The 72,089-nt window shown below is 43.7% G+C and overlaps 2 protein-coding genes across 4 annotated transcripts in view; both read right to left on the reverse strand.

The window, feature by feature from the left end:
- Nucleotides 1-537: 537 nt before the first annotated feature.
- On the reverse strand, nt 538-28,486 carry PWP1 (PWP1 homolog, endonuclein). Of its 2 annotated transcripts, XM_010360676.2 has the most exons (15): nt 28,250-28,486; nt 24,904-24,962; nt 24,609-24,796; nt 20,398-20,483; nt 20,201-20,297; nt 14,349-14,459; nt 13,345-13,475; nt 11,536-11,597; nt 7,933-8,029; nt 7,215-7,276; nt 6,215-6,326; nt 4,498-4,588; nt 4,285-4,406; nt 3,019-3,124; nt 538-1,901 (listed from the first exon to the last, which is right to left on the reverse strand). In XM_010360676.2, exons 1-15 carry the CDS (start codon nt 28,319-28,321, stop codon nt 1,792-1,794), a joined length of 1,506 nt encoding a protein of 501 aa, XP_010358978.1. In that variant the 5' UTR covers nt 28,322-28,486; the 3' UTR covers nt 538-1,791. The 2 variants fall into 2 exon arrangements, with proteins under 2 accessions (XP_010358978.1, XP_010358987.1); XM_010360685.2 differs by lacking the exon at nt 24,904-24,962 and having other exon boundaries at nt 28,250-28,425.
- A 32,428-nt stretch (nt 28,487-60,914) lies between these two features.
- BTBD11 (BTB domain containing 11) overlaps nt 60,915-72,089 on the reverse strand; it is a 366,318-nt gene continuing 355,143 nt past the window's right edge. For both annotated transcript variants that reach the window (XM_030939355.1, XM_010375422.2), the window contains 3 exons: nt 71,153-71,221; nt 68,626-68,739; nt 60,915-63,048 (listed from right to left, as the gene is read on the reverse strand). In XM_030939355.1, coding sequence (XP_030795215.1) covers nt 62,839-63,048; nt 68,626-68,739; nt 71,153-71,221 — 393 coding nt within the window. In that variant the 3' untranslated portion in view covers nt 60,915-62,838. The remainder of the gene's footprint in view (nt 63,049-68,625; nt 68,740-71,152; nt 71,222-72,089) is intronic.

The following is a 72,089-nucleotide window of genomic DNA, read 5'->3' on the forward strand; positions in this document are numbered from 1 at the left end:
TGATTAATAGTATTGGGTTTTCACTTTGACAAATATGATTGGCTCCATGGCATTTCCATGTGCTATGTAATGAAAACATCAGTCACCAACAAACTACCAGTGGTGAAAATGTTACATGTTGTTCCCCCACTTTCTATGCCAGACAGGCATTCTAAGCCACACATCTTTGGGCTCAGATGTACCCACACTTAGGTGCAAAACGTACCCACAGTAGGAAGTGATGTGGTTACTCTTTCTTCAGAGTCAGTATGACACAATGGAGCCTCATTTATAATCTGGGCTTGGATTTTAATCCCCATGTTACCCAGTTCTCACAGCTTGACTACCCCTATTGCTTGTCTACTCAAATGTCTTACCCACTGTCTGCACTGGCTTTTAGCAATAACTGCAGGTCCCGACCAGCACTCTTCTGGTCCCAGGTGCTCAGATCTGCTCCAACCAGCTGCTTCAGAGACACATTCTTTTGGCTCAGAAAACACCCCATGCATAGCATTCACCACACTAGCACTTTCAAGTTGGAAACAGGTGTCAACCTCATTTACCATTTGGAAATTTGGTATTTATTAAATACAAATTCTTATTTTAGGCAGATCTATATGACTACATAAAGCAGTGGAAGTTATTTTTTATACATAACCGGGTCTTTTCCTGAGAACTGAAAGTCCTGGGAAGATGCCTATTTTAGAGTTATTATTTATAGAAGAAAACATCAAATTTGAGAGAGAATTAATTGAGTTTAAATCTATTAGAGGACTCCCTCTGTTATTAATTTTTAGTGATCTGGGCCTTATTTTGATACCTAAAAGCTAAATCAAAAGAAAGAAACAGAATACTCTATCCTTTATCTCTTTAATTCACACATCTGTCCTTTGTATAAAGAGGTGTTTTGGTGAACCCAAGTTGTTACACCAATGACATTCCACAGTATCACACTAGAATGATTGAAGTCACATTCATGAATTATACAGGAAATACCTATACAGGAAATATCAAAGGTTCATGAACTGATTATTCTTCTGGCAAGTTAGGGTTGGGTCTCATATTATCAAACTAATTTTTAATGCCTACTAAAATTCATGCTTAAGACAATCTACAATTAAAATTGTCCCTTGTTAGGTGGAGAGCAAAGACTTATTCACACTGAATCTCCCATGACTTGTATAGCACTAGGCACAGAATGGCATTCAGTGTTTTGAGAATGAATGAATGGTCTGCCTCTTGTCTTTGATAACAGCGAATATCATGATAGGAAAACAGGGGCATGTAACTTTTACTTACCAAACTCCACAAGTTGCACTGAGCATATTTCTCAATCACGAGCATTAATTTGAGAACAGTTAGGATGGAAAGTGGAGTCTGTGGGGCACTTGCCTCTGTTTGTGGCCTCCTGTGCAATCTTAGCCAAATAACCTTTCCAGGCCTAGGTTTACCTTAATATTACAGGATTTTATGCTTTAAAAATTCTATAAATTACTACTTATTTACAAACCTAGATTAACTGTGACAGATTACGGTATGTTTAAGGAATTACTTTTTAAAAATCCTTATTATTACTCTTTTTTAAGAAATGCAACAAGAGCCTTACAAACCGTCCATTTGAAGAGCAAGCACAAAGACTGGCTCTGTTTGTGGTGCCACCACAGTTGCAGAAAGGAATGTCAGGCAGTCAGAAATGAATTGTGTTTCAGTCACTCTGCATGGTTGCTGCCACACATGGAACATTTTTAGGCCAACTTTTCAAAATTTCCAGTTAAGGTAAACAAGAAATTAGATGATCTTCATTAATCTTCATTAAGACTCCATGGGTGTGTCTGAGCTCCTGCTGCCAAAAGGGCCACTAATAGATGAGTTTCTTGCACTCCCGAGAACAAGCCTCTCTCGTCTTCCAAATGCTTCATTTACTAAAATACAAACAAACAGTTAAACTAACAGATCAGGAAATTAAGTCAGAATATAAAGACACTAAAATGCAGACTTGAGCAATGAGGTTCTCTATTCTGGGGCAGAAATTTTATGAAAATATACTTAGTACTTTATAAATGGTAAAGTGAGTAACCAGAAGTCCAAGTTAATGTTCTGAATGAAGTGAATTATTTTTTTAAATGGTCCAATTTATTTTTGTACTTTACTTTCTTTGCCATGTCCTGGATTTAGCTGATCCGCCATGGTAACAGATGTCCCATTCCTTGTAAGTGACCCTCTGCTAGCCTTATTCTACTTCTGACTGCTTCCTACTTTTTCTTTCACTTTTCTCTGATCATAACCAGGACAGAACTTTTTGGACTTAGGACTCACATCAGAGTAACCCAGAGAAAAATCTCAGGATCCTTGTTTTGCATGGGAGGGAGGATGCAGGAATCACATAGTGGGGATATATATATATTATCTCTGTGTTTATAGAATGCACCAGACTACCTCAAAGTAATAAATAAGCAGCCAGGATCCCCTGAAGGGAGAAGAGTGGCCTCTTCCGGAAAGTTGGATTTTGTAGAATTTTATAGTTGAGCAAAGGGTGGATTTATTGACATTGGTAACTGGGGAAGAGGGCTATTTATTGAGACCATGCTATATTTCTTTCCAGCTTTCCCCAAATATCTTTCAATTTTAAGATATGTATTTGTTAAATGATGTACACTTAAAAGTGTGAAGACAAACTTATTTGTGAACATGAACATTACCAATTACATCTGATCTTGTCTCTTTCCTAAGACTACACTGCTTTTGCTATCTTCCTGATGTAGTCACAGGTCACACATTCTGCACTTGGTCTTAGCCAAAATGCTGAGAAACAATTCGAGTCACACATTCTGTGTCAGTCCTTATAGAACTCATTCAGAAAAAGGAGAGGCCAGCATGATGGCTCACACCTGTAATCCCAGCTACACAGAAGGCTGAGGACCAAGGATCGCTTGAGGTCAGGAGTTTGAGACCAGCCTGGGCAACATAGTGAGACCCTGTCTTTTTTTTTTTTTTTTTAAAGAGGCAGGGGGAGGTGTGCAGAGAACTAAAAATCCTTACCTGAAGAGACTGTGCTTATATCCCAGACCCGAAGCCCTTCTTTTTGACCTCCAAAGGCATAAATAAATGGCAAATCAGGGCAACATGAAGAACAGAAGAGAACTCCCTAGAGAGAGAACAGGAAGATGGTGATTTCAATCTCTTCAGAGAGCCCTAATATCTAGATCTTCACTCGTTTCTAAGAACCTGTGGTTACTCAAAACCAACTTACGAGTATCACTTTCAAGCCTACTGCACAGGTAGCTCAGAGTCAAGTCAGAAGGGCTATTACAACAATATGAAGCCAGACAAGCAGAGCACGCTGGTTCTTCCACGATGGCATATGCATGTTCTGACCACCCGGGCTGCTCATCTTCATTATCACTCTGTCTTTTAGGGATTTCCTAATAAACCTAACGTGTCATGTATTTCCAGAAACTTTAGCTCTCCTTTTAAACAATGACAATGATGCCAGTTCCAATCATTTTTAAACTTTAATATTTTCTTTTTACATTTTTATTAACAGGTAATATATATTTGTTAAAGAAAATATGAACAAGAAAAATATATGAAAATCTCTCAGGGAGATAACCAGTTTATGTTCTGAGATATAATCTACTAGAGTTAAATGGAAGCATTTAGGCAATTATGCATTTAAAAATAAGCATGAGATGGTACTACAAAAACTGCTTCTGTAACCTGTTTTTCCATTATATTTACATATATTTATTTATTCATACACAATTTTGAACAGCTGTGCAGTGTTATTATGTCTGCAGTCTAACTTATATAACTCAGTGGTTGGCATACAGTAGATGCTCAGTGTTTATTGAGTGAATCTGGTTATTTCTAAATTTTTCCTACTATACAGTAATTCATTTCAGTGTAGTCATAACTAGTTATGCAAAGAGATAAAGGTACATAAACTGACCCTAATAACTACAGTGCCCTGAGGTTCAAGATTTCTTGGGATGGTCTTGATTTCAGGGTGAAAAAAAAAGCGGCCATTTCACTTGTGTCCTAGAAAAGCCTCTCCCCAGCGTCCTTGGTCTTACCAAGCAACTGTTAATCATGTGAGTTGGAAAAGAACCAGTCACTGAATTCCCCACTAAGTGTTCTAAGTCATAAAATCCCACCAAATTTGACTAAACTCAAAATTCACTTCCCCAACACATCCATATTAGTTAATGCAATGGTTCCAACAGAAAAACATGCAACACAAGTTCCGAAGAAAGACAAGGTCAGAAACAGAATAAATAAAAAACAGATACCCAGGGAGATTCTTACCATTTTCATGTCCCTAGAATGAACTAGACTTGGCCTATCTCCTAAGATGTCCCAGATCTTCACGTATTTGTCAGCTGAAGCAGTCACGAGACAGCCCTTGATTTGACTGCTAAGATCAAGACCTAAGGGAAGATTAGTTCAGACACTCTCACTTTGAAATACAGATTTACTTCATCATAAGTTAATAAAAATGAAAGCATTACTCTTGCTCACCAGAGATTTCATCATTGTGTGCATTAAGTGTAAAAATTGGCTTATCTGAACGTGCATCCAAATTATACACAAAGCCGTCATCTGTACTGGCCTAGAAAGAGTAAAAGATGGGCAAGGTCATGCTACATCACAAAATCTAACAATGGGTAAAAAGTCTAAGTCATAGTGAAAATCAGCTATATGACTTACTGGTGGAGCTTATGAAAAATTAACATGGACAGAAGTCATTTACTTTTGGATGACCTGAGTTTGCACTCACATGGGCTAATTCAGTTGACATGTCTACTGGATATGAGTATGAAGCTGTGGTGAGTGGTCTGGAATGGGGCTAGAGAGGCAGAAGCAAAGAGGCCATAGTTACGTCCACGTGAACAGAGGCCTGGTAAGCATGGCTACTCAAGTTGTAGGCTGAGGAGGCATCCACAGAAGTGGGTCAGAGAGGGAAGAAGGGACAGGGAAGAGTGTCAAAGAACCAAGTCGTGACCAACAGTCTAATTGACCAGTGTGGCAGCAGAGAAATTCAATCAGATAAGGAACTTAGGACTGAAAGGCAGATTAGAGTGGGTTGTTACACTGTCAAGAAAGGAAGAAGAAATGAAGGAATTAAGAGACAGACACAGAGTCGTAAATGGGAGACAGAAACCTGAGCCTGTATACAGGTCAAGGGCAACAGCCAGTACAAGAAAAAAGGATAAAGAAAGGACGGCTGAGGCAGTCTGAAGGTTGGGCCAGGGAAGAGAAGGCTTGGCTCTTATTTGAGATGAGAGGGAAGCAGGTGAACCATTTCATCTACTTGAACCTCCCACTTCCCTAAATATTTGGGATTTTAGTATCTATGACCATTTGTTAGCAAATAATCTCTAAGTTTCTGTGCTTAAAGAGTGAGAGCCGAAGTACACTACAACATTCAAGTACAACTGGAACTTCATTCCTGATCATTGTAAAATGAGTCTGGCTTCAGGCTGCCTGGCTATGAACAGCATGCACCTCTACTAATGGTGCAGAATTGAGATTAAGTATCTCAGAATCATTACTTCAGGAACCTTATTAAAACTGTCCACATCTTTTGAGAAAGCTGTTTTTAAAAAACTCTTTCTCACCTTTGCAACACACTACATATTTACTTTAGGAAAACTGGGCAACAGATTTAACTAATCTTCCCTCTGGATGAAAGCTGGGCTCTTCTTTTTACATGTACTGAAATGTCAGTGGAATCTTTGGATGCTACGTGGAAAATCATCGTCCTCCCTAGATAATAAGGGTATTTAGAGAGAGGTCTTATACTTTTTTTCCTATTTGGGAGATAGTGCTATAAATTAAACAGGTTAGCATTCTCATCACTAGAGCTCCATTTAAGCATGAGGATTTAAATAAAAGAATATCTTTTTGGACTGATTTAGCCATTAAACAAAAAATACTAACTATGCTTAGTATTTTTAAACAACACTACAATAAAATGATCAAAATCATTAAATAAAACGTGGCATACTTTGGAATGGCCGGCAACCAGCAAAATCATTTACATGTTCACTACTTTTAAAATAAGAGCCATTCTCTTATTAAAAAAACAAAACAAAAACCTTATGCTTTCAACCCTAAACCCAAATACTTCATTCTGTTAAAACAGGAAAGGCTTTTCAGATAATTCTCTCTACTATGGAATTTAAAAAGTCATTAGTAACCTAGAAAAGCAAAACAATAACATGCATACTCTTACCAAAAAATGACAAGGTGAAAAGTGATTCCAAGTCACTCTCTCTATCTGCCCACTGAATCGCCACATTCGATGGCTTTCATCTGGACTTCGGCAGTCATACAAAGCCACTGACCTAGACACATTCAGGCGAAGTTAGGGTTTTAAGAGTTCAATTCTCCTATATGTTTCATTTATAATGAAATAGTAATAAAATAGCACTGTGAAATCAAGATTCATTTAAAGCCTGTTTTAAGGTTCTAAATAAAGTAGAAAAAAAATGAGCTGAGTTTCAGTAATTGATGGATTCTGATCTAAACACTTGAAGGCACTGATGGCTCTAATGTTACAGTGGTTTTGACCTTCTCCAGGTCAAATCTTCCGCTCTCAAGAAGAATCCTCTCTATGTCCAAAAGCCCAGGACGATTTCTAATTTCCCCTTCTCTGGTTGAGCTCAGAGCCGGGTTACTCATGTCTTAGGCACACTTACTCTCCACAAGCAGGTTATTGTGTTGGGGGAAGCAAGGGATGCACTTTTGTAATTCTGCATGAATCACAAGAAATGTAAACATACCACGCTTCAAGAGAGTAAGAAATGAAAATAAAGACTGCAAAGCTGGTTTTGGCTTCTACTATCTGTTTCTCCCACCCATAGACCCAATCTATAAAAAGGAGCACTGATGTGAGGTAGAAACCCCATAATTGACCAGTGGCCCCAATTCTTCACATCTCTCTATATCCATGGCCTCTGTCATGTGACATGGGAATTCTTCCCATAAAGGCAAAGTATAGCCTCTAAAAGCCAAAGAAGTTTCCTAGTTCCTACAGTTATATTATTATGACAGAACCATGTTCCCTTGTAGCCTGAAAGGACCCAAGTTCAAAGGAAAGATAAGTGGTGCAAATAATTTAAACACAAAGGTGGCCTCAGGGATACATTCTGCCTGGGTATCAAGTGATACTTTTAAAATGACTTCTAGAGGATAAAAACAGAGCAGCAATCATTCCTGCTGTGCTTTCTTACTTATCATACGAGCCAGAAATCAGAGTCTGTGCTTCAAATGGATGAAACTGCAGCGTCTGGACCTAAAGGGAGGAAACATAAATGCAGGTATCTCTGTTTGTTTGCTTTTCGTAAAATTACCTAACATGTGGTAAGAATCTATTTGACAGTATTTCTATAAATGCTTCCCTTTGAAATAAACAAAAGAAACATCAATGTGCTGCATAATCAAAGGGCGAACCATGCTCCCATATAAAGACTGGGCACTTAAAGAAAATGTAGTTTCCCCAAACTGTTTGGCAGAATACTTAGGTCCCTCAAATGTTAGAAGATACTCAGAAGAAAAAGGGAAGTAGTCAAACCCATCTGGTGAATTCCCCATGCTCCAGAAGTCCCAAAACAATGTGCATTAGATCCCTGGGGAATAATGCAGTATAATGGCTGTTAATTCTTTAATATCATTGTGACTGACAGCCCTCATCCTTTTTTAGGAGCCTCTATAAATATGTTACAGGGCACTAAAGTAACCATACCTTTCTGTACCCATTTTTTCATCTCTGAGATGGGCATTATACCTACCACACAGGGCTTTGTGAAAATCCTAAGAGATAACAGGTGAAAGCATGCTGCAAGCCAGGTAAAATTATTTTCAAAGCCATATATAAATGTTTGAGATTATTTTTAGCCAATATTTGTGTCCGATTTTTAAGAACCGCTGTGATCAACTAAATCACCATACCTTGTCTGTGTGTACAGCGAGGCTAGCTGCTGGTTTCCCCAAGGACATATCCCACAGAATTACAGTGTTGTCCGCTGATGCACTTGCTAAAACATTTCTGAGAAAGGGAAGAATCCAATCAGGTAATCTTTTAAAAGTCAGGAGCATTCAATATGAGAAAAAGATTGCCTTTACAATAGCATCAGAAAGATAAAATACTTAGGAATAAATTTAACAAAAGAAAGACTTACATAATGAAAACTACTGAAGATTATGAAAAGAAACAAGAGTATCTAAAGAAGTGGAAAGACACCCCATGTTCATGTATTAGAAGACTTAATAGTGTTAATATGGAAATACTACATCTACAGATGGAGCTATAAACTGATCTACAGATTCAGCCAATCTCTTTCAAAATCCCTGATGACTTTTTTCTTTCTTTTTGCAGAAAGTGACAAGCTGAGTCACAGCCAGGCACAGTGGCTCACACCTGTAATCCCAGCACTTTGGGACGCTGAGGCATGTGGATCACTTGAGGTCAGGAGTTCAAGACCAGCCTGGCCAACATGGTGACACCCCTTCTCTAAAAATACAAAAAATTAGCTAGGCATGGTGGCGCACGCCTGTAATCCCAGTTACTCAGGAGTCTGAGGCAGGAGAATAGCTTGAACCCAAAAAGCAGAGGTCACAGTGAACCGAGATCATGTCACTGGACTCCAGCCTGAGCGACAGAGTAAGACTCTGTCTCAAAACAAAACAAGATGTACTACTATTAGTATTAGACTAATAATAATAAAACAAAAGTGACAAGCTGGTTTCTAAAATGCAAGGAACCTAGAATAGCTAAAATAGTACTAAAAAAAAGAACAAAGTTGGCAAGCTCATACTTCCTGGCATCAAAACTTACTGAAAATCTACAGCAATCACAACAATGTGCTACTGGCAATAAGGACATACAGATTAATGGACTAATACTAACAGTCCAGAAATAAACATTTATAGTCACTGGTTTTTGACAAGGGTACTCAGGTAATTAAATGTTCAATGGGGAAAAAAGTCTTATCAACAAATGGGGCTGGGCACGGTGGCTCATGCCTATAATCCCAGCACTTTGCGAGGCAGAGGCAGGCAGATCACTTGAGGTCCGGAGTTTGAGACAAGCCTGGCCTACATGGTGAAACCCTGTCTCTATTAAAAATACAAAAATTAGCCAGGCATGGTGGCATGCACCTGTAATCCCAGCTACTCAGGAGGCTGAGGCAGGAGAATCACTTGAACCCTGGAGGTGGGGGGGGGTGCAGTGAGCTGAGATCACACCACTGCACTCCAGCCTGGGTGACAGAGTAAGACCCTGTCTCAAACAAAACAAAACAAAAACAAATGGTTCAGGGACAAATGAATCATCTTCATGAAAAATAATGAAGTTGGACCCCTACCTCACACCATACACACACAAAAAAACTCAAAATGGATCATGGACTTCAATGTAAAAGCTAATACTATAAAACTCTCAGAAGGAAACATACATGTAAACCATCATGACCCTGATTTAGGCAATGGTTTCTTAGCTACAACATCAAAAGCATGAACAACAAAATAAATACACACCATCACATGAAAAACCCATGCTGCAAATGATAGCACCAAGAAAGTGAAAAAACCCACAGAATAGAAGAAAATATTTGCAAATCATGTATTTGGTAGGAGTTAGTATTCAGAATATATGAGAACTCCAAAAATTCAACATCAAACACAAAAAACAGGCAAAGGGAGGCCAAGGCTTGGTGGCTCATGCCCATTATCCCAGCACTTTGGGAGGCTGAGGTGGGAGGATCACCTGAGCCCCAGGAAGTCAAGACTACAGTGAGCAATGATTGTGCCACTGCACTCCAGCCTGGGTAACAGAGTGAGACCCCGTCTCAAAAAAAGTAAGCAAACAACTTGAAAAACATTTCTCCCAAAGAAGATACACAAATGGCCAATAAGTACAAAACAAAGATGCTCAACATCACTAATCGTTAAGAAATGCAGATTAGGCCAGGTGTGGTGGCAGCCCCTGTACTCCCAGTGAGTTGGGAGGATGAGGCGGGGGGATTGCTTGAGTCCAAGAGTTTGAGACCAGCCTTAGCAACATAGTTAGACCACCATCTTAAAAAAAAGGGGGGGAATGCAAATTGAAACCGCAGTGAGATACCACTTCACACCCATTAGGATGGCTATTACGAAAAACAGAAAATAACCAATGTTGGAGATGCTAGAGCCCTTGTGTGCATTGTTGGTGAAAATGTAAAATGGTGCAGCTACTATGGAAAATAGTATGGTGGCTCCTCAGAAAATTAAAAATAGAATCACCATAAGATCCAGTAATAACACTTTTGGGTACATACCCAAAATAATTGAAAGCAAGTACTTGAATATTTGTACACCCACATTCACAGCAGCATTATTCACAGTATCCAAAAGGCAGAAGCAGCAATCCAGGTGACCACACATAAATGAACGGGTAACATACCTTACATACAATGGAATGTTATTTAGCCTTAAAAAGGAAGGAAACTCTGACACTTATTAGAACATGACTGAACCTGAAGACATTAAGTCAAATAAGCCAGTTGCAAAGAAGTAAGTCTGTATGATTCCATTCATATGAGGTGCTTAGTCAAATTAATGGAGACAGAAAGTGGAGTGGTGGTTGCCGGGGCTGGGGGTTGGGGAAATGGGGAGTTAGTGTTTAAAGGGCAGAGCTGCAGTGTGGAAAGATGAAAATATTCTGGAGATGCATTGTGGTGATGGTTGCACAACTCTGTGAATGTACTGAAAGCCACTGAACTGCACACTTAAAAATGGTAAAAGTGGTGATATGATTTGGCTATGTCCCCACCCAAATCTCATCTTGAACTGTAGCTCCCATAATTCCCTCGTGTTGTGGGAGGGACCAGGTGGAAGGTAATTGAATCATGGGGACAGGTCTTTCCTGTGATGTTCTCGTGATAGTGAATGGGTCTCATGAGATCTGACGGTTTTATAAGGGAGTTCCTCTGCACCTGCCCTTTCTCCTGCCTGCCACTACGTAAGACATGACTTTGTTCCTCATTTGCTTTCCGCCATGACTGTGAGGCTCCCCAGCCATATGGAACTGAATCAGTTAAACCTCTTTCCTTTACAAATTACCCAGCCTTGAGTATGTCTATATTAGCAGCATGAAAAGACTAATACAAGTGTTAACTTTTATGTTATATGTATTTTGCCATAATTTAAAGAAAAAAGAATAAAAGAGTATATGGTGAGATGTGAAAACAAAGAAAAATGTCTCCTGGGAAGACACACAATCCTATTGCACCATGGGCACTGCCAAACACCCTGTTTTTTCCCAGTGGTGGTGGAGAGAGGGCACTTGGTCACCAAACATGTAATGAGCACCCACAGTGATGAGCTGGCAGGTGACCTGGAAGATGCAAAGAAACAGATGGCAGAGCTCCTGCCTGCAAGCAAAGCATCCTACAAGAAAGGAAGACAGATAGACACAAAGGTCCATGGCACAAATAAAGAGATGAGTGTAGGCATGAGGTAAGATCACAATGGCTACAGTCTTTTACAGTCATTCAAATGTTATTTTTTTTTTACCTGATTAGCTTATTCCATGAAAGGTCAAGGACAGCATCGGTATGCCCTTCTGCTGAGGAACTCTGTAATAATTGTTTTAATTATTTTTTGTATTAAAGTCCCCCCATAATAAAACTGAATATATTAATTTGCAAGATTCTTTAAACCTTAAGATTGTTTTGAGATGGAGTCTCGCTCTGTTGTCCTGGCTAGAGTGCAGTTACATGATCTCAGCTCACTGCAACCTCCACCTCCTGGGTTCAAGCAATTTTCCTGCCTTAGCCTCTTAAGTAGCTGGGATTACAGGCACACACCCCCATGCCCAGCTAATTTTTATATTTTTTGTGGAGATGGGGTTTTGCCACGTTGGCCAGGGTGGTCTGGAACTCCTGACCTCATGATCCACTCTCGGCCTCCCAAAGTGTTGGGAGTGTGAGCTACTGCACCCGACCTATTGTTTTGATATTATATAAACTTTTGAAGACTAAAAGAAATAAAACCTTGTCTCCCTGTTAGAGACTCATGATAAATTTCATTACAGGGGCTGGGCGTGGTGGCCCACACTGTAATCCCAGGACCTTGGGAAGCTAATGTGGGAACATCGCTTAAGCCCAGGAGTTCAAGACCAACCCAGCCAACATAGCAAAACTCTGCCTTTACAAAAAAGGCAAAACTTAGCCAGGCATGGCAGCATGAGCCTATAGTCTCAGCTACTTGGGAAGCTGAGGTAGGAGAATAAGAGGATCTCTTGAACCCAGGAGTTTGAGGCTGCAGTGAATTATAATCATGCCACTGCACTCCAGTCTTGGGAGACAGAGCAAGACCTTACCTCTTAAAAAAAAAAAAAGAAAAAAAAATTTTCTTTACAGGGAACAAGGAAGAAACTATAATAATTTATTTTTTTAGAGACAAAATATTGCTCTGTCACCCAGGTTGGAGTGCAGTGGCACACGATCATGGCTCACTGCAGCCTCGACCTCCTGGGCTCAAGCACTCCTCCCACCTAGGCCTCCCAAAGTGCTGGGACTATAGGCATGAGCTACTATGACTGGCCTAGCAGTTCTTTTTTTTCCTTGAGACAGTCTCGCTCTGTCACCCAGGCTGGAGTGCAGTGGTGCGACCTAAGCTCACTGCAACCTCTGCCTCCCAGGTTCAAGTGATTCTCCTGCCTCAGCTTCCCCAGCAGCTGGGATTACAGGCACACACCACCACACCCAGCTAATTTTTGTATTTTTAATAGAGACAGAGTTTCACCATGTTGGCCAGGCTGGTCTCGAACTCCTGACCTCAGGTGATCCACCCACCTCAGCCTCCTAAAGTGCTGGGATTACAGGTGTGAGCCATGTGCGTGGCCCAGCCCAGCAGTTCTTAATCTAGGTACTGTAATTATACAAATATCATTATGGCTCCCAACCCTCATAAAACCTAAGTTTTAAAAGTTGCAGGAGTTAATACATGGATAATTAGAATTCAACACAATAACAATTTTTTTTTTTACAGATTAGTATATCTGTATAAATAGCTACTGTATTTGGAGGAGGCTCATAATCCGAGAGTCCTTCATCTGTGGTAGCTATTCATATTAATACACTAGCTTTGAACTAGTTTTGTGTAAGAAAGAACAACATGACAATGGAGGTTTTATGCAATCAGAAATAAGTTTTCTTTGGATGGGCTTTTCAAAACTAAAAATTACAATAATTTCATAACTACCTATCCCATCTCACCAAGAATACCTGATTGAAAAAGTGTATGTTCTTACCCTTCACCCCTGCTCCCGAGTAAACTTATCTCTGACATTAGAGTTTAAATATTTATTAACTTCTTTACCTTCTTTCCTTTCTTTTTCTTCTTTTTTGAAAGTTTACTTCCGAGTGTGAAGACTGGCTCTAAAGAGTCCACTATATCAAGGTCCCACACTTCAATAACAGGGGTCATGTTTCCTACAGCAATGTAATTTCCTATGGGAGGAAACGATGCATGTATGATTACACAAAAAAAGACATACAGAACTTCTAATCAAATACATTACACTGTAGATCAACTGAAAAATGCTCTAGAGCAGTGCTTCTCAAACTTATATGCATATGCAGCATCTGAATATTACAAATGCAGATTGTATTTCAGGTGGTTCTGGGTGGGCAGTTCTAACTAGTTCACAGGTGATAACTATGCTGTGCTGCTGCTGGTCTTTGGGCCACAATTTCAGTAAGAAAGGCTCAATCTCTTGGCCCCAGTGTTTTCACTTACATAATGGGAATAACCCTCCTCCCTCCCTTCTTCATGGGGTGCTGCGGGGATGAAGATCAGATCAGATCATGAATTGTGAACAAGGTTTACAAACAAGATGTAAGAGAGTATAATCAGTGTTTATTAAAAAGTACGGAGAGGGGCAACTAATAGTGTGCAGATGTGGTTACAAAGACTAACATGAGAACCTAATTACTTGTGACAAGCCTCTTCATTTCGGTTTTACCTTACTTTTTCTAAAACAGGTTATGCCACTGAAATTTAGCTGGTAACATCTCACACATCAGGCCATTTATACAGAGTCTGTATGGGACCTTTACAGTTCTACGGTCCAAACGGCTTTAGGTCCCGTCCTTCAGCTTGTAGTAGAGCAGCTACCTCCTTACCTGTCTAAAGTCTGGGGATTTATGGACCCCAAACAATAAAGTGATGGTGTGTTAAGAACTCTAACTTCATAAAATAACAGTAACTTCAGAAAATATCAGCAACAATTCTGAAAACATTCAAGAGAATACATAATTTATGGAGCTAGGAGAAAATACTAAGACTGGAAATCACTGAACAACCTTAAGTTTTCTAATTACCAGTAGAATCATCTGGGCTAGGATCAAAATTCAGCCATTCCACACTCAGAGGATATGCAGACAAGAGTATATCATGGTGTACATAAAAAGAGTCTTCTTCTTGATTATAAACTGAAAAGATTGGGAAAAGAGATTTTAATGCATCAGAACAAGTCATCAAAAATCACATCCCACTCAAAAAAACAAATTCTTTTTTTTTATATGCCTTTCCTTTTTTATTTTTTATTTAAAAAATTTTCATGCCACCCTAGAAAATTCTTTCTTTTTTTTTTTGAGACGGAGTCTCGCTCTGCCGCCCAGGCTGGAGTGCAGTGGCCGGATCTCAGCTCACTGCAAGCTCCGCCTCCCGAGTTTACGCCATTCTCCTGCCTCAGCCTTTGGAGTAGCTGGGACTACAGGCGCCCGCCACCTCGCCCGGCTAGTTTTTTTTTTTTTTTTTTAAGTTCTAGGGTACATGTGCATAACGTGCAGGTTTGTTACATATGTATATTTGTGCCATGTTGGTGTGCTGCACCCATCAACTCGTCAGCACCCATCAACTTGTCATTTACATCAGGTATAACTCCCAATGCAATCCCTCCCCCCTCCCCCCTCCCTGTGATAGGCCCCAGTGTGTGATGTTCCCCTTCCTGAGTCCAGGTGATCTCATTGTTCAGTTCCCACCTGAGTGAGAACATGCGGTGTTTGGTTTTCTGTTCTTGTGATAGTTTGCTGAGAATGATGGTTTCCAGCTGCATCCATGTCCCTACAAAGGACTCAAACTCATCCTTTTTTATGGCTGCATAGTATTCCATGGTGTCTATGTGCCACATTTTCTTAATCCAGTCTGTCACTGATGGACATTTGGTTTGATTCCAAGTCTTTGCTATTGTGAATAGTGCCGCAATAAACATACGTGTGCATGTGTCTTTATAGCAGCATGATTTGTAATCCTTTGGGTATATACCCAGTAATGGGATGGCTGGGTCGTATGGTACTTCTAGTTCTAGATCCTTGAGGAATCGCCATACTGTTTTCCATAATGGTTGAACTAAAAACAAATTCTATTAAATGTATGTGAGCCATGTGCTTTAAAGTGAGACATCTGATATTATAAAGAGATTCTAGGCTGGGCACGGTGGCTCATGCCTGTAATCCCAATACTTTGGGAGGCCAAGGTGGGCAGATCACTTGAGGTCAGGAGTTCGAGACCAGCCTGGCCAACATGATGAAACCCCCGTCTCTACTTAAAATACAAAATTAGCAAAAATTAGCAAAATTAGCAAAAATTTAAGTCTACTGAAAATACAAAAATTAGCTAGGTGTGGTGGTACGCACCTGTAGTCCCAGCTACTAGGGAGGCTGAGGCAGGAGAACAGCTTGAAACCAGGAGGTGGAGGTTGCAGTGAGCTGAGATCGCACCACTGCACTCCAGCCTGGGCAACAGAGCGAGACTCCATCTCAAAAAAAAAAAAAAAGATTCCAATATCATGACTAGGCAAAAATTCTGCATGTCTAATACAGTCCCATCTTGTGGCATACCCCACAGGAGAAAATGAACACTGACATCTGATACTCCACCTGCATCCTTGTCAGATAAATGGTCCTGTCTTCTAGGTCATTCACAGAAAACAAATGTTCATAAGGTCTCCACAAGGAGTACTTATTTTATCTTTTAATGGTCTAGCTGCTTATAACCCAAAAAGAACAAACAAAAAATAGCACGGGAGAGAAATAACTCATATTTGGAAATGTAAATGCTTATCAAAAATTACTGTTCTTTAATATTTTTAAAAAAGGTTTATGAAGATGAAAATAGAAACAAAGCTCCCGATAACATCCTTTTGGAATATGGCGACTAACAGCTCCTTAACATTCACAGCTGTAATGTTAAGCAGCAAAAACACTGTAAAATCAACGACTAAGAAGTCTTTTTAAAATGTGAAACACTGATAAAACAGAACCCACTAATCAGAACCTCCCCATATGCTTTTTATTAAGAAAGAGGTAAATATATAATAAGTTAAGGATTTTATTTTTAATTCCTCAGATCGCTGCTTCTGGAATTGATCCTGGGATTAGCAGATTGGTATAATGTTCCATCACATCCCTATGATGAGAATTCACGTTCAAAATCATTAGACTGTGGTCCTACAAAAACCTCAACCATGTTCGATATACTCAGCTTACATTTTACATAAAATTGGTAATAATACTTTAAAACATAGTCTTAACCACGTGAGATCAATATTTGGATCAGTTTTAGAATATAAATTTGAAGTTATTCTTACACAGACATACTGGGAAATTTAGAAATTCCTTCCAAACCCAAATAATAAAGTGTATCTATAATAACCTAACTTAGAAGGAAATGGAAATGTAACAGCTTTAACTTCTTTCTCAGCTCCTCTTTGATCCTGAGTTCAAAGGAATGACTATAAGTTCTCAGATAGGAATGAATAAAAAAATCAATGATGACAAAAAAAAACTGTAATAGGGTCTCAATTTTTTGAAAGTAGAATTGGTCTTAAAAGCAAAGTAAACAAATGGTTTTCATTTGAAATATGTAAAAGTTCAAAGATATCAAGAGTTAGAAAGAATAACTTCACATTAAATTGCCTGCTATGCATAAATAGATCACAATGAGCCATGGGATAAAATGGGCCTAATCTACAGGCTTCCCATGGACAGCCTTAAAGATTCTGAAGAGTTATAGAAATCCAAGCTAAACAATGGATGCTGTGATGAAGCAACCTAGAAGATGCCGATAAACATTAAGCCTAAGGGTTTTATTTTTTCAAGCTGTGCAACTGTGTTTCCTGTAACAAAAGGACTTATCAGCCTAATAATCTCTTTGAATCTTCAAAGTTTCAAGACGATCTGAAGACTGCTGGGGGAGGACAGTATCAGGCAAGGATGGACTTGTCTGAGGATATGAGCACAGTGGAAGGGGCATGAAAAACAAAAGGGAGAATCTGTAAGCAGAGTGCTCCAGACATTGTGGAAGTCCACTTTTAGCATATAAAAAACAGATTTTACATTAAAAATACCAAAGTGAGGCAAGCCATTCAATTAATATTAAATCAAAAATAGCAACATTTAAAAATATGATTTAAAAATTCCTATTTTCATGCCTACTTCTGATTACTGCAAAGCTTTCGCTTCTGGCTTTGGTACAAATATTCCTTGAAGTGGGAAAGGTGATCAAGATGTTTTGGTTCCAAAAAAGAAATGTGGCCCTTTGTGTTGAATAATTATGAAGAAAATAAAATGTTCTGCAAAGGGGAAATATCTGAAATAACTATTTAAAAAACATGAGAAAAACCTGTCTATCCAGTATAATCCACATAAAGAAAAAGTAGCCAGAAAATAAATTAGGAGTAAATATCCAAGGTGGCAAGTTATTAACTCAGAGGAAAAGGATTATGCATTTTTATCTCCCTAAGAGATGGGGTCTTTGTCACCCAGGCTGGAGTACACTGGCGCAAACACAGAATCATAGCTCACTGTAGCCTAGAACTCATGGGCTCAAGCGATCCTCCCGCCTTAGCCTCCCAAAATGCTGGGATTACAAGTGTGAGGCACCGCACCCGGCCTTCTATTTTCATATATAGTTTTACTTCCAGGTTTTTTATAGTGGGAGTAGGAGATGAGTGAAAAACAGGCAATCCTATTTGAAGATTGAAAACCTCTATGAGGCCAGGTGTGGTGGCTCACACCTGTAATACAGCACCTAGCACTTTGGGAGGTCAAAGCAGGATTGCCTGAGCCCGGTTCAGGACAGCCTGGGCAACACAGTGAGACCCTGTTTATATATGAAAACAAAAAAAGACACCCCTATGAAAAATTTCCAGGGGATTTATTTCCATAGAAAATTCAGATACCACTTTTTGATGGGGTTGTTTGTTTTTTCCTTGTATATTTGTTTGAGTTCTTTGTAGATTCTGGATATTAGCCCTTTGTCAGATGAATAGGTTGCAAAAATTTTCTCCCATTCTGTAGGTTGCCTGTTCACTCTGATGGTAGTTTCTTTTGCTGTGCAGAAGCTCTTTAGTTTAATTAGATCCCATTTGTCAATTTTGGCTTTTGCTGCCATTGCTTTTGGTGTTTTAGACATGAAGTCCTTGCCCATGCCTATGTCCTGAATGGTACTACCTAGATTTTCTTCTAGGGTTTTTATGGTATTAGGTCTAACATTTAAGTGTCTAATCCATCTTGAATTAATCTTCGTATAAGGAGTAAGGAAAGGATCCAGTTTCAGCTTTCTACTTACGGCTAGCCAATTTTCCCAGCACCATTTATTAAATAGGGAATCCTTTCCCCATTTCTTGTTTCTCTCAGGTTTGTCAAAGATCAGATGGCTGTAGATGTGTGGTATTATTTCCGATGACTCTGTTCTGTTCCATTGGTCTATATCTCTGTTTTGGTCAACCCCATCAAAAAGTGGGCAAAGGATATGAACAGACATTTCTCAAAAGAAGACATTCATACAGCCAACAGACACATGAAAAAATGCTCATCATCACTCGCCATCAGAGAAATGCAAATCAAAACCACAATGAGATACCATCTCACACCAGTTAGAATGGCAATCATTAAAAAATCAGGAAACAACAGTTGTTGGAGAGGATGTGGAGAAATAGGAACACTTTTACACTGTTGGTGGGATTGTAAACTAGTTCAACCATTATGGAAAACAGTATGGCAATTCCTCAAGGATCTAGAACTAGATGTACCATATGACCCAGCCATCCCACTACTGCGTATATACCCAAAGGATTATAAATTATTCTACTACAAAGACACATGCACACGTATGTTTATTGCGGCACTATTCACAATAGCAAAGACTTGGAATCAACCCAGATGTCCATCTGTGACAGACTGGATTAAGAAAATGTGGCACATATACACCATGGAATACTATGCAGCCATAAAAAAGGATGAGTTTGCGTCCTTTGTAGGGACATGGATGCAGCTGGAAACCATCATTCTTAGCAAACTATCACAAGAAGAGAAAACCAAACACCGCATGTTCTCACTCATAGGTGGGAACTGAACAATGAGGAAACTTGGACTCGGGAAGGGGAACATCACACACCGGGGCCTATCATGGGGAGGGGGAAGGGGGAGGAATTGCATTAGGGAGTTATACATGATATAAATGATGACTTGATGGGTGCTGACGAGTTGAGGGGTGCAGCACACCAACATGGCACAAGTATACATATGTAATAAACCTGCACGTTATGCACATGTACCCTAGAACTTAAAGTATAATAAAAAAAAAAAATGTAGTGAGAAAATAAATAAATAAATAAGTAAATTAACCATCCTACAAAAAAAAAAAAAAAAAAAGCAAATTCAGATACCAAAGTGATGTACTGGACTACACATGTCCAGAACAATAACCAAGAAATTGGCCACCTGTGTAAAAGTTAACTATGTAACCAACTTAAACAAGATACAATAGGATCTGGCACCTAAAAATGAAACGGTGGCTGGGCGCGGTGGCTCAAGCCTGTAATCCCAGCACTTTGGGAGGCCGAGACGGGCAGATCACGAGGTCAGGAGATCAAGACCATCCTGGCTAATATGGTGAAACCCCGTCTCTACTAAAAAATACAAAAAACTAGCCGGGCAACGAGGCGGGCGCCTGTAGTCCCAGCTACTCGGAGGCTGAGACAGGAGAATGGCTTGAACCCAGGAGGCGGAGCTTGCAGTGAGCTGTGAGCCGGCCACTGCACTCCAGCCTGGGCGGCAGAGCAAGACTCCGTCTCAAAAAAAAAAAAAAAAAATATGAAACGGTAACTAATTCACTTATTATTTTACCATCACTTAGAAAATCTTTTAGTTAGGGATTTGTCACTTACCATGCACCTCTAAATTGCACTGGTCCTGTTCAGCTCGGCCACAAACTATGAGATTATCACTGGGCTTAATCAAGAAATCTTCACGTTCATATTGTTCCTAAGTGAAAGGAAAAACATGTCATTGGCTAGAAGCACAGAGCCAGTAAGGTTTTTCAAACACTTAAGGGCACAGTTAGAAAAACGATGTAAATATTTACTGTATCTTTCAGAGTAACGTAAGGATCTTGATCATTACTCCCGTAGACCGTAAGACCCAAGAGAGATTCACCAAGAGTCTCAGCATCTGTAAGAAAAATTGACACACTAAAATAATAAAATTGTCATCTTGACAAAAACATTTTTTCTATGACATCCATTCTTGGACTTACATGCAACCATCTATTTTATAACTAACTCTGGATCATCTAGAGTTGGGAACGGAAACTACATAAGAAGAAGCAGGAATTTAAAAGCCATTTGTATTTGACCTTTGGAATGGATTTCAGACAGTCTTGGAATTCACAATCTTCCATTGAAAGAATTGCATTAGGGAATTAGACCCTTTTAGAAAATATGAGAACTCTCTTGAGATTCTCTACTAGCTCCCTGCATTCATGACTGAAGGTGCTACAGAGAGGCAGCCTTGAGGACCTGCAAATAAAATGACCCTAAAACACTGAAATCAACACAATAAATAAGGGTTGCCTGATCAAATAAAATTGAGCAATGACTAGTTTCAAAAAATTAACCAGGTTACTCTACTGCACATGTTCTGATATGCTAATATGCCTTATAAGCATATGAAAAATGAAATACTGTATGCTCTTTCCACTAAACTTACTTGAAAATGAAATTGTTCTTTTATGGCACATCTACAATGGTAACAAAGGATAACTCAGGAAAAGGAAGATACACTGAATTGTTAGAGGAAGCCACTTTGAGGAGGCAGGATTGATAGGTCTTAAACATCTGGTAAGCAACAGAGAAAGCAATTTCTGCTACATGAGAAAGAGATGATTCTGAATGCCATCTCTCCAGGCTGGGTTAGCTCTTTGTTTCTCTGTATATCCATGGCACTCTGTCCCTAACAAGGTTGGAGCCCATAACCCAGAGTCCAGTGGAAAAAACTATCCTCTACTGGACTGTATCTACAGAAAAGATGCAGTGAAAAGAATGAAGGCTTTAGAGCCAGAGAGTGGTCAAAACTTAGTGCCATCTTTAACCAGCTGTGTGCCACCGGTAAATGGAGGTAATGATTCCTTTTTAAGTACTGTGGATAATGAAAAATGAAGTTAATAGTAATCCATAGGACAGATGGCCAAGGGAACAAGGAAAAAGGAGGAATGAACATCTAGATGGAAAATGGATAAATGACAATTAAATTCAATTCAGATGGAGTGAAGAAATCAGGGTTACTTCTTGTCTGAAGGAAAAGAGGTACACCACCAATAAGAAGACGGAAACTAGAGGTATCAATTCTGGAAGGATGATGCAAAACTCCCAGCTACCTCTGCAATCCCTTTCTTCCATGTCCTCCTCCTCATTCCTAGTGCCCCAAGCCAGGCCCTCATTGCTTCTGGCCTAATTTAATCTTAAGTTTCTGCTCCTCTAAGAGATTCCCCTATCTCCCAACCTGTTCTCCACTGCTGCCAGAGTTAACTTCCTAAAATGCATGTTCAATTATCATGTGTTCCATGTTCAAAAACCTTTAATGATTTCCTCCCGCACAGAGAACACACAGATTGCTAAGCCTGGTATTCTAAGTTTACTGGGACCCAGTAAATCTTTTTTCCAGACTTCCCAGCAACTCCCCATCCACCTTCTCTGTGCTTCACTCATGCAGATCAACCTGCCAAGCATTTCCCCTTCTTTGGGTCTTTTTCCAGGCTGTTACCATCACACACATCAGGTCAAGCTCAACACTGCTCTGGCACTAAAGGCTTCCTATAGTTTGTCACATTCCACTAAATTTTCCTCTTACTTGGCTCAGTTCTACCTCCACAATGTTATCTACAGGGCTCAAACATGCCCCGCCTGGGGCATTCAGGCCAAGACAGCTAATTGACTTTGGTCAATCCCATCTCCACCCAGAACCTACTTCCTCATTTCTCATTGCATGTCCGTTGTTTACTGATCTTCCTGTGCCCAACACAGACCATGTCTCATGTCCTATTCTTCACGCACTCCAACCACACTGCTCTTCCAGACACCCCACAGATTGGGTATCTGGAAGTGCTCACCATCAACCCGTACGTGTCTGATTTTTTAAAAACTTTCTATTATAGAAATTTTGAAAAATGAACATTAGTAGAGAGGGCATCATGAACCTTGTATTACCTTAACAATTAACACTATTTCCTCAATGTCATTTTCGACCCTTCCTCTCCCCATCTCTGGAGTTTTTCAGGCCAAGGCAGGCAGATCATGAGGTCAGGAGATCGAGACCATCCTGGCCAACATGGTGAAACCCGTCTACTAAAAATACAAAAATTAGTTGGGTGTGGTGGCGTGTGCCTGTAATCCCAGCACTCGGGAGGCTGAGGCAGGAGAATCGCTTGAACTAGGGATTGGGAGGCTGCAGTGAGCCGAGATCATGCCACAGCACTCTAGCCTGGGCAACAGAGCAAGATTCTGTCTCACACACACACAAAAAGTCTATTATTTTACTCAGCATTTCAATGATACTCTAACAGATACGCATATTTTTAAGTGTCTGATTATAATTGCTATAAGACTCTTTAAAACTTTTTAAATTATTTAGACATGGTGTCTCGCTGTCGTCCAGGATGGAGTGCAGTGTGATCTTAGTTCACTGCAGCCTTGAACTCCTGGGCTTGAGTGATCCTGCTGCCTTAGCCTCCCAAGTAGCTGGGATTACAGACATGAGCCACCATGCTCTGCTCTGCTATGACTTTCTTATGTAGTATTTTAACCACCAATTTAACATGTAGTTGCAATTTAACAGGTAGTTGTGATTTTACTTTGTCACAGATAACATTTGTATTAAGAGTTAATTTTTGTTTCAGATCATCTATATTTTGATTTTATAATTTGGAAGTAGCTGATTCTAGCTATCAGGAGTCCAGGAGTCCCTTCAGCTCCCAAATATGCAGACTAACTGGGATTTACAAGTTAAATAAATAACTTATTTAACCTGCTCAGTGTGCCAAATGCCTATTTCTCAAACCCCAAGATTAGGGGTTAGTGCCACTTAGGGTAGCACATTCCAAAAGAAACAAAGCGAGCTTACCCAGCTTTTGTCAGACTGTTTTCCATTTCTCTTTATACTTACTTCCCTCAGAAGAGCAATATACATAGTTGTCATCTCAGCTCACTTTATTCCCCCCCAAGGCTTTCTACACAAACTTCTAATTCTTTTTTTTTTTTTTTTTTTTTTTTTTTTTTTTTTTGAGAACAAACTTCTAATTCTAATCTGTCTCCTGCTCTATTTCCTTTTTCTCTTCCCACCCATGATTTTTTCTTTTTGAGATGGAGTCTCACTGTGTTACTCAGGCTGGAGTGCAGTGGTGCGATCTTGGCTCACTGCAGCCTCCGCCTCCCAGATTCAAGCGACACTCCTGCCTCAGCCTCCTGAGTAGCTGGGATTACAGGGGCCTGCCACCACGCCTGACTAATTTTTGTATTTTTAGTAGAGACGGGGTTTCGCCATGCTAGCCAGGTTGGTCTTGAACTCCTGACCTCAAGTGATCCACCCGTCTTGGCCTCCCAAAGTGCCAGGATTACAGGGGTGAGTCACCGCACCTGGTCTCTTTTTCTAATTATCTCCAACAACAGCATCTCAAAATGCACACAGTAGTCCCCCCTTATCCACGGGGATACATTCCAAAACACGTAGTGGTGGTCTAAAACCACAGATAGTATACAAACCTTATATACATTGTTTTTCCTATACGTACCTAGGAATCAAATAATTATAATAATATACTGTAATAAAAGTTATATGAAAGTCACCTCTCTCAAAAAACTGTACTTTACTCACCTATTTTCAGACTGCAGTTGACTGTGGCTAACTGAAACCAAAGAAAGCAAAACCGTGGATAAGGGGGCACTACTGTATTCTGAGAAAACTGACCGCAGTTGAGGAAAAGGTATATGGATATAAGTTCAAGCACACCATAGCATTGTAACTACACACAAAAACTCACAAGTGGGTTACAAATGATTAAACCTGATATATGCAATAAAATACACTGTACTTTTTTTTTAGATCCTAGATTTGTATCTTAGATTAGTGAGTTAATCTTCTAAACTAGTTTAGGAATCATGCTGTCTGCCCAAGTCTTCAACCAGATTATCTTACTGATATCAAGAACAATAAAATCTAAGAGTAAAGCTTTGGAACACCACAAACATGATCCAACATATTAAGCTTATAATTACAAACCAGTAGAAGTGGATACACTCTAACCTGGGTCATCTTCCTCATCGTATTTATCTAAGTCGTACTCAGCCAGCTCATCCTCATCGAGCGTCCTGTCGTCCTCTGGGTCACCATCCTCCAGGGGCTCTCTTGGGCGTGCCTGGGTGCGTGCACTCTGCATGCCATCTTCTGAAGGACTGCCTGTCTCCTCTTCATCACTGCCACCACCTTCTTCTCTATGAGCACAGAAAGAAAAAGAGAATCACCCATAATGGCACCTTCCAATAACAAGACCACCTGGTCATCATTTAAGATGCAGATTTCATCTGGTCCTAAACTTAACTGCAATTTCTCCTTTGCCTCAGCAATGAGACGTTTTACTTCTTCTTTACTCAGCTCTACCTGTAAGAGAGCAAAGATTTCATTACAATATGTGTAAGGAAATCCTCAGAATTATTTGAATTAAAAAGTAGTTTGCAAACAAATGTAAAATGTAACGCCAAGCAATGTCATCAAGATAAGAATCAAACATCCAGACTCTACATTAAAAAAATATAGATTTCATAGATCCTTACAATTAAGATCCCTCCCCACCTGAAACTTCAAAATTCATGCTCATTCTACTCTACTTCTCCGTCTTAAAACCCCAAAGACTGGTTTTGGTAAAGTGGCTCTGAGGTACTCGTCTGGTTTTCTTCCAGCTATCTCTGACTCTATCTAGGGCACCTCCCTCTCTTCCCTGGGGGCATTCCTTAACAAACCACCCTTAAATTAGTCCTCTGTTTTCTGTTTGTTTGTTTTTTTTTTGAGACAGAGTGTCACTGTGTCACCCAGGCTGGAGTGCAATGGTGCTATCTCAGCTCACTGCAACCTCCGCCTCCTGGGTTCAAGCGATTCTCCTCCTGCCTCAGCCTCCTGAGTAGCTGGGATTACAGGCGTGTGCCACCATGCCCGGCTAATTTTTGTATTTTTAGTAGAGACAGGGGTCTCACCATGTTGGTCAGGCTGGTCTCAAACCCCTCACCTCGTGATCCACCCGCCTCGGCCTCCCCAAGTGCTGGGATTACAGGCGTGAGCCACCGCGCCTGGCCTAGTCCTCTGTTCTTTTCCCTATTATCACTGCCACACGGTCACTCATCAGGCTCATGTCCTGGCAAAGCTCATTCATTCTCAAGACTGAAACCACCACCCCTGAACTGATTATTCCAAACTTTCTTCTCTCTAATCTTATATTCCGTTTCCATTTCTCCAACTGCCTACAAGACTTCCCACCTGAATATCCTTTATCCTAATATGACCAGGTTCAAAGCCGAATTCAATCTCTCTACTTCACAACTGACATTCCCTCACCTAATCAATGCTTCAGTACCTTTTAAAAACACCCCTTTCACGGCTGAGTGCAGTGCCTCACGCCTGTAATCCCAGCACTTTGGAAGGCTGAGGTGGGAGGATTCCTTGAGCCCAGGAGTTTGAGACCAGCCTGGGCAACACTGGGAGATCCCCATCTCTACAAAAAATTAAAAAATTAGTCAGGCATGGTGGTACACGCCTGTAGTCACTTCAAGAGACTGAGGTGGTCGGATTACTTGGGACCCAGGAGGTTGAGGCTGCAGTGAGCCATGACTGCACCACTGCACTCCAGCCTGGGTTTTAGAGCAAGACTCTGTATTAAACAGAAACAAAAACACCCCTATTACAACTAAACTGTAAGCTCTCTGAAGACAGAAACTGGCTTGCCATTGTATATCTCAGCACGTAGTTCAGTGCCTGGCCAACGGTGGTGATGCTTAATGACTGATGAATAAATCAATCACCTAGTTTCCACTACAATGCCTCTAGTAATATGGAAATCCTCTTGAGAATTCCATTGTGGGATAGCTCCAGAAATCAGTTGCTTGATTAAAAGATGCTTATTTGTCCAGTTTCTTTTATTTATTTTTATTTTTAATTTTTTTTTGAGAGGGAGTCTTGCTCTGGCGCCCAGGCTGGAGTGCAGTGGTGTGATCTCGGCTCACTGCAGCCTCCGCCTCCCGGGTTCAAGTGAATCTCCCACCTCAGCCTCCCGAGTAGCTGAGATTACAGGCGTGCACCACCACGCCCGGCTAATTTTTGTATTTTAGTAGAGACGGGGTTTCACCATGTTGGCCAGGCTGGTCTGGAACTCCTGACCTCAAGTGATCCACCTGCCTCAGCCTCCCAAAGTGCTGGGATTACAGGCGTGAGCCACCACGCCCGGCTTTAATTTTAATTTTTAAGAGATGTGGCACAGCCACAGCTCTCTGCAGCTGTGAACTCCTGAGCTCATGTGATCCTCCCACCTCAGCTTCCTGAATGACTGGGATTACGGGCACGAGCCACCGCAACTGGCTTGTCCAATTTCTCTTAATTGGTCCAAGTTTTCCGTTCTGGGATTTCATAAAATAAATTCAACCTGTTTTTCCTATAACTCTTCAAATATTGGTTCCCAGACTTGTCTGTACATTAGAATCACCTAGGGAATCTTATTTAGGCTACACTCCAGGCCAATTACAACACAATACTTGGGAGTGGGACATAAACATCAGTATTTTTTTAACCTCCCCAAGTGTGAGATTTTCAATGTGTAGATTCACTTGGAAATCACTGTCTTCAAGTATTTGAAAGGCTATGTCTCTTTTTAATAACTGTTTCCTCCAACAATTTTTTGTGAGGTAATTTTCTGTCCCTATTCTATAAATATACACCGAGTGCCTACCATCAACCAAACCCTGGAGAAACAGTGGTAAATAAAACACAGTCCGTGCCCAGGTGGAATTTACAACTACTGGAACTACTCCCATCCCTCATTCCTGTTAACTCCATGTCCAAGCCAATCACATTCCTATCACCATCATTATTATCTTGGTCAATTACATTCAAATCAACCCCTTTTACTGTTTGGTTGTACTTACTCCCACTGACATAATATATGTGCACATGTCGACTCCATAAACGCAGGGACTTTTTCTGTTTTGTTTATGCCTATCCCAGGACCCTGAACAATGCCTGGCCTACAGAAAGCACTTAGTATCCAGGAATGGGTGAATTAGTGAAGTAATCTTCACCTCTGCTACAGTCTTAGTCTTCAACTCCTGTAGGTTTTTCACGCGTTACATTTACCTCTCATCCTCACTGCCACCATCAACATCTCACCCGGATTACTGCAAGAAACCCCCAATTCATCTCCCAGCCTCATGACATCTTAGTCTCCACACCTGTTTTTCTACACCACACTCATCCTCACTCCTTCAGACACGGAACACAGGAGTGGAAAGTGGAGTTTTCATGCTCTCTTCCCACTTATGCTTGAAAATGCATTTGGGTGCTAGTGAAGCTGTGGTGTGGTCAAAAAGCCTTTTGGGGTATTACCCACCAAAACAGCAGCCCACCCCTTTCCGGCCCGCTAAGTCCACGTGCTTGCGAATTTGGGGATGGGGCTGGGCTTGAGGGTGGGAACAGTGAAGAGGCGCGGCCCCTGACTCCCCAGGCTCAGGAGAACCAGTCTCTCTGAACCGCAGCTCTAATCGCGACAATCGGGGCAAAGCCGCCCTCACTCCAGCCAGTCGCACCAGCCAACGCCCCAAGTTCTGGGTCCACGTTCCCCTAGTGGGGCGGACCCACAGTGCCGTAAAGACGCTGCTCCCCCTTGTCTCCCAGCGACCAGGCCTCACCTTGTCTGGTGTCTCTTTGGCCACGCCGCAGCGGACCCAGGCCACGCACGTCACCTGGCGGCTGCGGTTCATGATCCTTAGGTCAAGGGCGTGTCAGGCTGGAAACCCGGCCTCAGCCGGCGGGACCACAGCCTCGCTGCGGCCACACGCTCGCGGCGCCACACTGGGCCGCTGCCAGGGCAGAGCGCATGCGCGGGCTCCTACTCTGGCAGTGTTGGCGCTCGTTTTGACGTCATTTTGAGGCGCCGAATGGGAAATGGCAGGGGACAGAATGGAAGCGGAAGCAGCCAGGCGAGGAATCCACGTGGGCTGGGCTGGGCTGGGCTGGGCTGTGTTGAGTATCGAGAAAAGGCTTTTCAGTACTGCATGTGACGATGCCTGAGGGCTTTGTAAAGGCCAAGAAAATATTTGGGACTGTAGGGGTCAGTCAGAAGCAAAGTTCCACCAGTCTTTATTTTGCTTGCAGTTCCGTAGACTTAAAGCTGACAAATGGCAGAGGTTTGTGGTTTGCGTTTTTTTAAAGCTTTCTCCAAAATGAATTTGTCGTTTCACGGAGGTCCCACCATTACGTTCCTAAATGTTACTTTCTCATCTTAAAACATTGACCACCAATTATATACTAAGTATGCGGTAGTGATTTAGTATTGGCAAACACAAAGTGCTTGCTTATGTTGAAGTCGCTGTTTTGAGTGCGGTATATTCACGTGATTACTTACCCCTTTGTGGGAGGTCCTATTTCCCTTTTACACCTGGGAAAACAGGGAAAACAGCGATCCTTCCCAAGGTCTCACTGCTAGTAAGTGGTGCAGCTGGGATATGAACCCAGGCAGTGTGACTCCCTTGTATTTATGTCACGCTTCTCAGCTAAGATCAGTCATCAATTAGAACTTGTGAGTGGCTGGATGACTGTAGAATGGAAAATCTCAAACTAGCATCCCAGAAAAAGCTGGGTTTTGATCTCTTTTTCTTGGCTATGTGGCACTGTACTGGTCATTTACCCTCAATGCATCTACCTCTGAGAGAGGCAAGCAAAAGAAACAGGAAGGTGGCTGCTATGGGGAAACAGTGGCAAGGATAAACTGGCAGTACATATGATCTTCCCCAGTTGCATTGTCAAACGGGGGGTGGCTACATGTGGGCTCTATTCGGGGACCTTTTTGCAACACATTTATCTTTATATACAATATTTTACTTGGTTCTCACAACACTTTGTTTTAAAGATGAAGTTACAATCCCCAGTAGTCAAATACTTTCCTACTCATCACACACACAGGAGCTGATACAACTACGAGTTCTGTCACCAGCTCTACTCAGCTTAGTGCCCTTGGCAATCTCCCAGCCTGAGGAGAGACCCTCCCAGGAGTAAATTGCTCATTGTTTGTGTAGGCAGATTTGTTCATTAAGGCTTCTCCCCCTGCTCTGTTTCTGTAAGATGATTCTTCTGTGGTTTCTTTGCTTTTAATCCATTTTAGAAAGATCATATGGCAGATAATATTTTTCAAGGATGGCTGCAACAATATAGTCCTTCACACATGCTTATCTGCAATGTGATCTTGATATTCCTGCATCAAAGCACACCCCCGCCCCCAACTTGAATCTGGGTAGTTGTAGGTCTGTTTTGGCCAATAAAGTATGACAGAAATGACACTTCCAAGGTTAAGTCATAAATGGGATGCAAGTTTTGCTTCCCCACCTCCACACCCACTTCTCCACCTCTACACTCCCCTTCCCTGCCACTGCCCACTGGTAGAACACTAATGTTTGGAGCCCTGAGCCACCATATAAAGTTTGGCTACTGTATTAGTCTGTTCTCACACTGCTAATAAAGACATACCCAAGACTTGGTAATTTATAAAGAAAAAGAGGTTTAATGGACTCACAGTTTCAGTTGGCTGGGGAAGCCTCACAACCATTACAGAAGGCAGAAGAAGAAAGGCATGTCTTACATGGCAGCAGGCAAGAAGAGAGCATGTGCGGAGGAACTCCCCTTTATAAAACCATCAGATCTCGGCTGGGTGCAGTGGCTCACGCCTGTAATCCCAGCACTTTGGGAGGCCGAGGCAGGTAGATCACAAGGTCAGGAGTTCAAGACCAGCCTGGCCAATATAGTGAAACCTCGTCTCTACTAAAAATACAAAAATTAGCCAGGCATGGTGGTGCATGCCTGTAGTCCCAGCTACTTGAGAGGCTGAGGCAGGAGAATCGCTTCAACCCAGGAGGTGGAGGTTGAGGTGAGCCAAGATCACGCCACTGCACTCCAGCCCAGGCAACAGAGCAAGACTCTGTCTAAAAAAAAAATACTAAATAAAAATAAATAATAAAACCATCAGATCTCATGAGACTCATTATCATGAGAAAAGCACAGGAATACCCCACCCCCATGATTCAGTTGCCTCCCACTGGGTCCCTCCTACTACACGTGGGGATTATTACAATTCAAGGTGAGATTTGGATGGGGACACAGAGCCAAACCATATCAGCTACCCTGAGCCCACTATGCTGTGAGGAAACCAAACCACATGGACAGACCACATGTAGTACTCCAGTAGACAGTTCTGGTTTTTGAGTTAACCCAGACCTGTAAATGAGAGTGCCTTTAGATGAATCCAGCTACCAGACATTGATTCACTCCCAGCCTTTGAGTTTGCTCAGCTGAGACTTAGCCAACATGGAACAGAGACAAGCCATCCCCACTGAGACCTGCCCAAAGTTCTGACCCCCAGAATCTGTGAGTTTAGTAAAAGATTGTTTCTAACAACTAACTTTAAAAAAAAATCCTTCCATAATTTCTTTTTTATTCTGGTAAAATATACATAACGCAAAATTTGCCATTTTTAAGAAAAGACAGATTTAGGGTGGGCTCAGTGGCTCGGCCTAAATCCACTTGGCCCTCCTTTGAGAGGCCAGCACTTTGGGAGGCCAAGGCAGGAGGATGACTTGAGCCCAGGAGTTTGAGACCGGCCTGAGAAACATAGCAAAACCTTGTCGCTACAAATAAAAAAATTAGCTGGGCATGGAGGTGTGCACCTGTGGTCCCAGTGATGGCAGCAGCTGCTGCCATCATGCCGGCTACAGCAAGGAGGCACAGCTGGGGCTGCATGCTCCATGGAGCTGGTGGGAGCCCTGCCCCTTCTGAATTGGGGCGGGAGCTCCACGGGTACTGCTGCAGTCACCCAAACTGCAGCTGCAGACCCAGGCCTCCTGCTTTATGGAGCAGGCAGCAGCCACCCAAACTGCAGCTGTGGATCTGAGCCTCCCTATGCTCTTGGTGGGGGTGGCAGGAGCAGGCAGGATCTGCCCTCCCAGGTGCAGCTGCAGCCGCCTGACCAGTGATTACAGACCTGGGCCTCCTGCTCCATAGAGCAGGCAGGAGCTGGGGACAAGTGGGATCCCTGCCCCTCCCAAGTTGACAGGGTGGGAACTCCCAGGGTGCAGCTGTAGCTGCCCTCCCGGGCGCAGGACCAGGCCATCTATATAGCCTATGGTCTCAGGGGCCCAGGAAGGGCCCCCAACCCTGTCACTCAGGGCTGTCTGCTTCTACTGCCTGACTTCTCTCCTTTCTTGGAACCTGCTCAGATCTTGGAGCGGCCTTGGGGATGAGTCCCAGGGCCATGAATGGCATCAGGAGGCAGACAGATTCCTGGGCTGCGGTTCCCCAGTAAGGCCTGATCTTCAGGCCAGGGAGAGCCTGAAGGCTGGGGGCCAGCTCCCAGTTCCGATGCCAGGAGTGGGGACTTATGGTGCCTCTTCTGGGTCACCAGGGGCCACCCATGGACCAATCGGCATGTACTTCCTCCCCTCTGAGGTCCATAAAAGCCCAGGCTCAGCCAGCACACAAGAGAGGATGGCCAGAGCAGGGCAGAGGACGCAGATGATGGGAGGACCAGCTGCAGAGAGCAGCTCTCCTCTACTGATAGCTGGAGATGACGATACGACTTGCCGGCAGAGAGGAGCCACCCTCTCTAGTGCCTCCTGTCTGCCGAGAGCTGAACACTCGACTGGCCGACCTACCTACGGAGAGGAGCTACCCACTGTGGGTCTTCTCTGAGCTGTTTTAACACTGAATAAAGCTCATCTTCAGTGTGTTCACCCTTCACTAGTCTGTGTTCCCCATTCTTCCTGGACTCAGGGTAAGAACTCAGGCAAAGGTGCCACCTGCCACAGAGGTTTCTGGCCAGAAAATCAACACCTCAAAGATCCCATAACACTAGCTATTCGGGAGGCTGAGGTGGGAGGATTGCTTGAGACCAGGAGGTTGAGGCTGCCGTAAGCCATGATTGCACCCATTACCTGGGTGGCAGAGTGAGATCCTGTCTCACAAACTAAAAAATAAAAAGGAAAAAAAAAAAAAAAAAAAAAAAACCCTGAGTTGCAGGTTTGGTGCTCCCTTCTTGCAGAGTCCAATAACAAGAATGAGGTCTGGTATAAAAAAAGTGACTTGGCCGGGCACGGTGGCTCACGTCTGTAATCCCAGCACTTTGGGAGGCCAAGGCCGGTGGATCACGTGAAGTCAGGAGTTTGAGAGCAGCCTGGTCAACATGGTGAAACACTGTCTCTACTAAATATACAAATATTAGCCAGGTGTGCTGGCACATGCCTGTAATCCCAGCTACTTTGGGAGGCTGAGGCAGGAGAATTGCTTGAACCTGGGAGGCGGAGGTTGCAGCGAGCCAAGATCGCACCATTGCACTCCAGCCTGGGTGAAGAAGTGAGACTCTGTCTCAAAAAAAAAAAAAAAAAAAGTGACTGAATTCCAAAGCTAGCTTAAGGGAAGAAGTATAGGCTTCCTGCCTTAAGGGTAGGAAGTATATATAGGCTTCCTTCTGGGGCAGAAAGCTGGGGCTTTTAAAGGAGGATGTGACATGAATGGCATGCATGGGAAAGGGCAGGCAAATAGGGGCCTATGTGACTTGCTTCAGTGCCTTATCTACCAGATGGTTGAGCTGGTGCCTTCATGGGCAGAATTAAGTTGTAAAAATGGCCCTTGTCTCCAGATACTCTCCAGGTGAGAGAGTGTTTTGTAGGAGACACCCCATGGTTGTAAATTGACTGTTGTTTCTCGAGGCAGTCTCCTGGTGGGAGAAATTTCCACTCTGGAGCTTTTAAGCACATAGTTAGATTAGCTTGCCCTGTAGAGTGTCTGGTGAACGGAAGGTAAAAGGTTATAATTGCATTTCTAAAGAGCTAAGTAGGAAGTGGGGAACAGGGCAAAAGGAGAAAAGAGAAAAGAATAATGAAATTTTAAAAATAACTCATTCTCTTAAAAACTGGGGGTGCTTGGTTACAACTCTGTCATCCAAGCTGGAGTGCAGTGGCATGATCATAACTCATTGCAGCCTCGAACTTCACCATTTTTAAGAGTATAGTTTAGTGGTAGTAAGTACTAAATCACTAAGTTTTGAGGTCATCTTTTAATGCAGCAATAATAAAGCAGGTGAGAACTGTGCTGTATTTAGAATAGAGCGCATGAACTGATTTCTTAGCAGAGGCTGATGTATTAACCCCTGGCTAGGCTTACGTGGGCTCACCTGGTATACGGGAATGGGCTTAGGCCTGAGTATTTGACTCTAGGTCTTTTGCCCCCGTGGGTTGCCTTCTCATGAGCCAGCTTCTGCTCCATGATGGCCCAGTCCCTGTCAGCTTTGCTGTCACACCCAGCACAGTGCCTGGTGCAGGGTGGGCTCTTGATAAATATTAACAGTTGTTAAATGAGTGAATAAGTTAAATAATAGAAGGTAAGCTAGGACTCCAGTTATTTTGGGCCTGCTCAACTCAGCTTCTTTTACAGGACTGACTTCTGACATTCTGCCACTTCAGCCCAAGCTGTGAATTCCTTTTAAAAATGAAAATCCCATGGCAGCAGGTATGATTAGTTCCTTATAATGAGAACTGAAAGAGATTGAGCTTAAGTAGCTCTGTTTCTGAGCCTTATTATTGGGAACTGATGAACATATTTAACTCGGAAAAGTCTCTTTGCGAGAGGCCAGAAAAAATGTCGTTGGTGGCACGCTGGCTATTCTTAGTTAAGGGTCCTAGAGGATCGAACCCTGGGCCGTGCCAGGCTCTTGTTACACCCTTTAGTTCAGTGTCATCTGTACTTTGGCTCAGAAACATTTTTTTCTAAATGGCATTGAGTGCTGGGAAGGAAAGGAAGGCTGTGGTACCCTTCTCCCCCATTGTACAAGGCTCTGTTTCTTGCTCTTCCTCTGGCTGACCCTACAATATTAGCTGATAAGGAGTGGGAGGAATGATAGCTACCAGTTACCAAGTGCTAGAGACTTAGACCACAAATAGATTTGACAGTGACAAAATCAGGTGTTACAAAAATGAAACTTGATTTTTCTAGAACTGAAGTTAATTGGCATTTTCACAAGGACGAGAGCCATGAGGGTCTTGTTACCACAGTATTGCCAACACCTGGCAGAGTGCCTGGCACAGCAAATTTCAGTAAATATTTGTTGAATAAATGAATAATTATTAGAGTTCTAAACTGAAGTTCAAATATATTAGGAAGGCTAGGCGTGGTGGCTCAATCCTATAACCCCAGCACTTTGGGAAGTCGAGGTAGGTAGATCACCTGAGTTCGAGACCAGCCTGGCCAATGAAACCTTGTCTCTACTAAAAATAACAAAATTAGCCGGGCATGGTGGCACGTGCTTGTAGTCCCAGCTACTTGGGAAGCTGAGGCAGGAGAATCGCTTGAACCTGGAAGGCAGAGGTTGCAGTGAGCAGAGATCGATGGTATCACTGTACTCCAGCCTGGGTGACAGAGCAAGACTCTGTCTCAAAAAAAAAAAAAAAAAAAAAAAAATTCAGGAAACTTGCCCAGTATCACAGAGTTAGTAATCGCAAGATACTACCCCGACTCCTGAGATAGGATCCTGTCTGTCATGTGACACACGTTTTCTAGTAGAGTTGCTCATCAATTCATTCATTCATTCATTCCTTGGTCTGTCAGGACTCTATTGAATGCAATTGACAGCTAACCAACTCCAATTGCCTTGGGCAAGAAAGAGAATTTATATGCTTGGTAGCTCAAGAACCTACTGACTTAAATAGTTTCAGACATAGCTGGATCTAGGGGCTGCAGCCACTGTCATCAGGATTGGACCTCTCTCCCATATTTTGTCTCTGTCTTCCAATCTGTTCACTTAACTTTAAGCCATCAGCAGCTTCGGGCTTGCTGCATCTTTACTACTTGCAACTTCAGCAGAAAAAGCACTTGCATTTCTCTCTACTTCTCTCTTTCTCATTTGCCTCTTTGGTTCTGGAATGATCACTAGTCACTGTGGTCGGGAGAAGGTGATGTTCTGCTTAGCAAAGCCTGAGCCTTATGCCCAGCCCTGGAGCCAGAGACAGAATTAGCTGTACAGGGAACATAGCCTGTGGCAGCAAGAATTCTCTGGAGGAAGCCTGGGGTGCTGCTGCGAGGAGGCGAGAAGAACTGTCACCCATGCCATGCAACAATTGTTTTCTTTGCCGTCTTTATGGAGGACAGTTTGGGACACAGGGAGCTACAACAATGAACATGACACAGCCCTTCCCTCCGAGGACTTTGTACTCTAATGTAAGATCAGAGGTTTATGGTTAAGGGAAAATTAAATAAGACGTGCAAGCAAATGTGGTTGTGACAGTCTGATTGGTGACTACTTCATTCTGTTCACCATCCAGTTGCTGGGTGGCAGCTGAGGTTTCTGACGATCTACCCTTTACCAGAAACTACATTCCCTCAGTCCCCTCCTCCTTGATGCTACCACCATCACCACCTGTCAGAAAAACTCCTTTCCACGGACTTGAGTAGTTTTCTGCCGCCTCTAGCTTCTGTGTAACAACTCAGTGTTAAAGTGAAACTTCAACCCTATACGCTTTCCAACTCAAGTTCTACCTTGGTTTTCTGCTCCAGTCTGTCTCCAGATGACCAGCTGTGTGGTACCAGGGTCACAATCCCAGAGGTGAGGCTGGAGCAGTGTGAACAAGGAGACAGAGAAGAGGGGTGACAGGGAGCCAGATGATGCGGTCTTGCTGTGTGTGGTTAGGGAGGCACAGGGCTGTGGGTCGGGGCGTAGGATGATGAATGACACCGTTCGACTTAGGTTTCAGGTCATTCCAGCTCCTGCATGTGGAATGCAGGGGTGGGGGTGGTGGGGTGGGCAGAGTGAATGTGGGGAGAACTATGAGGAGGCCATTGCAGTAATCAAGGGGCAGATTCCGATGACTTGGACAAGTGTTGCCTGGCTGCGGGATCGAGGGGAGTGGAGAAAGATGCCATCTCCTGATGGGAAAGTCTGTCAAGAATTTGTGGCTACATTTAATCTACCACAGCTGGGAAGACTAACGAGAAGAAGGAGGTGATGGATCTAAGACCACACATCATCTAAGTGTCAAGATGGGGGACAGAGCCTGGGTTTTCCAACTTCAGTCCTGTGTGATTGCTTCCATACCCATGCCACCTCTTTTGGAAGGAAAGACAGAAATGTGTGCCCAGGAAAAAGTGAAAGCCTCCACCAAAGCCCTGGATATAATGAAATCAATCACATCCTTGCCATCTCAAACCCCACCTGATATGGTGTGGCTGTGTCCCCACCCAAATCTCACCTTGAATTGTAGCTCCCATGATTCCCATGTGCTGTGGGAGGGAGCCAGTGGGAGATAATTGAATCATGGGGGTGGTTTCCCCCATACTGTTCTCATGATAGTGAATAAGTCTCATGAGATCTGATGATTTTATAAGGGGAAACCCCTTTGTCTTCATTCTCATTTTTGCCCTTGCCTGCTGCCCTGTAAAACATGCCTTTCACCTTCTGCCATGATTGTGAGGCCTCCCCAGCCACGTGGAACTGTGAGTCCATTAAATCTCTTTTTCTTTATAAATTACCCAGTCTTGGGTGTGTCTTTATCAGCAGCATGATACCCCACTTATGTGGCACTCACAGAGATTTCTGAGAGGACAGGGAAATGGACCAGACTGTTCATGAGAAGCAGAGGAAGGATGGGCTAGGCAAACGTTTTGATCTCCCCCTTTGTGATGCCAGAGGAGAAAAGAGGATCTGAGCATGATTACTGGGCCACTCCAACCAGGCTTTGGCAGGTGTCAGTCGCCATGTAGGTCAGGCTGAGTGGACACCGGTCATATGTTTGTCTTCTCCACTAGATGATCTTATCCATTTTAGCATGCCCAGGGACTGGGAGAGAGTACACGCCAAATAAATACTCAAGGAATAAGTGGAAGGTGACTTCTCAGACCTTGTTAAGGATGGGATGGTGTACTTGTTGCATGGCTGTGAGATTCATCACAGAAGCAAAGAATTTGTTGCCGGAAGATAATTACAGCTCCTAAGTACCACGTTTAGTGTTGGATTCCCACGCCTGGCACAGAGTGGGTGCTGAGTAAATATTGAATGAATGAATGGATGAGTGAAACTTAATCCCTCACGTATGAGCCACATTCATGCTCTTCAATGGAAAAAAAAAAAATTAAATTCTTGGGAACCCAAGAATGCAGAAGTGTGGCTCCACCTAGTGGACACTCCAGGATTATGCCTGGATTTTTTTTTCTTTCTTTCTTTTGAGAGGAGTTTAGTTAGCTCTTGTTGCCCAGGCTGGAGTGCAATGGTGGGATCTCAGCTCACTGCAACGTCTGCCTCCCGGGTTCAAGCGATTCTCCTGCCTCAGCCTCCCGAGTAGCTGGGATTACAGCCATGCACCACTACGCCTGGCTAATTTTGTATTTTTAGTAGAGACAGGATTTCTCCATGTTGGTCAGGCTGGTCTTGAACTCCTGACTTCAGGTGATCTGCCCGCCTCGGCCTCCCAAAGTGCTGGAATTACAGGCTTGAGCCACCATGCCCAGCCTTTTTTTTTTTTTTTTTTAAGACAGGGTCTCGCTCTGTCATCCAGGCTGGAGTGCAGTAGTGTGATCTGTGCTCACTGCAACCCCTGCCTCCTGGGCTCAAGGGCTCCTCCCACCTCAGCCTTCCGAGTAGCTGGGACTACAGGTGCGCACTACCATACCTGACTAATTTTTGTATATTTTGTAGAGACGGATTTCTAACATGTTGCCCAGGCTAATCTTGAACTCCTGCACTCAAGAAAAATCTCCTGCCTCTGCCTTCCAAAGTGCTGGGATTACAGGCATGAGCCGCCACACCTAGCCTATGCCTGGACCTTGAACATTTTTTTCCCACTTGTTTTGTTCTGTGTCTTCTCCAGTTGTTCCTGCTTTACCCACTTTGGCACAGACTACCGAGTATGGCAGTGTGGCCCTATATGGCAGGTGGGCAGAAGCCTATCTGGAGCTCTGAAATGGGCAAGAAGTTGTAGGGGGCAGAGTGGACTAGATGAGTTGGCTTAGAGCTGTGATGCTATGCACAGGACAGTGTACCAGGTGTGCTGAGGACTGTCACTAGTTTGCTGTGTGGCCCTGGGCAGCCCACTTTCTCTCTCTAAGCCTCACTTTTATTATCTAGGAAGGCAGAGGCTGAGATCAGACACAGCTGTGATGACTCAATCTACCTTGTGCCCCCGGGGCTAGTTCTCAGATTCCAACACAGCCTCGCTTGACTGGTGGGGACGATTAGGCTTTAGGTTAAAGTAAGGAGCCCAAGGCCTCACAGCTAATAAGGGTCAAAGCCTGGAACTGAACTTGGATCTGCTTGACTCCAATGCCTGAACCACTTTTTATAGACTTTCTGAAGCCTTTCTATGATTCTATACATCTTCTTGAGTCTGCCTCTCTCCTTATGAGAGGATGTATATGAAAATGGCTAAGGGTAGTGGCCTCTGGAGCAGAACTTTCTCAGTTTGAATCCTGATTCAACTTACATACCTACTCCTGAGGTGTGTGACCTTGGGCAAGTCACTCAGTCACTCTCCGTTTCGGTTTCCCCATCTGTAAAATAGGAAGATGACAACAAAATGTTGCCATAAAAGTTTACACATGGCACATACCTGTAATCCCAGCACTCTGGGAGGCTGAGGTGGGTGGGTCACCTGAGGTTGGGAGTATGAGACCAGCCTGGCCAACATGGTGAAACCCTGTCTCTACTAAAAATATAAAAATTAGCTGGGCGGGATGACAGGCACCTGTAATTCCAGCTACTTGGGAAGCTGAAGAAGGAGAATCGCTTGAACCCAGGAGGTGGGGTTTGCAGTGAGCTGAGATTGCACCACTGTACTCCAGACTGGGTGACAGAGTGAGACTCCATCTCAAAAAATAAATAAATAAATAAATAAATAAATAAATAAATAATAAAAGTTTGTACACACACACATCACTTACAATGCTACCCAACATATCCAGTTTTTATGTTTTAACTATACATAGTTATACATATATGTATATAAACATGTAAGTACTTGTATGTTTTAACTATTATTTTCTGCCTCTGAACTTTTGTTGCTCCTTATGATAAAGCCTCAAAGAGCTGTAAATTTTGATCTTTAATATATTTCTAAGTAAGTATATTTATAGTTACAGAGACACACTGACAGGACTGAGGAAAAGAAAGCTTCCGTCAGGTTGTACCCTACTGTAAGGCAATCCTGTCTCTAGGGCACTGTGAATTAATATATAACTTGTATAAATATTGTAATTATATTGTGAATAGTACAAGTACATTGCATTCCATTGGTGGGGGGATAATGGGGTAATTTCTTACATGCAAATATTTATATTTCTTATGTGCAAATATTTAAAATAAACAGAAATTTTTATAATCTTATTTTGGCCTCTTTCTGTACTTTTGTACTTTTTTTTGAGTAGATTCCGGTTTCACCATTTTGGCCAGGCTGGTCGCGAACTCCTGACCTCAAGTAATCCTCCTGCCTCAGCCTCCCAGAGTGCCAGGATTACAGGTGTGGGCCACCACACCCAACCTCTTTTTGCTTTTACAGTTGGAGCCTCTGAGGCGTTCCAAGATGGCCGAATAGGAACAGCTCCAGTCTACAGCTCCCAGCGTGAGCAACACAGAAGATGGGTGATTTCTGCATTTCCAACTGAGGTACAAGGTTCATCTCACTGGGGCTTATAGGACAGTGGGTACAGGACAGTGGGTGTAGCCCACTGAGCGTGAGCCGAAGCAGGGCGAGGCATTGGGAAGCACAGAGGTCAGGGAATTCCCTTTCCTAGCCAAGGGAAGCTGTGACAGACAGCACCTGGAAAATCGGGTTGCTCCCACCCTAATACTGTGCTTTTCCAATGGTCTTAGCAAACGGCACACCAGGAGATTATATCACACGCCTGGCTTGGAGGGTCCCATGCCCACGGAGCCTTGCTCATTTGCTAGCACAGCAGTCTGAGATCGAACTGCAAGTGGCAGCGAGACTGGGGGAGGGGTGCCCGCCATTGCTGAGGCTTGAGTAGGTAAACAAAGCTGCTGGGAAGCTCGAACTGGATGGAGCCCACAGCAGCTCAAGGAGGCCTGCCTACCTCTGTAGACTCCACCTCTGGGGGCAGAGCGTAGCCAAACAAAAGGCAGAAGAAACCCCTGCAGACTTAAATGTCTCTGTCTGACAGCTTTGAAGAGGGTAGCAGTTCTCCCAGCATGGAGTTTGAGATCTGAGAACAGACAGACTGCCTCCTCAAGTGGGTCCCTGGCCCCCGAGTAGCCTAACTGGGAGGCACCCCCAAGTAGGGGCAGACTGACACCTCACACAGCCAGGTACCCCTCTGAGACAAAGCTTCCAGAGGAACCATCCGGCAGCAACCTTTGCTGTTCAACAATATTTGCTGTTCTGCAGCCTCTGCTGCTGATACCCAGGCAAACAGGGTCTGGAGTGGACCTCAAGCAATCTCCAACAGACCTGCAGCTGAGGGTCCTGACTGTTAGAAGGAAAACTAACAAACAGAAAGGACATCCACACCAAAACCCCATCTGTACGTTACCATCATCAAAGACCAAAGGTAGATAAAACCACAAAGATGGGGAAAAACAGAGCAGAAAAGCTGAAAATTCTAAAAATCAGAGTGCCAATCCCCCTCCAAACGGAACGCAGCTCCTTGCCAGCAACAGAACAAAGCTGGACAGAGAATGACTTTGATGAGTTGAGAGAAGAGGCTTCAGACAATCAAACTTCTCCGAGCTAAAGGAGGAAGTTTGAACCCATTGCAAAGAAGCTAAAAACCTTGAAAAAAGATTAGATGAATGGCTAACTAGAATAACCAGTGCAGAGAAGTCCTTAAATGACCTGATGGAGCTGAAAACCATGGCACGAGAACTACGTGACGAATGCACAAGCTTCACTAGCCGATTCAATCAACTGGAAGAAAGGGTATCAGTGACTGAAGATCAGATGAATGAAATGAAGCAAGAAGAGAAGTTTACAGAAAAAAAAGTAAAAAGAAATGGACAAAGCCTCCAAGAAATATGGGACTATGTGAAAAGACCAAATCTACGTCTGATTGGTGTAACTGAAAGTGACAGGGAGAATGGAACCAAGTTGGAAAACACTCTGCAGGATATTATCCAGGAGAACTTCCCCAACCTAGCAAGGCAGATCAACATTCAAATTTGGGAAATACAGAGAACACCACAAAGATACTCCTCGAGAAGAGCAACTCCAAGACACATAATTGTCAGATTCACCAAAGTTGAAATGAAGGAAAAAATGTTAAGGGCAGTCAGAGAGAAAGGTCGGGTTACCCACAAAGGGAAGCCCATCAGACTAACAGCAGATCTCTAGGCAGAAACTCTACAAGCCAGAAGAGAGTCGGGGCCAATATTCAACATTCTTAAAGAAAAGAATTTTCAACCCAGAATTTCATATCCAGCCAAACTAAGCTTCATAAGTGAAGGAGAAATAAAATCCTTTACAGACAAGCAAATGCTGAGAGATTTTGTCACCACCAGGCCTGCCCTACAGGAGCTCCTGAAGGAAGCACTAAACATGGAAAGGAACAACCGGTACCAGCCACTGCAGAAACATAACAAACTGTAAAGACCATCAATGCTAGGAAGAAACTGCATCAACTAACGTGCAAACTAACCAGCTAATATCATAATGACAGGATCAAGTTCACACATAACAATACTAACCTTAAATGTAAATGGGCTAAGTGCTCCAATTAAAAGACACAGACAGGCAAATTGGATAAAGAGTCAAGACCCATCAGTGTGCTGTATTCAGGAGACCCATCTCATGTGCAGAGACACACATAGGCTCAAAATAAAGGGATAGAGGAAGATCTACCAAGCAAATGGAAAACAAAAAAAGGCAGGGGTTGCAACCCTACTCTCTGATAAAACAGACTTTAAACTAACAAAGATCAAAAGAGACAAAGAAGGCCATTACATAATGGTAAAGGGATCAATTCAACAAGAAGAGCTAACTATCCTAAATAGATATGCACCCAATACAGGAGCACCCAGATTCATACAGCAAGTCCTTAGAGACCTAAAAAGAGACATACACTCCCACACAATAATGAGAGACTTTAACACCCCACTGTCAACATTAGACAGATCAATGAGACAGAAAGTTAAAAAGGATATCCATGAATTGAACTTAGCTCTGCACCAAGTGGACCTAATAGACATCTACAGAATGCTCCACCCCAAATCAACAGAATATACATTCTTCTCAGCACCATATCGCACTTTTTCCAAAAATGACCACATAGTTGGAAGTAAAGCACTCCTCAGCAAATGTAAAAGAGCAGAAATTATAATAAACTGTCTCTCAGACCACAGTGCAATCAAACTAGAACTCAGGATTAAGAAACTCACTCAAAACTGCTCAACTACATGGAAACTGAACAACCTGCTCCTGAATGACTACTGGGTACATAACGAAATGAAAGCAGAAATAAAGATGTTGTTTGAAACCAATGAGAACAAAGACACAACGTACCAGAATCTCTGGGACACATTTAAAGCAGCGTGTAGAGGGAAATTTATAGCACTAAATGCCCACAAGAGAAAGCAGGAAAGATCTAAAATTGACACCCTAACATCACAATTAAAAGAACTAGAGAAGCAAGAGCAACATATTCAAAAGCTAGCAGAAGGCAAGAAATAACTAGGATCAGAGCATAACTGAAGGAGATAGAGACACAAAGAACCCTTCAAAAAAGCAATGAATCCAGGAGCTGGTTTTTTGAAAAGATCAACAAAATTAATAGACCACTAGCAAGACTAATAAAGAATAAAAGAGAGAAGAATCAAATAGACACAATAAAAAATGATAAAGGGGATATCACCACTGAACCCACAGAAATACGAACTACCATCAGAGAATACTATAAACACCTCTACACAAATAAACTAGAAAATCTAGAAGAAACGGATAAATTCCTGGACACATACATCCTCCCCAGACTAAACCAGGAAGAAGTTGAATTCCTGAATAGACCAATAACAGGCTCTGAAATTGAGGCAATAATTAATAGCCTACCAACCAAAAAAGTCCAGGACCAGATGGATTCACAGCCGAATTCTACCAGAGGTACAAGGAGGAGCTGGTACCATTCCTTCTGAAACTATCCCAATCAATAGAAAAAGAGGGAATCCTCCCTAACTCGTTTTATGAGGCCAGCATCATCCTGATACCAAAGCCTGGCAGAGACACAACAAAAAAAGAGAATTTTAGACCAATATCCCTGATGAACATCGATGCAAAAATCCTCAATAAAATACTGGCAAACTGAATCCAGCAGCACATCCAAAAGCTTATCCACCATGATTAAGTAGGTTTCATCCCTGGGATGCAAGGCTGGTTCAACATACACAAATCAATAAATGTAATCCAGCATATAAACAGAATCAAAGACAAAAACCACATGATTATCTTAATAGATGCCAAAAAGGCCTTTGACAAAATTCAACAGCCCTTCATGCTAAAAACTCTCAATAAATTAGGTATTGATGGGACGTATCTCAAAATAATAAGAGCTATTTATCACAGACCCACAGCCAATATCATACTGGATGGGCAAAAACTGGAAGCATTCCCTTTGAAAACTGGCACAAGACAGGGATGCCCTCTCTCACCACTCCTATTCAACATAGTGTTGGAAGTTCTGGCCAGGGCAATCAGGCAGGAGAAAGAAATAAAGGGTATTCAATTAGGAAAAGAGGAAGTCAAATTGTCCCTATTTGCAGATGACATGATTGTATATTTGGAAAACCCCATCATCTCAGCCCAAAATCTCCTTAAGCTGATAAGCAACTTCAGCAAAGTCTCAGGATACAAAATCATTGTGCAAAAATCACAAGCATTCTTATAAACCAATAACAGACAAACAGAGAGCCAAATCATGAGTGAACTGCCATTCACAATTGCTTCAAAGAGAATAAAATACCTAAGAACCCAGCTTACAAAGGATGTAAAGTACCTCTTCAAGGAGAACTACAAACCACTGCTCAACGAAATAAAAGAGGACACAAACAAATGGAAGAACATTCCATGCTCATGGATAGGAAGAATCAATATCGTGAAAATGGCCATGCTGCCTAAGGTAATTTAAAGATTCAATGCCGTCCCCATCAAGCTACCAATGACTTTCTTCACAGAATTGGAAAAAACTACTTTAAAGTTCATATGGAACCAAAAAAGAGCCCACATTGCCAAGACAATCCTAAGTCAAAAGAACAAAGCTGGAGGCATCATGCTACCTGACTTCAAACTATACTACAAGGTTACAGTAATCAAAACAGCATGGTACTGGTACCAAAACAGAGATATAGACCAATGGAACAGAACAGAGCCCTCAGAAATAATACCACACATTTACAAACATCTGATCTTTGACAAACCTGACAAAAACAAGAAATGGGGAAAAGATTCCCTATTTAATAAATGGTGCTGGGAAAACTGGCTAGCCATACGTAGAAAGCTGAAACTGGATCTCTTCCTTGCACCTTATACAAAAATTAATTCAATATGGAATAAAGACTTAAATGTTAGACCTAAATCATAAAAACCCTAGAAGAAAACCTAGGCAATACCATTCAGGACGTAGGCATATGCAAGGACTTCATGTCTAAAACACCAAAAGCAATGGCAACAAAAGCTAAAATTGAGAAATGGGATCTAATTAAACTAAAGAGCTTCTGCACAGCAAAAGAAACTACCATCAGAGTGAACAAGCAACCTAGAGAATGGGAGAAAATTTTTGCAATCTACTCATCTGACAAAGGGCTAATATTCAGAATCTACAAAGAACTCAAACAAATTTATAAGAAAAAGAAAACAACCCCATCAAAAAGTGGGTGAAGGATATGAACAGACACTTCTCAAAAGAAGGCATTTATGCAGCCAACAGACACATGAAAAAAGTGCTCATCATCACTGGTCATCAGAGAAATGCAAATCAAAACCACAATGAGATACCATCTCACACCAGTTAGAATGGCAATCATTAAAAAGTCAGGAAACAACAGGTGCTGGAGAGGACGTGGAGAAATAGGAACACTTTTACACTGTTGGTGGGACTGGAAACTAGTTCGACCATTGTGGAAGACAGTGTGGCGATTCCTCAAGGATCTAGAACTGGAAATACCATTTGACCCAGCCATCCCATTATTGGGTATATACCCAAAGGATTATAAATCATGCTGCTATAAAGACACATGCACACGTATGTTTATTGCGGTACTATTCACAATAGCAAAGACTTGGAACCAACCCAAATGTCCATCAGTGATAGACTGGATTAAGAAAATGTGGCACATATACACCATGGAATACTATGCAGCCATATGAAAGGATGAGTTCATGTCCTTTGTAGGGACATGGATGAAGCTAGAAACCATCATTCTCAGCAAACTATCTCAAGGACAAAAAACCAAACACCGCATGTTCTCACTCATAGGTGGGAATTGAACAATGAGAACACTTGGACACAGGGTGGGGAACATCACACACCAGGGCCTGTCATGGGGTGGGGGGAGGGGGGAGGGATAGCATTAGGAGATATACCTAACGTAAATGATGAGTTAATGGGTGCAGCACACCAATGTGGCACATGTATACATATGTAACAAACTTGCATGTTGTGCACATATACCCTAGAACTTAAAGTATAAAAAAAAAATAGACTAGATGAAAAAAATGTAGTGCATATACACCATGGAATACTATACAGTCATAACAAACAATGAGATCATGTCTTTTTCGGGAACATGGATGGAGTTGGAGGCCATTATCCTTCTTAAGATAATGCAGGAACAGAAAAACAAATATCGCATATTCTCACTTATAAGTAGGAGCTAAGTGATGAGAACACATGGACATATAGAGGAGAGCAACACACACTGAGGCCTATGGGAGGGTGGAAGGTAGGAGAAGGGAGAGGATCAGAAAAAACAACTAATAGGCACTAGGCTGAATACCTGGGTGACGAAATAATCTGTACAACAAATATTCATGACCACAAGTTTATGTAACCAACCCGCACTTGTAGCCCTGAACTTAAAAGTTTTTTAAAAGGCTGCCAAAAAAAAAAAAAAAAAAAAAAAGGAAAAGACACTTGTACTGTATTTCCACCATATGGAGGACACAATGAGAAGGGGCTGTCTGCAAGCCAGGAAGGGAACCCTCACCAGCAACCAAACCAACGATGCTGGCACTCTGCTCTCAGACTTCCAGCCTGCCTCCAGAACTGAGAGAAAAGAAATTTCTGTTGTTTAAGCAATAATAATAATAATAATAATAATAATAATAATAATAATAGGAGCCTCCAAAATGGATGTGACCTGGGTTTCTCTTGACCTCCCAGAAGCCCTAATCTAGGTCGAAGTACCAGGATTAGAAGAAGCTAAAAACCCTAGAAATCCCTCTGAAGGGCCGAAGTGTCAATACCTGAGCTCTGATGTCATAAAGCGCCCCAGGATGACACAACCGAATGGGACTGGACTTGGCTCTGGAATGCAACACAATCTAGCTCGTCCCAGAGGTTGTTGATGTTGCTTTTCCTGTGATTGGAGAAACCATAGAGGAAGTGCTGGTCCCTATTCCTTTAATATTACTGTGAATATTCCTGTGCTTTGCAGCGAATGGAGGCTCAACCCCATCTCCCAGAACAGAGCTTCTTAACCTCAGCACTACTGACATTGGGGCTGGAGAATTCTGGGTTGTAGGGGACTGTCCTGCACAGTGTAGGATGTTCAGCAGCATCCCTGGCCTCTGCCCATAGTAGCACCCCATTGCCAGCTGTGACAACTGAGCACATCTCTAGACATTGCCAAATCTTCCCCAGTAGAGAGCCACTGCCCCAGAAGAAATAGAAAGACTCATGAGGCAGGTGGTTTGCTAAACTTTTTCCAAGTAATGTGACTAGTCTCCCCTGGTCTGATACTTTAGCGAAAAGCCGTGATGATGTTGTATATAGTGGTAGTGGTGTCGGGGGCGGGAGAGGTTGGCCTTTTATTATCTGGATAATTGATCAGTCCTTCTTCATGCCATGTTGTAGACAGGACCATGGTCTCTTTGGATGAAAAGAAACAGTTTTTTTGTACTACTGAAAAAGTCATGTTTCATTAATAGGATGACAGGGACATAACCTAAAGGCTGAAATCTTCGGAGTTTGGGGCATTCTGTAAAAATCGATTTCTTATTATTACTTTTCTATTCTCAGAGGACATTTCTAAGGAAGACATTTCAAATTGTGACTTTTGCCCCCTAGATGCACCATTCAGAAGGCCCCCTTTAAGCTGTCTTCATCCATCTGAGCTGCTCTCACAAAAATGCCATAGACTGAGTGGCTTAAACAACAATTTATTTGTCATGGTTCTGGAGTTGGGAAGTCCTACATGAAGGCACCAGCAGATGAAGTATCTGGGGAGAGCCTGCTTCCTGGTTCATAGACTGCCGTCTTCTCACTGTGTCCTTCCATGGCAGAAGGGGTGAGGGAGCTCTCTGGGGTCTCTTTTATAGCCGCACTAATCTCATTCATGTGGACTCCACTCTCATGACCTAAGCATCTCCCAAACACCCCATCTTCTAATACCATCACATGGATGACTATGAATTTTGGGGGGACACAGACAGTCTATAGCATAAGCCTTACAAAAACTTCCTTCTCTTTAATCCCTTTCTCTGCTCTTTCCCCTTAGTGGCCCATCTGTCCTACTTTGGGCACAAGCTGGTTTTGGCAAACCTCACACATGTGTGTGCTTTTAGAAAAAGCCCTTAACCTTCTGCGTCATCATTCTCCAGAATGGAATGGTTTTTGTCTAATGATTGGTAAAGAAGCTATTCATAAAGTTGTCAGCAGAAGCAGGTGGCTGGAAAGGGTGATTGCTTGCACAGTGCTCTAAAGCTTTTTCACAGCGTTCCCCTGGTGAGAGACAGCAGGGGATAAAAACATCTAATGGGTAAGGTAATTTAACAGACATTCATAGTGGGCTTGAAAAACATTTCACACCTCTAGTCAGAGGGGAAATCATTGGCAATAGATGGGTCACAAATGACTTTCAGAAAATGCCTCAGAGAACATGGAGTTCTTAAAATGACTTATTACAGATAAATACAAAAACATCTTACGGATTTTACCTGAGTCCTGACCATATAGATAGATGATCTTTTTTTTTTTTTTTTGAGAGTCTCGCTGTGTCATCCAGGCTGGAGTGCAGTGGTATGATCATGGCTCACTGCAGCCTCAACCTCCCAGGCCTAAGCAATCCCCCCACTTCTCCCACTTCAGCTTCCCAGGTAGCTGGGACTACAGGTGTGCACCACCACACCCAGCTGATTTTTTATTCTTTTGTAGAGATGGGGTCTTACTATGTTATCCAGGCTTGTCCCAAACTCCTGGGTTCAAGCAATCCGCCTGCCTTGGTCTCTCAAAGTGCTAGGATTACAAGCATGAGGCACCATGCCTGTCCTAGATGGTCTTTTTTTTTTTTTTTTTTAGGTATTGTTTCAAGTACCCTCTGAGAGAGAGGAGCAGAAGAACCTGATACCGTCGCAGTGACCTGGGAAAACAGAGCAGTCCTCCTCAGACCTCAGTGTGCTCAGCACTGGGCCTCTAGTTAAAATGCAGATTCCACGGTAGTAGGTCTGGAATCGAGGCTGAGATTCTGCATTCCCAACAAACTCGCAGTGATGCAGAAGCGACTGTCCGGCTCCACTTTGGAAAGTGAGGAAGTCAAGTACTTATTGGGGAAAAAGCCACAAACGCTCACAGGGTTGGAGAAGCAGTGACCCAGCAGAGAAGTTACTTACCTTGCCCAAAGTTGCAAACAACAGTGAGAGTAAGCGAGATCTGCGGCTGGCGCTCCTGGTTCCTGAGCCCGTGTTCAAGTCTAGTTGATGCTGTTTCCCTCATTCCAAGTACAAGGAGTAGCTGCTGCACGGTAACCTCCCCATCGGACAATGAAAGAATTTTATGTCCCACTTCAAGCTGCATCCTACCCAAATCTACCTAAGGAGCCATCACCCTTCTTTAAAGCAACTGTGTGACGACTTAGGAGTGAAACAACTCCACACAATGAGCCAGAACCATCCAACTCAAGGCTGGCATTCCTGAAGGCTTGCACTGGGAGGAGCCCACCCTGCCGCTCAGCCCTGAGTCCACAACCCCAGCTGCAAGTTGCTCAATGTCCTAACCTCCTGCTGCCTCCACATCAGAGCTATTTACCGATTTCCTCTCTTTACTAAAACAACTACCACCACAACAACAAACTTCTGATGAACTGGGGTTTCCCAATCTGCCCTCGTACTTTTGCTCCCCAAGAATCCAGTGCTGTATGTACAGTGGGAAATGGAAACAATGGAACCATGTTTCAGCTGAAACTGGCACAATTAGAAAAAAACATCAACCACGAAAACACTAGAATGCCTACATGAGCTTGGGCATTTTTTGGTGCTTTATTCTTAAGATGCTTTTGAAAGGTTGCAGCTAAAAGTAAAATTTGTTTTGATGGTATTCTCAGCAACAGAAAGCAAATGAATGTCTTGTCCTCCCCACGGAAGTAAAAAGAAGGAGCCCAGTTGCTGCTCTGCAGAAAGTGGCCACAGATTTTGCCTTCTCTGTCCTTAGAATGAAGAGCGTCAAGGCAGCCTTCATTTGCAGGCTTTGCAGGACTTTGCTGATATAAAAAGCCTTAGAAGCTGTTGAGTCTTTGAAGTCTTTCTTGAATCTAACAGGAGGCTAAAAGCCAAGTCTCTCAAATTCAGATTGTTCCCTGGGCCTGGAAAGAGACTGAAATCCAGCTTGGTGGTCACCCAACCACACCTGCTCCACCACACCCTGCGGAAACAGAGTGAGACCCGGAGGCCAGCAGACAGCCTTTTGGGGATGTGTCCCTGGTAAGTGAGGTGCCTCACTGAGTGACTGGGGTGAAATCAGCCTTTAGGGAACATTTCTCAGATACTTTTCTTGCTTTACCAAATGAGGCTGAGCACCCAGATTGGTGGGACCTTGGCCCAATGAAAGCCAAAAATCCGAGTTAGTGTATTAGTACAGAGAAAAACAAAGTAAGTATGAAGAAAAAAGTATTTTAAAAATCTGAGTCAGGAAAGGTGCAGACTCAGATAAAAGAAGCAAAATGGGCCAGTCACATCTCCTGTTGAACCCAGTGCCCAGCTGAGCTTGACCATGACAATCAGTAACCATGGACCCACCTGCCAGAGGTGCCTGGCCGTCCTGGGGTGGTGGATCCTCAGTGGCCGTCCGTCCCTACTCCTGCCCCCTCACTTCACACCAAAAGAGTTGGCTTGGCAGCAACTAAGTCCCCCAGGCTGTGTCTGTGTGTCAAGGAGCAGCTCGAGGGACCCCGTCTTCCACACCTCTGTGTCCCCTCTGTCTCCTCAGTCCCATTAAACATTGATCTATCTACATTGAATCCTCATGCCACCCACTATCTCTTTCTCCCCAAATAATAATCACCAAAAAAATGACATCCAGAACAAGCAGACCAGTCATTACAGTTCATCACAGATACACATGACTAACATTTGTCTTAGCCCAGAAAACTCTTTCTTCCTCCATCTCCTTTTTTTCTTTTTTCTTAAAGACAGGGTCTCACTGTGTTGCCCAGGCTGGCCTCGAACTCCTGGGCTGAAGTGAGTTTCTTACTTCAGCCTCCCAATATGTCAGACTACAGGCACATGCCCCCACACTCCAACTGATCATATTTTTTATTATTATTGTTTTTTGAGACAGGGTCTCATTCTGTCACTCACCCTGGAGTGATTATGGCTCACTGCAACCTCTACCTCCTGAGTAGCTGGGCCTATAGGTACCCGCCACCATGCCCGGCCAATTTTTTTTTATTTTTTGGTAGAGACGGGGTGTCACTTTGTTGCCCAGGTTGGTCTCAAGCTCTGGGCTCGAGCAATCCGCCTGCCTTGGCTTCCCAAAGTGCTGGGATTACAGATGTGAGTACTGTGCCCGGCTTGATCATATTTTTCAAAGCAGTGGAGAGGAGAGGCGCATCTTATTCACTCCCCTCTCTCTTTAGAGGAGGCATTGTAACTGAAGAGGCACTGCAAAGAGTTGGGCTTAGAGGTCAGGTCGGCCTAGGTCCATATTCACTCTCGGCCGCTTTTTAGCCTTGTTGCCTGCACCTCAGTTTCCCTATCTGTAAAAATGGGAATCAAAATTCTTACCATATAGGATTTATTATGAGAAGTAAGATAAAGGCATATAAAGAGGAGCACAAAATATAAAGGAATGGAAAACAGTGGCCTCCCGTGTACTGAAAATCGCCCATGATGTTTCAGCCACGTAGAGGCGTTTCCAACGCAGCACACAGAGGCACGGTGTTCAGGCATCGTTTCCATTGCCTTTGGGATGAAATGTGACGACTGGCTGACAGTCACATAGTCACATTCCCTCCCAAAGAGCTCAGAGCAGGAGATGAACAAAATGCTGGGGTCCTAGGGGACTCTGGGGAATGAGGCTGTCAAGAGAGTGCCGTCAAACTGGAGCCTGGTGGATGAATGCTCATATTCCACAGTAGAGTAAGAGTGCAGCCAGTAGGCTGCCTCAGGCTAATGGCTTACAGAGCCACTGCTGGCCTCTGGGGACTTGAGGCTGCTGGGGAGGTGGAATTAACCAATCTGTGATAAAATTGGAGGCGGCCATGTCCAGGGCACAGAAAATCCCTCTCTTGCCTCTTGCTTCTCCATTCATTTTTGACAGAGTTCTCCCTTCCACCATTGCTGCACGAGTGCCTCTCTGTCACCTGTCGTGTTAATGCAACGACATTCCCATTCTGCAGGAGGGAAGACTGAGGCTGACAGGAGACCTTACTCACCAGCCACTTGTGCCAAACTGATGCATGACTCATAGGTTTTCTTTGTTGAGTCTGGTTTTAAAAAATGCATATCAGACGTGGTGGACGTGTGCAAATTCACATACGTGGATTTCATCCTACTCTCAAAAATGGCCTTTCCCTAACTTGATCATTTTACTGAAATGCATTTTTTTCTTTATAAAAACAAGTCCTACTTTTCAGTGACCAAATTGCTTCTAGCTACTTTTTCTCTTCCCAGCTGGTAAGGTTTTGTGGACAATTTTTCTTGCTTCTGTATTAGATAAGTAAGAATAATGAATTGATCTGTTGCCTCACAACCTGATGAAGATAAATAGGGTGGCATGCTGTAACAAAATGCAGCAGTGGCCAAAAAATGAAGACTGGGAGGTCATTACAAATTCTACGTAAGCTATATCAAGATTGATATCCATTTTCTGAGGCCAAATAGATGATGTGTATCAGAAGGAGAGAACTAATAATGACAACACCCCTGAGTTGTAAGGAACCTGTAAATTCTACCCCCCCTTTATTGCTTGAATCTCTATCGAGGGGTTGGCTAGCATTTTCTGGAATGGCTCCTGTCATGGAGAACTCACTACTACCTCTTCATTCCATCTTTGGAAGGCATTGCTCTGACTGTTAAAAGTTCTTATTTATACTTAGGTGAAATCTAAATCCTTGAAGGGTCTGTCACTGGGACAGCTCTTATCCTTGTTATCATACTGAACAAGGTAGTTCCTTTTTCTTTTCTTTTCTTTTCTTTTCTTTTCAATGGGGGTGTCGCTCTATTGCCCAGGCTGGGGTGCAGTGGCATGACTGCTGCTGACTGCAGCCTCTACCTCCCAGGCTCAAGTGATCCTCCCACCTCAGCCTCCAGAGTAGCTGGAACTACAGGATGAACCGCTGCACCTGGCTAATGTTTTTAAAATTTTTTGTAGAGATGGGGTCATACTATGTTGTCCAGGCCAGGCTTGAACTCCTAGAAACAAGCAAACTTCCTGCCTCAGCCTCCCAAACTGTTGGTATTATGGGCAGGAGCCACCACACTCAGCCTGATTCCTCTTATCTGTGAGGCCTCTTCTGCTGTTTGAAGACAACTAAAATGAAGATGGTCACCCAAGTCTTTTCTCCTGCAGGCCAAACATCCCAGTTCCTTTGGCTGTTCTTTTTTTTTTTTTTTCTTTTTCTTTTTGAGTCTCACTCTGTTACTCAGGCTGGAGTGCAGCAGCATGATCTTGGCTCACTGCAACCTCCGTCTCCTGGATTTAAATGATTCTCATGCCTCAGCCTCCAAGTAGCTGGGATTCCAGGTGCCTGCCACCACACCTGGCTAATTTTCATATTAGTATTTTGTATTTTTGTCTTAGTAGAGATGGGGTTTCATCATGTTGGCCAGGCTGGTCTCGAACTCCTGGCCTCAAGTGATCCACCCACCTCAGCCTCCCAAAGTGCTGGGATTACAGGCATGAGCCACCACGTTCAGCCTCTTTGGCTGTTCTTTCACCTTTGATTACTTCCTTCTGATGAGGCTGCAATTTCTCTGTGACTTTCATCAAGCACAGGGGACATTTGTCATGTTCATGGCTACCCATCATCTTTCTATATTTGTAGAAATCACACAGTACATTTCCTATCTCCCTAACGTAGCGGCGCGAACTGAAACTGCCAGCCTCCCCGGCAGCTAAGGTGCAGGCGTGTGACCTAGGTTCTGCCTGTCAGATGTGGATGTACCCAGTGAAATTTTGATACTAAAGGGCCAACGTGAGGAGATGGGAGCTTCCATTATGTAGTGCAAGTGGAGGCAGAAGCACTGAGCTTTTTGGGGTAGGCCGAGTTCCTGATGTAGGAACGACATTGGTGCTTGTGGAAAGAGCAGTGACTGAAGCCAGATTTCTGGGAACTACAGAAATACCGTTAGTGATTTCTGCTTCCACATCATTTGGTGGAAGCAGTGGTAGCAATGACTTCATCAGGCCAGTTCAGTGTCATTGTTTATAAGTTATTCCAAAAGGTTCTGCCTTTAATGGTTTCTCCAGCCTTCCCAACAACTGTGTAAATCTTCTAATAGTTTTGAATAAACCCTCTTGTTAAATGAACCAGAGTTGCTTGCTGCTAGAAACCTTGACTCATGCAGGACATGATCAGAGTGCATAATTCCAGCAGAGAGCCCTCCAGTGCACAGTGGAGCACCATCACCTCCATCATTCTAGCAATCTTGCTTCTATTAATGTAGCCCATAGCTAAATGAACTCTTCTAAGCAGCCACATTACACAGCTGACTTACATGAAACTCACTGGTCAACTGAAACTCTCACATTTTAGGGGCAAGGAATCATTCCTTGGCTCAAGGAATTTCTCAAAAAAACAGACTTCATTTACTTTCTCATTACTTATTCAACAGAAAACACTATCTGAGCTTTTCCCTTCCCCAAACAAAATATTTAATGTATGACAGCGAGTCCCTTGAAGTGCCGAAAATGCAGTCGTTCCTTTCACAAGTAAAGAAAATAATGAGTAATTATGGATCAGATCCTACCAGTTTTTCTTCTTCCCCACCCACTCATTCCCTATAGCATACAACTGAGAAGTATCAGAGTCACCCAGCAGCCATGTTGAACCAGATACTCCAGCGTCCCTCTCCACTATCAAAGTGTTGTGAAGTGAGCAGGGAGGGGCAGCATCTGTGATTCTTCCCTTGTTGATTCTCCTGGGTGTCCCTGCCACCCCAGGGGGGCTCTGTGAGTGCAGAGAAAGCCTCAAAACATAGTCTGAAAATAAACAAGAATCTTTTCTTTTCCTTCTGCCGCCAACCCTGAAGGAAACAGGACAAAGAAAAGGGGTGAGGTCACCTTTGGTGACCTTTGCTTAATGCCATTGCACAGAGGTGGGTCTCTTATATTAGGGCATCAGTAAATACCCATGAAATAAATAAACTTGATTTAGATCAACAACTGACCAGGGAAAAGTAAGGCAGAGTGAGGTTATGAGTAATTCCTTAGCTTAATTCAGACTGTTAGAGCCCTCCACCTAGGAAGACAGAATTACATTTATTTATTTTTATAATTATACTTTTAAGTTCTAGGGTACATGTGCAGAATGTGCAGGTTTGTTACATAGGTATACATGTGCCATGGTGGTTTGCTGCACCCATCAACCTGTCATCTAGGTTTTAAGCCCTGAATGCATTAGGTATTTATCCTAATGCTTTCCGTCCCCTTGCCCCCACCCCCGACAGGCCCTGGTGTGTGATGTTCCCTTCGCTGTGTCCATGTGTTCTCAGAAAGGGCTTGAGATGAATCTCTGACTTCCAGACTCCACACCTTTGCTCCTCAAAGTGAAGTCCCTGGACCAGCAGCAGCAGCAGCAGCAGTGCTGGGATGCGTGTTAGAAACAATTAATTTCAAGCCCCAGCCCAGCCCCACAGAGTCATTTTAACAAATTTGGGAAGCACTGCCCTACACCATCAGTGAGATGTCTAGAAGTCGTCAATTACAGAAAGACCTAGTTTGGGAGCAGCCTGGACAACATAGTATAACCTCATCTCTACAAAAAATGAAAAAATTAGCCAGGTGTGGAGACTCCCACCCGTGGCTACTCTGGAGGCTGAGGTTGGAGGATTGCTTGAGCCTGGGGAGGCTGAGGCTGCAGTGAGCCGTGACCACGCCACTGTACTCCAGCCTGGGTGACAGAGAAAGCCCCTGTCTCTCTGGTTAGAAGGTGATGGGATGCTGGGGAATGCTACTCAGCAATGAAAAGGAACAAACATTTCATATGTGCAGCCTCCTTGGATGGGTCTCTGAGGCATTCTGCTGAGTGCAAAAAGCCAGCCTCGCCGTTTGAGGTGCTAACACCTGTAATCCTAGAACTTTAGGAGGTTCAGGCAGACAGATTGCTTGAGCTCAGGAGTTTGAGAGCAGTCCTGGCAACGTGGCGAGACCCTGTCTCTACTACAAAATTTTTGAAAAAGTGATCTGGTGGTGGTGTGCATGCCTGTGGTCCCGCTACTCAGGATACTGAGGTGGGAGGATTGCTTGAGCCCAGAAATTCGACACCAGCCTGGGCAACATGGTAAAATCCCCATTCTACCTAAATAAATAAATAAATAAATAAATAAATAAATAAATAAAAATTAGCTGGGCATGGTGGCTCATGTCTGTGGTTCCAGTTACTTGGGAGACTGAGTCAGGAGGATTCTTGAACTTGGGAGGCGGAGGTTGCAGTGAGCTGAAATCGCACCACTGCACTCCAGCCTGCGTGACAGAACTAGACCCTGTGTCAAAAATAATAATAATAATAAAAACACCAATCTCCAAAGGCCACTTTCTATATGGTCTCATTGACATAACATTCTTGAAATAACAAAACTATAGAGATGGAAAACAGATTAGTGGTTGTCAGGGGTTTGGGATGAAGTTGGTGGAGGAAGGGCCAGAGTGATTACAAAGGGGCAGCATGAGGGAGATCTTTGTAGTGAGGGAAGAGTGACCTTGGTGGTGGTTACATGAATCCACACGTGACAAGATGTCACAGAACCATACACACACATTGTAGCGATGTCAACTTCCTGGTTTGGATATTGTACTAGATTTATCTAAGATGTCACCATTTGGTTACTCTGTATTATCTTTGCAACTTCCTGCGAATCTGTAAGTGTTTCAAAATAAAAAGTGGAAAAAAAAAAACCCAAAACCAAAAAGGAGATGGTAGTCATGTAGCAATGATCTAGAGAGATGCCATCTTCATGATAAGATAGCTGAAGCCTCATTCTAACGCTTTATCTGGTTTCCTGCTGGGAGCCTGTTTTGCTGAAGGCATCATTGTCAAATGATGAAAAAGGTCCCTTTTGCTAAATCCTCCTGGTTGCAATCTAGAATGTTCTATTACACAAAATGATGTTCTCACAAGGCTCTAATATAGGAGTGTGGTAAGGAGAGTGTGACAGGTTCCAGTCTAGGCTCACAGGACATCAAGTCAGAAGGAGTTGAGGAAACATGTCCAGATGGAGAAGAGGCCTGAACAAGGTCACCCAGGTAGCAGATGACAGATTCAGGGTCAGGGGTGAGATGTGGTGTCCAGCACAGAGCCCCTCCATTGTACCAGTCAGCCTCTTCCCTTTGTAGCTCTTCATCCCAGAGGTTTTCCACAACATTAAAATTCAGAACTCATCTGAAGGTTAACTCTGAAAAGCAACATCCAAAGAACGCATCAATGACATCAGGGCATCTCTTCTAATTGCCTATTCACACAGACAGATTGTCTTTTCAGATTCAGGGCTAAACTTGGAGATGTGTCCTTTCACAGGGCACTCGTTATCTGCCTGCCTCATCAGTGATGGGAACTAAAGCACGATGTGATTGCTGAGTATGAGTTCTATTTTTTTTTCTGCCAAGCAGGAAGTTCAAAATCTGTTGAGTTATTTTTAAAGAGGGTGGAAAAAATAGGCATCATAGCAGCTTCTGCAGTGGCCCCTGCCAAAGGCACGTGCTGCTTTATTCAAGGCATTGGCCAGGCTGAGAGGAACAGAGGTGACGTGAAGTTCCACCAGGGAGGTTTCTTGGTGGAGTGGGGGCGAGGATGAGTGTCCACACACTCAAGTGGCAGCACAGGGCATATGGGCTTGCCTGCTAACTTGATGAGGACAGCAGTCCCAGATTTTTCTGGAGGGATATCTAGCAGTTTATTTCATTTAGGGGTTTGTGACTACCCTCTCCCTCTTGACAGAGTCGTGGTCCTCAAACCCTGGACTGAGAGTTGGCTCTGGTGGGCCTGGGCCCTGCTCAGCCATTTGTGGGGTCTTGGACCTTAGACGCACACCATGGGAGTCTTGTGTCATCCAAGTCACACATGTGAATCTCACATTCCTGTGTATTCTCTTCCAAGGAATTTGGAAGAGTGAATCCCTGCAACTCTAATCTTTTGAAAATATCATGTTTATATAAAAGGAAATCCAGGTGTACTTGGCTTCTATTTGCAAACATTTCTTGATTACTTTGTGTGAAGCACTGTGCTAGGAACTAGAATCACAAAAGAGCTCAGTTTTGGGGGAATTCTCCTATACTCCTCAGAATAAGTAGCAAAACCCTAGAGAATCACAAATCACCATGGGAACCGCTGCTGTAGAAAGTTCTAGAAATGAAGGCAAAGTCATTAGCCTTCCTTTCCTTGTATGAATCATCAATTTCCCCTTCCTTCTGCTCATTCTTAGAAGTTCAGAAAAGCCTTTTGCCTGCTACTAACAGTGTGAGATTCATACAAACTATCTCTTTTAATCCTCCCAACAACACTATTCACTAGTTATAGTGGTTTTATTTTTTGCTTTTTGAGACAGAGTCTCGCTCTGTTGCCCAGGCTGGAGTGCAGTGGCACAATCTTGGTTCACTGTAACCTCTGCCTCCCAGGTTCAAGCGATTCTCCTGCCTCAGCCTCCCGAGTAGCTGGGATTGCAGGTGCCCGCCACCAGGCCCCATTAATTTTTGTGTTTTTAGTAGAGATGGGGTTGTGCCATGTTGGCCAGGCTGGTCTTGAACTCCTGATCTCAAGTGATCTGCCCACTTTGGCCTCCCAAAGTGTTGAGATTACAGGCGTGAGCACAGCGGCCGGCCACTAGTTACAGTTAAACCCCCCCTTTTTTTTTCTCGAAAGAGGAAGGTGAATACTAGATAGAGTAAGTAACTTGTCCAAAGTCTCAAAGCTAGTCAGGGGTTGAATCCAGTTGGAACAGGGTTTTCAGGTCTGTGCTGGAGTCCAGGGCTCAGCAATCAGTGCTGCCAACAGAAGGTGCTCAATAGATGTCTCCCTGAGTGGAGAAACCCACGAAACTGCTGGCCAAGGAGGCTGTGTGTAGGGGCCAGGCAGAAAGAACTATAAGTGGGAGAATGTGAGCCCTTCTGCGACTATTCATTCATCGCTGATGCAAGGTGGGGGTGAAGGGAGGTGGGCGCTGAATTCTGAAGCCAGAGGACTCAAGACTGGTGAAATAGATTTTCTCAAAGAACCCTTTATCCACACAGCCCGATGCTAGCAAAACACTGTGTGATGAAAAGTCTTGGTATGACAACAGGCAGTCGAATAGCACTTTTTGCCTGGGGCTTTACAGGAAGAAACAATGTGAGATCCAAAAGCAGAATCGCAGAACCGGGAACACAGAACAAAAGCAGAATCGCAGAATCTCAGGGTGGAGGAGGTCCCAGAGCTCCTCCTCCAACCCCGCCCCCACGCCTGACTGAATCGTCTTCCAGTTTCTGCCTGGGCGTCTCCGTGATGGGAGCTCACATCGTGATCTTCATTTTGAGTGGATTCTCCTTCTTTTGAGGAGAATGAATGAATGATATCCAGGTATGGTATATGTAAGACCAATGGCCATGGGGGTGGGCACAGAAACTAAGGCGGGTCCTTGTGTTTCTTGGGGGCGCCTGCACGTACACACTCCTTCCAGTGCCCCATTGCAAATGGAAGGGGCGGAGGGAACCTGTGGCAGGCAGCCCCCCACCCCGCCCCGCCCCGCCCCACGCTTTCCTCCACACCCTAAGATGTTAATGGGCCCCTGCATGGGTTTTGCTGAGGCCTGAATGTCAAAGCCTTGTACAGACAAGTACAAGGCAAATGGGGTAGCATGCACTTTAGCATCCTAAAAGCAATGTCAAAAATGCCTACTCACCCTGAGGCCACACCGAGGGCGACACACAGTCAAAAATAAACCGACCTTCTGCTTTCCTGGCCTGACTCACAGTTCTGGCCCTGGCACTTGGTTGCTTCCTAGAGAAGGAACAGACCTGGATTGCTAAGCAGGCTTGAGCAGTCATTTCCGGGAGGTGGGGCGATGTGAGCGCTCTACCGGGCCTCACTGGCCCGGGTCTCCCAGGGCTGGCTGGGCCTCTGCCGCAACCTGCTTGTAGGCTTTTGTGGATTGGCCAGGTGGATTCATCTGCACACATGCCTGGGTTGGGCCCAGGCTGGGTCAGGAGCCACAGCAGAGCCCCTGGGGACTTGGTTTGGCCTCAGCAATGATGACACCCAGGAAGAGAGCTGCCTGTCCCTCCATGACCCCCACCCCCATCCCATAATGCTGCCACGATCCCCTAGCATCAGCTCACCCTGGCCCTTGGTGGGGACCCACCATGTGGAGATAACTTGTCTTTCTCATCCCCCCATCCTCAAAAAGTGTCATCCAGGCACACAAGTGACAGCCAGAACTCCACCCTCTGCAGGCGAGTTCTCTGCCTTAGGCAGTGCTATGGCGGTGGCCCAGGTGGTGGCACCTGTAGCTTCTCTGCCTGATGTGAAAAAGATCACTAGGGCTCGGCTGCCACACCGCCAGCAACAGGAACATTTGTCTTTTATCTAGCGTCTTCACTTCCCTTGACTTTTTCTGCGGGACCACATTGTCCAATCTCTTCATGGAGTGAAGTTCTGAGGCTTGACCTGTTGGGATAAAGAGCTCACTCAAACCACACACATGGTGCACGGCCTGGGAAAATCATTTCTTTTAATGACAGAGAAAGCACACCAAACGATAACAGAAGCCCCATTGGGAGTTGCCACTGTACAAATCAACGCCTGGAGGCCCTGAACTAGCATTAAGACATTCACAGGGAAGTCAGCTGAGGTTAAGGAAACATCCACGCAGCATCTCTGAGGATACAGAAGAGCGAGGAGGAAAGTGACAGCTGCGATGCACACGCTGTGTATCTGTAGCTTGGACTCTTCTTCAGGCAGTTCTTGTTTTCCTTCCACATTGGATGGTAGGGGCTGGGGGAGGTTTGCAAATGACCGTGTGGAAGAAAGGCCTTGTGTATCAGCCTCGCAGAAGAGCCAATACTGTAGACAGATGTCACCCAGATGCTTCATGGGCCATCCCCATGAAGCGATGTTACGTTGGTCCTCTGAACAATGGTTCAGGGAGCTCGTACAATAGAAGAACAGTGGCTCCTTCACAATCTAGGGTCTGGCGCAACTTCCTGAAGGCATGCTAGGAAATAGGTTTATCAACAAAACTTGGCCATCCCCAAGGATAAAAGTCATTCTCCTAGTTTTTACTGCATGTATCTAGGCTTCAAATTAAAGAACGAGAAGAAAGGCCGCAAATGAAAAGTTATCTGGAATACTGTGGCACTTTACCAATCTCTTTTGCTTATAATATATGGCAGAGCCAACGAAACCCTGTTGATATAAACTTTCATTATAATAATCCTATACTGTACACTCTCAGAATACAGAAAGAATCCATCCTATCGTACATGTTTCATCTTTAAAAATAATCTAACATAGTCATACTCTCTGGCTAGTAACAAACTATTAACATCTTCTGAGAATACAGAGAAAACTCTGGGATTAATAGTAAATTCTCTGACGTGCTGCCCCCCTCCCCCCATTCAGCATCATCTATGAACACACTTCTGCAAAAGCATCCCCAAATCATCCATAACTAGGAAAAGAAATGGATATGTTGGTTTCACCAAATGGAGTTTTAGCTAGAAATGATGGAACATTTTTACGTTGGCAAAAATGAAGCACAAACGTAACATTTCACAGGTTCGGACCCATGCAAATGCATGTTATGTGGGGGTGTTTTATTCTCACCCCGAAACCACGATTAGCATGCAGGTTGTTTTCAACTATTGAATTAGAGATACTTATTGGCAGTGCACCTCTTTTGTGTAATCATGATCACTAAGGCAAGATTATTTTGACTTGTTTAGAATATCAGCAGTATCTTATCAGATGCATGTTTACACAGTGTGGACCTGTGACTTACTATTTAAAAAAAAAAAAGAAAGAAAAATCTCAAAACACAGATCCCTAAACACAATTTAGTTGAAAACGAACTGTTAAGCTTTTAGAAATATATTTTAAACTACAAGACTGCCCTGTTTTTGTTTTTTTTTTTAATGAACATTTTAAAAAGTTCCCACCCCTAAAAATTTGCCAAATTATTTCCTCATTATGGGTCACAGCCTCACCAATTTACTACCATGGTTGACGTTTGCTGAAGCACAGCTACCAAGGTCCTCAATGTGTAATACAATCTCTTCAGGGTCGGTACGGTGAAGTCCTCCAACTATCAACCTGGAACCTGAGTGACCTTTGAAAGGCCTCAATCCATTCATTGGACAGTGGTCCCCGGAAGTGGGTGTTCAAAGGTCCTAGGGGTGCTTTTGGTTGGGGTTAACTTGGTTGTCCAGCTGCCCATTAATCTCTGGACCCAGCTGATCTGATCTGCAGACCGGTGGAAAGTCCTTTGTTTTTCAACAGGAACACGTGGGAGCAGTAGAGGCAGCTCCTTGGCCCAGCCAAAAACAGGTGCCAGGTGGAATTTGTCTGTGTTTGTGTAAAGCCAATGCGGCAGGAGAACTGGAAGGTTCCCGGGAAGCATTTGCTGCACTGGGCATTTCAAACCACGGAACCTTTGGAAGATGACAAGTGGATGGACTGAATTCTGATGGCCAACGTCCTCTGTAAGTCCTGGAGCACATCCTGGCCGGTCCCTTCACCATTTTTGTCATACAGGAGCTGCTTGAATGCTTCATTTTCAATGAGGACCATCATGTTTTTGAGAAAGTAGCCTTCGCAATATGCTGAGAGCTCCGTGACGCCAAGAAACTGTGGAGAGTGGAGAGGAAATGGGAGACGGTTATGCTTCTGAAAAGCACCTTTCAGATTATGCCTTCAGAGCTAATAATTTAAAAAAAAATTAGAGCTACTATTTAAAAAAAAAAGAAAAATCTCAAAACACAGATCCCTAAACACAATTTAGTTGAAAACGAACTGTTAAGCTTTTAGAAATATATTTTAAACTACAAGACTGCCCTGTTTTTGTTTTTAAATGAACATTTTAAAAAGTTCCCACCCCTAAAAATTTGCCAAATTATTTCCTCATTACGGGTCACAGCCTCACCAATTTACTACCATGGTGCACACCTGCTAAGGAAGACTGGCTGCAGAATGTCTCTGATTCCCCAGCACACACACCCATGGGGTGTGACTTTGTAGCTCATCCCGTCAAAGGGCTAGAGTCCATTCCTCCATTCCTTGGCCTTGTGCCAATCAAATCACTTCTCTGGGCCTCAGTTTTCCAAGTTACAAAAGCAAGGGGTGGACTACAGGGGTATCGTGCTCTGCTGTGCCATTTAGGACAGGGATGCATGTAGTAATTCTGTGGTCTCCAAGAGGCTTATAAAACTTGATGAAGTTTATCTGTGAGTGGGCTAGTTATCCCACAAATATCCATATAGATGCACAAATACTGGAACTGACAGAGATCTTAGCAATCCTTTCATTCTTTTTTTTTTTTTTTTGAGACAGAGTTTCACTCTGTTGCCCAGGCTGGAGCGCAGTGGCATGATCTGGGCTCACTGCAACCTCCACCTCCAGGGTTCAAGTGATTCTTCTGCCTCAGCCTCCAAGGCAGGCCTCCCAAAGTGTTGGGATTATAGGTATGAGCCACTGCACCTGGCTTAGAAATCTTTTCATTCTTTCAACACGAATCCTGCTCTTAGAATCACAAGAGTACAAGGCTTCCTGGTACAGGTGAGGGAACTGAGGCTCAGAGTTGCCAATCTGATTCTGAGGACACAGTGAACACTCCCCACCAGCACACCTGGCACTTGCTTTGTAGATTAGTGTCATTCAGCACATGTTAGTGGAAAATAAAAGCATAATATATACCTACATTGATAATATTTGATAGCATTTATTGAATGGTGACTGTATATCAACCTCTGGCCTATCTCCACACAACTAATTACTAACAGAACTGGGATTAGAGCGCATTCCCTAGACCATTGGTTGGCAAACTATAGGCCTGAAGGCCAAATATGGCCCACCACCTGTTTTTATAAATAAAGTTTTATTGGAACACAGCCATGCCATACCATTCATTTACATATTCTTTGGCTGCTTTCTGCAAAATTGAGTAGGTACAAAGCCAACTGTGTGGTCTAGAAAGTTGAAATTATCTGGCCCTTGTCCTAGACTATAATTTTTTCAAGGGCAGAGACCATGTCTAATTTTTTTTTTTTTTTTTAGACAGAGCCTCACTCTGTGGCTCAGGCTGGAGTACGGTGGCGTGATCTCTGCTTACTGCAGCCTTGACCTCCAGGGCTCAGGTGATCCTCCTGCCTTAGCCGTCTGAGTAGCTGGGACTAGAGGTGCGCACCAGCATGCCCAGCTATTTTTTTTTTTTTTTTTTTTTGTATTTCTTTTTATAGAGATGGGGTTTCACTATGTTGCTCAGGCTGGTCTCAAACTCCTGGCCTTAAGTGATCGTCCCACCTCAGCCTTCCAAAGTGCTGGGATTACAGCCGTGAGCCACTGCGCCCGACTCCTCTAATTTCGTATTATATTCTGATGAATACAGCTCCTAGGAAATACTGGCTACTCAATAAACACTAGCGAAAAAATCCTTTGGTTTCCAAACCTGTGTTCTTTCCATCATGATGCACTGTTGAGCTTAACCACAACAGCCGAGATTCAGTCTGATGAACCAGCTTGTTCTTTTTCTCAAGAGACACGTTGAAAGGGCCACAAGAAGCTCCAGGGCCTCTTTTCGTAACTGAATAGTTTGGTACAGGTTTACTAGGAAAAAAGAGATGGCTAAGCCATGCATTTGTGGAATAGGTTTCTCCTCTGTATAAAATTCCACAGCTGTCTCAAACGGTTAGATGTAATACAGAGGTAACGTTGTGGAGGTCGTCATGGACATTTGGAACGTGGCTCTTAGCATCTAAATGCCTGTATTGCCTGGAGTTACAAACGCCAAGTGTTGGTTTCTTTCTTGACCACTCTTTTTCCTAAACTAGCCTCTATTTGCAGCACAATCTGCCAGTCATCGAATCCACATGGTGTGTGGCCGCTAGCGGACTGCAGCATCCACAGCACAGGGGAAGCAGTGTACAGAAAGGGCAGGGGGCAGCTGGCATTGCCCTCCAGGTGACTATCACGAAGGGCAGGTATTTCTCTTGGAAACACTCCAGGTAGTGACCTGGACGTCTGAGGCAGAGCTGGTGTCCGTAAAAGCCAAAGCCCTGTCTGCAAAGGGTGTCTGTAGGTGTGTCTATATATATATATGTATATATGTATGTATGAAAGAGGCAGTTTCTCTGCCATAGGTGTTCTAAGCCTGTATTCCCAGCCGGGGCTCACATTGCATCAGGCAATATTATTAAATCACAACATATGCTACAGAAGCTGCCTGCCAACAAACTTGAAAAGATTAAAATGGGATTGTGAAACACAGGCCTCGCTGCCAAGGTGGGAGGCCACAGAAAAGCCACCGTGGATGTCAAGTTCATGGGGCAATTTGAGTGACCATGGTCAAGGAGGAGGGCAGAGGAGCACAAGGCTAATCAGGCTCTCTGCCTTGGTGCAGAGAAAGAGACCTCTCTTCTGCACAGCAATCAGTTTAAGAATGGAAAAAAAAACTGCTTGTGTCCTGAGAAACCAGATTTTGGTATAATCGTCATTTAACTAGAACCCGTGTGTGTGTGTGTGTGTGTGTGTGTGTGTGTGTACAATGTAGACTGTACTTTTTGATTTACTGATAGCCAATCAGAAAATCTTGAGTATCAAGGATTATTGAAAATATTTCCAACATTTATTGAGCCAGACAGTAAACACAGGGTTAAGAACCTATGCTTTGGAGTGAGACAAATCTGGGTTCAAAAGTCTCAGTACTACACTTCTGGGAATATACCCCAAATAAATGAAAGCACAAATTTGAGGCCAGGCGCGGTGGCTCACGTCTGTAATCCCAGCACTTTGGGAGGCTGAGGCTGGTGGATCACCTGAGGTCAGGAGTTCAAGACCAGCCTGGCTAACATGGCAAGCATCTGTCTCTAATAAAAATACAAAAATTAGCCAGGGATGGTGGCACAGGCTTGTGGTCCCAGCTACTCAGGAGGCTGAGGCAGGAGAATCACTTGAACCTGGGAGGCAAAAGTTACAGTGAGCCGAGATCATGTCACTGTACTCCAGCCTGGGTGACAGAGCGAGACTCTGTGTCAAAAAAAAAAAAAAAAAAAAAAAAAAAAACAAAAAAACGCAGGGATTTGAACAGATATTTGTACACCCATGGTCACAGCAACACAATATTGTTCACAATAACCAAAAAGTGGAAGCAACCAAAGTGTCTGTTGATAGATGAATAAACAAAATATGGCATGTACATACAGTGAAATATTATTCATCCTTAAAGAAGAAATTCTGACGCATGCTACAATATGGATGAACCCTGAGGACATTATGCTAAGTGAAATAAATCAGTCACAAAAAGACACATACTGTATGATTCCACTTATGTGACATCCCTTGAGTAGTCAGATTCATAGAGACAGGAAGTAGAATGGTGAATACCAGGGCCTGGGGGAGGGGAGGAATGAGGATTTGATGTTTAAAGAGTATAGTATCAGTTTGGAAAGATGAAAAAATTCTATAGATGAATGGTAGTGATGGTTGCACAACAATCAAAGGTACCTAATACCACTGAACTGTATACTTAAAAATGGTTAAAGTGGCAAATTCTATGTTATGTACATTTTACCATAATACAAAAATCTCATTACTAGCTGTGTGACCTTAAGCAAGCTACTTCACCTCTCTGTGCTTCAGTCTCCTTATGATGACATGGGACTAGTGTAGCATTTACCTAAAAGGGTTGTAGTGAAGATTAAAAAACAAGATGCAACAAGGCTCTTAGCACAGGTGCCTGCACATTAAAAGGGCTCACTGAATGCTGTCTTAAGCAAGTAGCATCTCACATGCAATCTGATTTTTCACAACAAGCAATAGGAGCGTCATTCAGGTGCACTGTCACTGTCCAGAGCTGTGTGTGATATGGGAGTCATGTGTACTGGGCTCCAGTTATATAAAACAGGAAAATTTTGTGTTAAACTCCTAAAATAACTCTTCATCTTGGCTGGGTGTGGTGGCTCATGCCTGTAATCCCAGCTACTTGGGAGGCTGAGGCAGGAGAACTGCTTGAACCCAGGAGGAGGTTGCAGTGAGCCTAGATTGCACCATTGCACTTCAGCCTGGGCAACAAGAGTGAAACTCCATCTCATCAATCAATCAATCAATCAACCTAACTCCTCATCTTAACTGGTTTTATTGTTTCTTGCTGGAACTGTTAATGCCCCCTGTGCTCAGCACGTGGAACAAAATGCAGTGGTACCTGGACAAAGTATTTTATTTCTCTTGGGCCCAGACTCCCCACTGATGAAGTGAATTGGATGAAGTCAGTGGATCCTGAAAACTGGAGTGAAGACTGATTTGAGGGCTGATGTCACTCTAGCAGCTTGTTAAAAATACAGATTTCTGGGCTCCCTGAGGGGATACTGCTGAGGTCGTCGGGGATGGGGGACTACACTGGCATTCCGAAAGCTCCCCCAGGTGGTTCTAATTCGTAGCCAGGTGTTGGATCCACCTGATTAAGCAGACTCCAAAGACTTCAGCAGCGCTTACAGCCTATTCTCAATCTTGGCCACATCTGAGCATCACCTGGGAAGCTCTGAAAGCTGCCTTTCTCCAGGTTTCACTCCCAGAGGCTGACTGCTTAGTCTGTGATGGGTCCCAGGCATAGGAAGTTTAAGTGAGTCCCCAGGTGATTCTAACGTGCAGCTGGCATTGAGAACAATTCTGGAAGGGCGGTTCTCACCCCTGAGCACGCATTAGAATCAGCTGGAGGGCATCAAAGCCACAGGAGGCTGGGTCCCCTCAAGTTTCTGATTCAGTAGGTCGGGGGTACGGCCTGAAAATGTACCTTTCCGACAAGTTCCCTGATGCTGCTGGATTGGAGAACCACTGTTCTAGAACCTTAGAAGGTGTCCCTTAGATCATCAGCAGAGACATCACCTGGGAGCTTGTCAGAAAAGCTGAACAGGGCCCATCCCAGTCTATGGAACCGGAGTCTGTGACATGAGTCATATGCACACGAGAGGTTGCGAAGCACTGTTTGAGAACTCTGCCTTTGAAACTTCTGGGCTCCTACTTTCCTTGTTCTGGGGGGAGAGGTGGAAGGCATCTTTTCTAGAGCAGGAAGCAGATCTTGGCAGAAGCCAGCGGCTTAGCCCTCAGAGAACTGGCCCAGCACCCGCTCTCTGCCCTGCCTCTGTGTTTGCCAAGGAAAAGCCTCCCCGGCTTCAGCGCTCCTGTGTGCGCACTCGCAAGAATGAGATTGATTACCTTGGCATGGTTGTAAATATCCACACAGTTGTCGGTATTGATGCTTTTCGCACAGATAATCTCACAGTGTCGCTGCAAAGCCTCCAGCTGGAAAAACTTAGCAGCAGACAGAAGCTAAAAACAACAAAAAGAGTCTGTTAGAGGCTGGGAGGTGGATAGAAAGGAGGTAACAGTAAGGAACCACAGTGGTAAGACAGTCTTCATCCTCATCTTCCACACAGTCAAGGGTGGGGGACAGAAAATGATGCACAAAGGTAACACTAGAGGAAGAGGACAAAGATAGGATTCTGTCGTGGGGGAAGATGGGGGAGGAGGGGAGGACTAAACAAACTCAATTCATACCCATCACAGCAGGAGGTCAACCCAAAATGCCCAAAATTGTTATGTCCAGAAACAAGGGTGAAAATCAGGGTATTATCAGCAAGCTGGATATCGAGGTGGCTCACTCCGTCTGTTGTCCGGGTCTCCACTCAGATGTCGCCTCCTCAGAGGAGCCTCCCTCTACCCCATCTATCCTCCTTTCCTCCTTGCCCTGTCTCATTCCTCACAGTCACAGCACACCAGGTGTGACGTCATGTCTGCCTCCCTCACTAGAGTCCAGGAGGACAGGGATCTGTGTCAGTTTTCATCACTGCTGTAACCTGGCCCTGAGCACAGTGCCGGCCTGGGAGATGCTCGACAGATGTGTGTTGAGAGAACCACAGGCTTTGGGGAGGGGATGGAAGAGCTAAGAGCAAGAGTTCAAAGGACTGGTTTTGGGAACGAGGACTGGAGGGAGGGCAGGGTGGGCCCGGGCAGCTGCTTTGTATTCAAAACCCTTCTGTATGATTGAAATGATTTAAATGTATATTCCTTATTTTTAGTTAAAATTATTTTTATTTATTTTTATTTTTGTTAAGGCTAGACAAATGAAGCAGTGGGAGTGGAGAAGGAACACAGAAATTCATAACTGGTTGTGATCAATTTGTTGTAAACAGCCAGGTGCAGTGGCTCACGCCTGTAATCTGAACACTTTGGGAGGCTGAGGTCAGGAGTTCGAGACCATCTGGCCAACATGGTGAAACCCCGTCTCTACTAAAAACACAAAAAATTATCTGGGCGTGGTGGCAGGTGCCTGTAATCCCAGCTACTTGGGAGGCTGAGGCAGGGGAATGGCGTGAACCCAGGAGGCGGAGGTTGCAGTGAGCCAAAATTGCACCACTGCACTCCAGCCTGGGGGCAGAGTGAGACTCTGTTTAAAAAAAAAAAAAATTAGTTGTAAACACCACTGCACTTTTGTTTACAAATGAGCCCACATCCTTGAGACTAAAACCATCAGAGGAGTAGTCCAGGGAGACAAGAGAGTCACTGTGTCCATGTGTGTCTGCATTTGTGCAAGTTTAGGTGGGGAGAGAGTTACCACGGAAGGTTTCACAGAGTAAGAAGAAAGGATAAGTAGGCCTGCAGTGAATACATAGTCCTAATCACAATCACTATGTGCCAGGCATTGTTCTAAGCACCTTAACAATTTTTTAAGATCCTCTAAAAAACCCAATGAGGTAGATAGTTATCCCCATTTTACAGGCGAGGAAGCTGAGGATTTGAGGTTAAATAACTTGTCCACAGTCACACAGCTCAGAAGCTCTAAAGCCTGGATTTAGACAAGTCTGGCACAGCATCTGTGTTGTAACCACTGTGTGAGGTCTGCTCTTGAACAGTTGATTGTGTCCTGACATCTCTCGTCAGCCAGGCACCCTAGACATCAGACAACTGACCGTGATCCTGGCTCTTTTGCTGGGGATTAATTGGGGGTGATTTTTGGCTTCTGGTTCAAAGTTCCCAGTTCTGATTAGGAAAATGAACAAGATTTCCACTTTTGGCAAGGAACAGGGGAAAATCTTGGCTTTGGACAAAATCGGGCAGAAACAAGTCTCCTGGATAGGCAGGTCTAGAACTGGCCGAATTACAAGAGGTGGACAGGGGGCGGGGGAGAGTGAAGAGTGAAGGAAGCAGGTGTGGGCTGCCTGACTGTGGGATGCTCAGTCTGAGGAAAGCCCGGAGGAGATTATAATCTGCCCTCCACTTCTGCATCTTGGAAGAACAGACAGTGTTGTGATTTGAGGGATGTTTTTAGAGGATATATTTTTATAAGTGACAAGGGAGAAGACGTCATCTAGGATATTTCCTGATGATATCACTATTAGAGCCTCAGCTGTAGCCTCAGACTTTTCAGTCAAATTCCTTCCCTTCCCTGCCCCCCTACCACCAATGCCAGTTAAAATTGGGTTTCACTCAGTGGCTACTGAAAGCAGTCAGGCAAGCAAGTGCACTAGCACCCCAGCCTACCAGGGAAGGTCTCTGATGAGAAGCCCTTCCTGTCTGGGAGGACTGAGGAGTCAGGACGGAACAAGAGCCCCAAGTCTTCATCCAAATGAAAACCCAACACGGGTCCTTCCAGACACTTCCCTGCACGCTGGCGACCCGAGTTTACAGAGGTGCCACTCACCCAAGGGACTTGCGACAGCCACTACCACGATGGCTCCCTTACCTCCATGATCTCATTGTTCTTAATGAGCAGTGACTCTGGGCCACCATAGTAGAGATACTGCATAACCAGCTGGAAGAAAGCACAGAGAACAGTGTCAATGGCAAAGACACATCACCTTAAAGCCATTCGGTGGATGTCCCAGCTCAGGCTTAGTTCCTGAGACCTCTAGGACATCCATTCCAAATGGTTGCCCATTTCCATGTCACCAGTGACCAAGAGCTCACTACTTTAAAGGGAGAAGACTCCATTTTGAACAGTTTCATCAGTCAGATAGTTTGATACCATGTTGAAACTTGCCTCTATGGTTTCCCACCCCCAAGACCAAACTACACAATCCTAAGCTACTGCTCCTCATGACAGCTTTTCCATGTATGCATGATAATCACGGGTTCCTCTCCCGTCTCCCACCCCAGTTATGCTGCGCGGAACTGCTGCACATGTGGTGTGCCTTGAAGAGCCTGCACCAGAGGGCTGTTCCCTGCTAACATGGCCCAGTTTGACTCAAAGCCACCGGTTGAAGTCCCAGAAGGTGACTCTGGGATGCCACAGGGCCATCTGCTCCTTATTACAATGTGCCGAGCCCCAAGGCGAAGCCATGAGGGGTCCAGGGTTTCTGTGTATCACTGACGATGTCAATGGCCCTAGCCCGGATGTTCTTTATTCGTGTGACCCATGATGCCCAAACAGCAGGCAAAGTTTCCAGAGCTTTGCAAACTGGTGTCCCTTGAATGGAATGGGGCCCATAGATGTATCTGACTTTGCTATCTTATCTCCTACGACAACTGGGTGTTAATTTTTTAGGTGGTTTGTCCCAGTCTCCTTCACTTCCTATTGTCTTTGCGTGTGTATATAGGGGTGGGGGGAGATGAAGTCTTGTTCTGTGGCCCAGGCTGGAGTGCAGTGGTGCAATCTTGGCTTATTGCAACCTCCACCTCCT

The sequence above is a fragment of the Rhinopithecus roxellana genome, chromosome 10 (genome assembly GCF_007565055.1).
Source record: "Rhinopithecus roxellana isolate Shanxi Qingling chromosome 10, ASM756505v1, whole genome shotgun sequence".
NCBI classification, from domain to species: domain Eukaryota; kingdom Metazoa; phylum Chordata; class Mammalia; order Primates; family Cercopithecidae; genus Rhinopithecus; species Rhinopithecus roxellana.

Excerpts from the sequence above, each read along its gene's own strand:
- PWP1 (XM_010360676.2), bottom strand. The coding sequence starts at position 28,321 with ATGAACCGCAGCCGCCAGGTGACGTGCGTGGCCTGGGTCCGCTGCGGC. Across the intron at positions 7,277-7,932 it reads TCGCTGTACACACAGACAAG|GTCCAGACGCTGCAGTTTCA; the intron begins GTATGGTGATTT and ends TCCTCCCTTTAG. Across the intron at positions 4,589-6,214 it reads TTTCACCTTGTCATTTTTTG|GCCAGTACAGATGACGGCTT; the intron begins GTAAGAGTATGC and ends TACTCTTTCTAG.